The sequence below is a fragment of the Cydia pomonella genome, chromosome 10, assembly GCF_033807575.1.
Source record: "Cydia pomonella isolate Wapato2018A chromosome 10, ilCydPomo1, whole genome shotgun sequence".
Lineage (NCBI taxonomy): Eukaryota > Metazoa > Arthropoda > Insecta > Lepidoptera > Tortricidae > Cydia > Cydia pomonella.
Window position 1 is genome coordinate 18677639 of NC_084712.1, and position 72089 is coordinate 18749727.

General features: G+C 36.2%; 1 protein-coding gene across 1 annotated transcript; it reads right to left on the reverse strand.

Annotated features, from left to right (window-relative positions):
- Nucleotides 1-19883: 19883 nt before the first annotated feature.
- On the reverse strand, nt 19884-21681 carry LOC133521716 (uncharacterized). Its single transcript, XM_061856779.1, has 2 exons — nt 21317-21681; nt 19884-21134 (listed from the first exon to the last, which is right to left on the reverse strand). The coding sequence occupies exons 1-2, from the start codon at nt 21543-21545 to the stop codon at nt 20137-20139; spliced, it is 1227 nt and encodes a 408-aa protein (XP_061712763.1). The 5' UTR covers nt 21546-21681; the 3' UTR covers nt 19884-20136.
- Nucleotides 21682-72089: the final 50408 nt, after the last annotated feature.

A 72089-nucleotide genomic window follows, 5' to 3' on the forward strand; every position in this document is an offset into this window, starting at 1 on the left:
CAGAATGAAACGTATAGCGGAATTGATTTAAAAGGCATCGAATATCGGTGGGATTCATATCCTCGATTGAATTTATTTGATAAAATGCTTTTTATCGCTACATTTGAGAAGATTTTTGGAAACAATTGAGGAAGAAAGAAACGCAAAACACTCAGATATATCATTGTTACCTAATATTCTCTCATTTCCGGAAATATCAGTGAGAGCAGAGAAATAATTGAGATAATATCTTTAATATCACCTTGAAGATGGCTGTGTTTAGCGTGTATTGCATTTTCAGGGCCTAGAAGGCGTGTTCTGATTATAATAACAGGTTATGAATGGTAGTAGCGCGTGTACTATGTAAATATCAGTGCCGAATAACATTTCTGTGTTTGAAAATTAACATTCTTTAAATATATTATTTCTCGCTGGACTTTACTAACTTAAAACAAAATGAATTAGACTCCATATTCAATTTGATATCTTAGACTAATGTCCAAGATGATGGATGTTGTGTAACATCCAAGTAGGAAAAGTGTCGTTAATATTATTCCATCGTTTTGTAATAAGTTCTCGCGGAGAGAGAATATATGACGCTGCGAGTATGTTGTTGGTGCGAGAATATTAGCCGTCATTGCTCAATATAGGGACCGTGCGTGCGTTTTGGAGGGTCTGCCATCTAGTGGCCTGAATCGGAACCATAAACATGTACATTTACATGTCAGGTGTTTTCTTGTGCATAGTAGGTTCTGCCATCTTGCGGGCTATTTCGGAACAATAAACATCACATTTACGCCTCGCGCCAAAAATCTGACGGCTCCTGTGCCTACAGTTCATGCACGTTCCCTATTGCGTCTCGTAACACGGGCAGCCGTATGAAATGATACTCGCAGCTACATGGTGAAACCGCATAGGTATGAGATGTTACAACAAACACGCCACTTACCAATAAGGTGACTTGATGGCAACTGCGGATGCATTAATGCTACGTCCTTAACGTCATACTTCCCTTACCTATTTTGTTGATAAAATGAGTGACGGATTGAATGTCATAATCGCAGCAATAATGCCGCGGTGAGGCGAATCATCAAAATGAACTTTGAATCATGATTATTTAGTTATCATGCGCCTCACCCGCACCAATACATGTACGAACAAACAGGTACGAGCAAAATGCACGACAACTCAATAACATCAGTCATTGTACGTTCGAATTGGCCTGTTTCTTAAAATACTAGGAGAATATTGGGTCAACGCACGACCTTGTGATATAAGTGTAGAAAATAGGAAATTCGCAACGGGTGGTGAAAAATTATAACATGACCAAAGGGAGTGTTAAAAATCGACACGAGTTTCGAATTACCTATACGCACATGTATCGTCCAAACTTTTATATGACATATGGCCCTTTAAATTTTCGACATACGCACGGAAAGTAGTACCATATATACTGTAATAGTTATTTACGATACAAGTGCAGAAAATAGGAAATTTGCAACTAGTGGTGATAAATTAAAACAGGACCGAATGGAGTCCGCCTTCAAAATTATTTTGATTTCTCTTTATCACAACAGGCTTTATATGGGGATGATGTTATGCATTTTAAACAATCATTGATATTAAGAAGCTTTCATTTTTAATTTGTTCAGGTTGTTGATAGTCCCGGTATCTCGCTGCTATTTATAACTTTTCGTTAAATTCGCGGACGGCTGGACCGATTTGGCTAATTTTGGTATTGGAATATTTTAAGGTCCAGGGACGGTTTGAACGGTGAAAAAATATGGAAAGAATGCGAGGAAAATAGTAAAAACAATAATGATATTTTCCCATACAAACTGTTCCTATGACGACGTGTTCAATACGAATTTCTGCATGTTTGCTCTGATCAAGACGAATCCCTGATCAGATATTCATTTGTATATGTGACTGTTTGTGTTCTAAATAAATTAATTAAAAAAAAAAGATATCAATTTTCACCTTGAGCGGGTGAGAATTTTTTTTTTATGGTAGAGGAGGCAAACGAGCAGACGGAAAAAAAAACAAAAAAAATTCAACCCGCAGCATTTTTTAAAACTTTGATCTCAAATTCATAATAAAAGGCCTCTCGGATCCTCAGATACCGGTTTTTATCTTGATCAGAGCAAAATCCAAAATCCCAAATGCCAGCTGTATTTTCCAATTTTGAACTATCAAATGTACTTACATTAATTTACATCTGTGTGTCCTATAAGATGAACGACACAATGTATTTATTGGTTCGAAGGCTTAATTGCCTAAATACGTGCGATAAACGAACAAATAATAAACCTTTAAAATAAAATAATAAATTATCATACAAAAATATTGCATTTAAAACTGTGACAACGCTACAGCCAATCACAGCGCCTCATTTTACAATAGACCAATCGTAGTTCGTGTGGTTTAAACTGACTAATCATGGTCAAGTGAAGTTTCGTCGAAGAAAACAAGACCTGAACTTTGACGAGCTGCAATTGGTCCGTTATTAGTATTGCGTGTTTTAATAGTGGGGCCACTTTTACGCAGATATTTTGTTTGACGCAGTCTGGCTGTGACCACGAGCGTAACGTCACGTTCGAAACGTCAGGCCATATAATAAACGTAAGTTTACGCGATTAAGTCCCATATTCGTTTTAAAACTATGAACGAAAATCGTGTTGGTTTAAATCAATATAAAATCATCTTATCTTATCTTATTTATTTATTTAAACTTTATTGCACACATAAAGAAAAATTTACAAATGGCGAACTTAATGCCAAAAGGCATTCTCTACCAGTCAACCATTGGGTCAAACAGGGACATTTGTGTATGTTGGTGCAGGAAAAAATAATATAATAAGGAATCTTATGTTTATTGTCCATTTCTTATCTCTCCTTATGTTGGTATGCCTTCTAATTGTCAAAACTGTCACCTTTCCCGCTCTTTTTCTAATAAACTGTACATGTCCTGTGTTGTCTGTCAGCAATGCCGGATTTAGAGGTCTGGAGTCCTATCATATACCGAACATGCATATCGTGCGTGGTACGTCTTGAAACGTCGTCATTGGCAAAATCCCTCCTGCCAATAAGAGGCGAAAGCCAGGAAAAAAAATTTATTTGACGTTAGTCTTCTATGTTTTTTTCGTTGGCTGGGATTACACAAATTGTCTATGTCCTACAGTAAGCTCAATGAGGCAAAGAAAGTTTCTAAAAATGAAGTATTAAGGCTTTTTCCAGCAACTGTCTGCGTAAAATTAGTAATTTGGGTATGGGTAGCTTATTTTTAATCAAATCTGCTTTTTCTTTAATCCTCTACCCCTTCTTACACCTAAGGGTGTATAGACGATTTCGGGAATTAAAAACTATTCTAATATCCTTCCCCACAACTCAAACTCTTAGTTTCTGCTTAGCTTAACTGCAAACTCGCAGTTTAAGCATGAAGAATTAAGTAACAGACGGACAGGTAGACACACTTTCGCATTCACAATAATTATTTTACTTGAAGATATATGACTACCTGACTAGCCAAGCGGGTAGTGACCCTGTCTATGAAGCCGATGGTCCCCGATTCAAATCCTGGTAAGGGCATTATTCATGTGATGAGCACGGATATTTGTTGCTGAGTTATGGGTGTTTTCTATGTACTTCAGTATTTATAAATACTTATGTATTATATATATAAGTAGCCACAACACAAGCCTTATTGAACTTACTGTGGGACTTAGTCAATTCGTTTATGAATGTCCTATAATATTTACTTATTTATTTATGTAAATGAATAGTTTTCATAAGCTTTGGTTATTTTTAAGGTCCGACCGAGATCTCGGTCTCGGTCTCGGTCTCGGCATTCTCGGCCAAAAATCGGGCCGAGATCTCGGTCTCGGCTCTCGGCCAAAATGGGCCGAGATTCTTGCCGAGACCGAGAATAAGCAATGAGTTATCATTGGTGAATTTGAATTTTCCGCGCACGAGCCCAGGGGTCTAAGCCACTCGTTGGTTGCATCGCCCGGTTGGTGTGACGTTTTTTGTGATTTAAATTGGTTTCATAGCCACATTTTAAGCCAATTACTTATCAAATACTAAGTGTTGGGATCGGATAGGCGCGGTTGCAAGTAATGACTTGTTCATTTGGTTTTTTTCGTTTTGTGGTAGTTGTTATTGATGAATAAATGGGTGTATATTGTTATCGGGATGTAACTTAGATTAACTTGTTGTGGAAGATGACACTGGATATTTTGATACTAAATATATTTGTGTCAAAGGGAAAAAGCAAAGCAGTAGGTAAGTACAAAACGACACCTGTGGCGGATATTTTGGGTTACAAGTTACAATATATAACTCTTTATTTTGATTATTGTTATTTTACCTCTTTTTGTGCACATCCGTACTGAAAAACCGGCCAAGTGCGTGTCGGACCACGCATAATGGAAGGTTCCGTACCTTCATATAATACAAAAAAGCCGTACAAGCAAAAGAGCGTATGTTAGTGGCACTTTTGTCGTTTTAATAAGAAGATCAGTTTTTTTATAACTCTTCCATATTCAAAATAATTTTCCTGAAAAATTATTTGCTTATTTAGAATTTTTTTAATGGTTTTGCTCTCCCGGTTCAAAAGTTAGAGGGGATCACACAATTTTTTTTTAATCGATTATTGTCAAAAGTATTTATTTAATAAAAAAAAACGTTTTAGCAACCTTGCTGTATTTTTAAAGACCTATCTAATGATGAGCCACATGATTATTTTTTTACTTTTTGTTACATTTATACGGAGTATATATTTGAAAATATATTTTACATTATTTTTTTCGAAACTAAGAAGCGACTTACATAATACATCTACACCTACGTTCCAACTTTGGTTATAAAATATACCGTATAGTTTTTGAGTAAAATGGCTGTGACATACGCACAGACCGACAGACATAGGACATGACGTAACTACAAGGGTTCGATTTTTGCCATTATGGCTACAGAACCCTAAAAATACTGTTTAATAGCGCTAGGAATTGATTATGATAACTTTTTTTCTGATAAATCGTCGAATTTCGATTATAAAAACAATTTTAGTGCAAAATTCGTATTTTTTCTCTATTTTATAAATTCTCGGTCTCGGTCTCGGTCTCGGCCGAGAATCCCATTGAATCTCGGTCTCGGTCTCGGTCTCGGCCGAGACAAAAAAAGCGTTCTCGGTCGGACCTTAGTTATTTTTTCTTCTTCTTTAAAATTGATCGTCACCCTCACCTATTTAAAGCAACCTACCTACATGGAGAGGTCTCCATAATCATACTACCTGTAGAGCTGGGTCATTCCGGCTGGGCATCGTTTTGTAACTCCGAGTTCTGACCCTGAATTTTAAGCATCCTTTTTGCATAAAATTGTATTATAAAAGGGTTGGGAAAGGGTTGTTTGCTGTATTATGAGAATTATGAGTTAAAATAAGTAAGAATATGAAATTGTCGTCAGTCTTAAAACGATTATAAAATTTATAAATAAGTAAGTAAGTAAATATTTTTTATTGCACCAACAGTTATACATTACCTACTTAATTAATAATTTTATTAATCATTTTTCACACAGTAGACATGAAAATCACTTTCTAATGACACGATCGAAAATATAATAGATAAACTCGTCCATCTATTGGTTACTTTCTAGCTTCTTCAATAATGTATTATACTTTAGGGCATTTTTTTTTCTTTAAGATGTGCTCGCACCGCACACATTTTATAAATGTATGGAATATGTGTTTTATCAGGTTCTGACTCGATCTTTTTTTACATTTATGTACTTATTTTACATAACTGTTTTTTAAGTGATGAAAAAATCTTTCGTCTCAGGTTACAATCATTAAATATAAAATGAGGAATAGAGAAAGATACAAAAATAAAACATAAAGTAATCATGAAATATTCTATCGAGACAAATTACTTAATTGAAATCGTGTATTGTTTCCCATATACAAACTTTAAATAATATATTAACTTTAAATAATATTATCCAAACTCTATATGTATTTCCTAGTTTTCTTCCATTAATTTCAGTTGCCGAATTACCCGCTAGATGTCGCTGTACTGTGCGTGAAAAACCTAGTTCCCGGTGTTAAGATTTTTCCGGCAAACATGACCTATGTATTTGTCCGGTATTTAGTACCTACTGTCAAGCGTTGATAACTGTTGTACCATTAAAATATGATTGAGATTGTTTTTAAAATACGTGAGTTAAACTAGCTTAATGTTTAAACGATTTATTACTTTATTGTATGGTCAATAAGAATGATTTTATTTTTGAGCAATCTCATTTTTGTAAATGAAGTTTTAATTTACTTTCCTTTTAATTTAATTGTATTTTCTACTTGTGCCGAGGTGTTAAAATGAAATGTGTGCCAAGGCTTCATTAGACGTAGGTAACTACACGGTCCCTTCGGTAAATGGCCGTATGTAGTGGGCCCAGTATTAGACGCGGCTTGTAAGGGCAAGGGTTTGTACCCAGGCTTTGTGTGCAGGTTTGTTAATAAAATCTTTATGTCTCGTGCCGTACAATATATGCCACGACATTTCATCCTTACGAACTTCCATTTAAGGCTACGCTGCGTTTCCATCAGATATGTGCAAAGATGCGTAGCGAGGGATGCGTTTGTTATGAACTAAGGGTCTCCCCAAACTAGTCGACGCCGTTTCGGCAAATCGCGTACGGAAAAAGCTTTATGTCAACGCAATAAGAGCGAATAAGTCGTAAATCGGCTCGGCCCACGCGAAACGACGTCTTTCGACGGGAAAACGGCGTTTTGCCGTAAAGCTGTTCGCATTCGTACGACGCTGTTTGCAGCCTACCGCACACGTTCGCATTCATAAATCTCCTTATACCGCCGTACGGTGCCGGAAAGAGTTGAACGGCTCCGATCACGGCCGAGTACCTACGATAAGGACCGGTCAGAGCTGGCGGAAGCCGTTCAGCGTCTTCGACGGCCGAACATAGCTGACGACGGCCGAACAGAGCCGATGACGGCCGAAGTAGCTACTGATGCGTTTGTATTTGTTCATTTGAATTATTACCCACATTAAAATCTGCAATAGATCTGACAACACGGAAGTAATAATGACGGAGGAACATTTAATAATATTAGTCGGTAAATATAAGTGTTTATATGCCGTGTCTGACTCTAAGTATAGTGATCTATATTGCCACAAAGAATCAACCCACGGTCGCCTCCGCTTTTGCTGCTGTTCTAGCTCTTCCAACAAGTATGCTACGATAAAAATGCTGGTAAGCCTTTTTTTCCATGCCCGTCTACGTAAAATATCCATCATCACAGGTTATTATATAATATGTAACAATTACCAAGGAAAATAATCTTACAGGTCTGTTCAATTTCAAACTCAGGTTGTTACTAACAACCAGTCTCCAAAAATGAGATTTACGATTGCCGATCACACGCTGTCCTACATCTGTTCGTCGGACTCAACGGCTGTTCGTGTGCTGTCTGACGTCTCGACGGCAGGACGGAGCACGGGAGAGCCGACCGTCGCTTTACAACTGTTGCGATAGCAAGTCGCAGGCGATCGGGCGTCTCTACGGCCGCAAGGAGGATGAGACTGCTAAACGCAGGTGTCCAACCGCGGAGACGGTCGATCGGCTAAATGCGAATAGTGTGGTGTAAAACACTCGGCGAAAGCCGACTCCGCGTCGACTGGTTTGGGGAGACCCTAATACTACCAATAGAATATTATCCACTAGAGATGCGCTGAGCGAGGATGGGTAAATTGTCTAACCTAATCCTATCCCGCATTACTGCAGCTGTATTGCTAGTGTATGTAGTTTGAGACCGAACGGTACCTCGCGGCTATAGTTGCAATCCGAATGAAATCTTCAGACTTATCGGTGGCAGCGTTCAAGTTAACGTATTCGTTAGGTAAAAAATTTCGTGTGTTTGACGAGCGTACGTTGTCCTATTCAGTAGAAGTCTCGCGACGAAGATGGCATTACTTATCGGAGTCGACTTGATCTATGATTCGACTAAACTTCTTGTACGTACATGCGTAGTGATGTGGCGTGCTGCGAAACATATTGAGACAAAAACCTGTCATATCTTATAATAAAATTTTAACCTCCTGAAACTGAATACCGAATACAAATATTTGCAGTCCGCCCGGCTCGACCAAATATATAAACAGGCAATTAAAAATGTAGGCACAACACATAATTAAATTTTCTAGTAGATCATTCGTAACCATGGATACGGTAACCTAGGTCATTCTTAAAACCTTGGTTTTTCCATAATGGTTAATGTTGATTTTTACTAATATATAAAAGATACGAAGTGAAATACAAATCACCTTGACCTACCTACCTACTTAATGTCTCTAAAAGGCAAGCCGCAGTAAATATAAACGTCCACACTGGAATTCTAAAAATGATAGAGGCAGTTATTCAACATATTTACTTAATTCAACCAGTACCCATTAAATTTAATCAACAAAATGTGTTGTTGTTTTTTTTTTTAATGATAGGTAACTCCATAAATACAGTATGTTGACGAATACACCTATCTGAGTCAGATAGCATCCTTCGATAACAGGCAGTTCAAGGAAATCGATCGACGCAACGAAAACGCCTGGATGAGTTTCTGGTCCATGAAGACCTTAATGGAGGGCAACCTTCCACTAGCAATAAAACGCAAACATTTCGACATGTGTTTCCTGCCTATCTTAACCTACGGCGCCCAACCTTGGTCATTAACAGAAGCTCAAAAGTCCCGAATCAAGATTTGCCAGTGAGAAATGGAGCGCAGCATACTCGGAGTCCGTAGAATCGATCGGACGGAACACAGAGCTGCGCTCCAAAACTGGTATCGCAGATGTGGGTGTGAAGGCCGCCAAACTCAAATGCTATTGGGCGGGAAACATCTGTAGGACGCACCAGGACAGGCCAAAATAGCAACCAAATGGGCACCACAGATCACCCGAGGCAGAGGCAGGAAAGAGATGACGAGACGACCTGGACTCATTTTGTGGCGACCGGCGGGAGCATGCACAAAGCCGTGACGAGTGGCGGAAGACAGGGGAGGCCTTTGCTCAGCAGTGGGACACAATGTGGGCTATTTAAAAAAAAACTCCTTATAGAATAACCATAGGAGTAAATCGGTTCGTTAGGGAAACACTAATGTAACATTAGGATATGAAAAAATCAAAATCTCCGATCAGGAATATTCCCCGGCACTACCCGTCCCGTGCCGTGAGCAGGCAGGTAACGAGCGCAGGCGCCGGTTTTGATCTCGCCGCCTTCTTTGAAACCTGATTGACTATTGAGCGCAACACTCTGTGTGCATACGGAAAATGCTTGAGATTTACTACGTTTTTCCCTGAGTTATATTTTTCTTCTAGTTGTAGCTCAACTCAATGATTAGGCCTTGTTTAGTTTAATCAGTCCGACATTTAAAAAATGTGAACAAAGAGTGGGAAATGCCCACTTCTGTTTTTTCTTGCCTGAAGCTACATGCAAGCCAGGTTTCGTTCTCCCTTTTGAAAGTTCGGGAAAAGAAACCCTAAAATTAAAGTATCTTATTGCTAGCACCTAAAAAGGTACCGTTCTTTTTCAAAACAGGTACCTATTAGGTACAGTCAGCGTCAAATACTTTGTAGCAGTCAAAGTGGCCAAATAGTTCGGTACACCATACTAAATATATGGTGTACCGAACTATTTGGCTACTTTGGTTGCTACAAAGTATTTGACGCTGACTGTACCTAAAAAGGTAAAAAACCTGTAGGTACTAGATATACCGACTTAATAGTAAGTTTAAAACAAATGAAACCTGGAAAATTCACAAGTAAAGTAGCTTACCTACTTACTAGGAGCTTTACCTAAGGAGATTGATTTCGGAAATACCAACGAGCAAATCCATAGTATTCTGCAATGGAAAAAGGTTTAAATAACTTTGTGCTTTGTTTGGTATGTTAACAACGTAAAGATACTTCGCTCCTCGTGCCTGGACGTTCGATGATGGAACGGGGAGGTGAAATTAAGTCATGCGATTCCTGTGCACATTTTCCAAAAAATACATCACGTGAAAACGCAGTGTCGGAAGCTTCGTCCCGGACCCCGACCGTTCTAAAGTAAGTCATCCTTTATACTGGTTTGCCTGAGTCTGATCGTTTCCCTCAGCTCGGTAACCGGTAGAAATGGTTCTGCCGCTCTAACATACTCCTCTAATTAGATCCACCTGCCTGCGCTCGCAAATATTACGCTCTGACTACCGAGCAAGGCAATTGCTCGCTTAGGTCAATCAGCTCAAACACAGAGTACTGATGTATCGTACCTACCTTTGTGGAAACACTAAATTACTCGACGTAATTATGTGCCTTAAGAGGAAAATGGAATGCCGCTTCTCCATATTAATGTAGTAGACATTTTCCTTTCTGGATATTAACATTATGGAAAATAATTCCAAGGCTCAGCCTGGAGCCAACCAGGCAGAGCTCAACGAGGGTGCTGAGTGTTAGGGTCGGCAACGCGCATATAACTCCTCTGGAGTTGCAGGCGTATATAGGCTACGGAGACTAATTACCATCAGGCGGGCCCTATGCTTGTTTGCCACCGACGTAGAATTAAAAAAAAGTGAAAATTGTAAAGAATCTTTTCTTTTGTCAACAAATCATTTTATATTACAGTATATTTTGTGTTTCAACCGGGTATATACTCGTAACTTTACGTGTAACGTTGTAGGTAGTTGGTATTCTATATATCGATTGATACTACGATATTCCATTATTAGTTCTTTGTTCTCCGCTGAGCTACGATTGAGCATTTTTCCCTGTCACTTAGAATAGAACAAATTATTTTCCTTTATTCGAGAAATACAGAACACATTTGCGCTATTCCCTGTTTGATTAGTAAAGTCCTTGACGCTTAATATGAGTGGAGCGGTGAGAAAACGAATGTCAAAATTAAGCTAGCTATATGTATTATATGAGGAATAGTTTGAGAGTACGGCCGGGGACAAATACGCGAAAAGGGTATAAAGTTCTGAAGAGTAACGATGTGCGGATATGACATGGCTTAATTTTTTATACCTACATGTATGGAATGTTATAATTTAAAATTTTTAGGGTTCCGTACCTCAAAATGAAAATTCGGAACTCTTAGGATCACTTGTGTGTCTGTCTGTCCGTCTATCACAGTCAATTTTCTTCGACCTACTGGATGATTAGATTAGGTTGAATTTTGGAATAGTTCTTTACCTACTGTGAAACCTAGAAGAAGTCTATGGCTGAGCGTGAGTCGGACTTAAGAAAAAAAATGTACGAAGTACATTTTAGCGTCACAACTACAAAACTAAACATAAGTATCGCCTACTGTTCCTAATTTGTATTTCTTCTGTCAACTGTCTTTTTGGGGTCAAATATTGCAGACACTTTAATAATAGACTCGAATAAACGAATTTCAACGGCATTTTAGATTTTACATGGAATGTGTTTATGAATAGGTAACGCCAGTAGAATAAAACTACGGTAACAGTCAAAAATGGAAATTTAATTAGACCCCATTTCAGTAAATTAGTATACCGTGGTTAGTTTAGAACTCATTTCATAATTTGCAAGTTTTGACCTTTTATGATCCATCCCTTCTACACCTTTGTTCTTTAACAGTACATTTGCAGCCACGCTCGTCGCTCACTGTCGCCCTAATTACCTTATTTACCTCAACTTTCCTCCAAGGCCCTTTTCTGTCGCGTTGTTTTGCTTCATAAGTGTCATTATCACGGTATTACTGCGTTAGTCTGTGTGTGTGCTCCACAGATCTACTTTGCACAAGATTGGCTGTCAAATATGAAAAGTATGACCAAAATTGGAATTATCTGTAGTGTCATTTGAAGTATTGAATTCAGAAATATTTAATGTGTAATTGCGTAAATTATTTGCTTTTGTAACAGTGTATTATAAAAGATATAGTCACACACCATATATATTCTCCTAATTACAGCCTTACGTATTTTCCAGCCCGCTATCCTTATGTTTTGGTTCATTCAAGCGGCCAATATGAATGATAGGCCGAGTCTTTCGCACTTATGAAAATAAGTATTTTTATATATGCGATGGCTTCCCTTTTGCACACTCTAATTACCTTTAAGCGTCATTCTACATCTGTGGTGTGCTCTGTAGTCGGCGTTGTCCGTAAATTGTAATGGCTGGATTGTGACCTGTTTTACGTAAAGTTGTGTTTGTGTGTGTTGTTTTATTCTACGAGAGAAAAACTTTAAAGAATTTGAGAGCAAACGTTATAACATTTGCTTCAGTTAAGATTAATTAAAAGCTTTGATGTTACCCTAAGTGGTTTCAAGTTATTTCCTTCTTGTTGAAACACGAACATCCATTTTATTCTATACACATTTCTACCAATATTATGCTTTCTGAATATCACGCGCTATAACGCAATAACTACGAACTAGTAAATGAAGTTTGCAGAGCTCTATATATCCATCTACATAAGTTATTTATACTTACTATCTGTATTTAAGTATACAAATCTTTATGTTTATGTTCCAGAAATGCGGAAATAACACAATCGTATTCACATTCATTGCAAACCAATGAAGATTCACAACCCAATTTACGCACAAGCAAATGCGAAAAATATTCCCCATTTGGCACCAAAACTGCTCACATGAAGTAGCAGTGCATTGCGCTGAACATGTTTTTAAAATGAATCCGCAAACTAGGGGATGTTTGATTTTCTGCCAATTTCGGCCCGGGACGGCTGTGGATGGCTGGCGTTGCGTTTGCTCTGACAGATGTTCGCCGCTCAGCTTTATGTTGTTCAAATAGAGACGGAACAGCATTCGTAGCATGGCGTGCTTGTTAAATATACGATATGCCTAGCCCCAGCGTTCCTTATATATCGTAGTTAAACCTTTCTCGTGTCGTGTGTCTTCGCTTGATATTCAGAGAGTTGACCGCAAATAAAAACATATATATAAATAAAAATAAATATTTATTCACTTTTTTCACGTGACATAGTGATAACCAAAATTATAGTTTTTATTGCTAAAACCTACCTACCTACTTAAGACAAAAACTATTTAGACTTCGATTAAAGCAATGATGTAAATTTCATGTAATTTTACAGCTAGTGGTTACTGCATCCAGTTTTCTTAAAAGGTTTTCTTTGTTTTGTAATCCATTTGACAGTCATTATCACAAATTATATACCTATGCTTCAAAAAACATTTATAAAAAAAAAAGTTACATGCAGTAGGCTACATAATCGACAGACACCCTTTTCATACGCTGTACGTACCAAACGTATGTCTCTGATTACCAACTTTATTAATCACTAAACATGTCCGAAGCACATGTTCACCATAATATAATGTATACCGCAACCGCATGCCAAGCGCTCTGCTAACCCATGCAAAATTAGGTAAGGTAGAAGTACTAGTGCTCGACGCTGCACTAGTCATCGACATGGGCACTTTATTTCATGGAAATATAGGTTGAATTTGAACAACGAATATTTTTCTGTATTCGAACTTAATCCGTGTCACTTTGACATAAAGTGCTCATGTCGAGTACTAGTGCAGCGTCGAGCGCTAGTACTTCTACCTTACATTTGACATAAAATCGGTTACGTGCGTAGACCAATAATTTATCAAAACCATGTCAACCAGAGTCCCGAAAGGAAAATAAACATTCTGGAAAGAGCATGTAGATACGTAGGTTGTGATTGATGTGCGCTTAGCGCTGTACATACTTGATTGATGGAACGAATTCTCTTACTCGACACTTTGAGGTGACCTCGCTACAGTATCGATGGAATTAACATAATTTATCTACACACCACCCCTCTATGATGCGTTTGAAATCGCAAATAACGGTAAGCATTTCCTTAAAACACTTTATTATATGTGAAAATGTTACATGTTTAGTGCGTAGTAATAAAGTCGATGTCGATTTCGAACATTATTTTCGAACTCTGAAAAACAAAGGATGATATGACCTCACTTTTAGTACGAACAGGACCCTTTACTAAAGTTATGTGTAGTATATTATTTCTGTAATAGCAATTTAAGGATGACTCACTCTAGAAAGCACCGCACTTCGAGGCTTCCCATGGGTACTTCGGTTTCTTTGACGGGTGATCGGTGATCACGTATGCTGCTTGCAGAAAACTGAAGTGTTAGACGCCTGGGACCAGATCCGGGCCATTCTAGCTTGATTCATTTTACGGCTCATCATCATCACATGAGTAATTTTATTATTAATTAGGTATAATTTTATTACGCGGGTTCGTGCCGCCGGCCCACCCTTTTCCTAAGAACGGTAAAGTCAGCAGCTACTTCTGCTTCAAGGTAATAGTGAAAAAAATATCTGTACATAAACTTATTCCCTTAAAAAATGAAGTATAACGTAGTTTTCAAATACTTTTTTAGGGTTCCGTACCTAAAGGGTAAAAACGGGATCCTATTACTAAGACTCCACTGTCCGTCTGTCTGTCAGTCTGTCTGTCTGTTTGTCACCAGACTGTATCTCATGAACCGTGATAGCTAGACAGTTGAAATTTTCACAGATAATGTATTTCTGTAATAACCAATAATAAAAACAGAATAAAATAAATATGTATGTGTTGAAGTCACTTGGCTGATTTTTAGGGTTCCATACCTCGAAAGGAAAAAACGGAACCCTTATAGAATCACTTTGTTGTCCGTTCGTCCGTTTGTCTGTCTGCCAAGACCCTTTTTCTCAGGAACACGTGGAGGTATAATGCTGGAATTCATATCAGATACTCAGGTCTACTGCCCTTGGAGCTGTGAAAAAATCAAACTTTTAATCTAACGCAATCAAAAGATACAGCCGATTATGCCGAAAATTCCAGAAATTTTCGACACTCGCAAGGGAATCAAAACCTACAAGGTACTTCCCGTGAACTCAGAATCTTAAAATTTGGTACGAAGAAACGTATTGTAGCACAGATAATGGAAAAATTGCGAAAACCGTAAATTTTTAGTTACGTCATATAATAAATATACCTACTGATTTGTACGGAACCCTCGGTGCGCGAGTCCGATTCGCACTTGGCCGGTTTTTTAATATCTCGCCCGCTTAGCAGCTCTGCTCTCACTGTGGACTATATATTTATACAACTCTCGCGTCGAAAAACTGTGTTAGCCTGCCTAAATGTAAACAAATTAGTTTTACCAAGAACCTTTCCCACTTCCTACACCCTTAGCGGATCGACTCTCGAAAAAGTAAAGCGTATAAAATGTACGGTTTTATTATTCGGTACGGATTTTAAACAACCCTCAACTTACTTCTATTTATATAAGTCGCTGGTTAGGTCACAAATAGAATATGCCGTGTCGATATGGAATCCTTTCTACGATAAGTACAATTTTTTTTTAACAGTCTTTATATGTAAAAAAAAAAAATTGCGTGCCATGCATTTCAGATGTTGCCGACGTTGCCGTTTGCGTTTAAGTTACCACCAGCTTCTCGATAAGTACAAATTACTCAACTTACTAAACCGACGCCTCCTTCTGGACGCGATGGTACTATATAACCTCTGCCATAACAAATTCGACTGTCCCAGCCTGACCCGGGCTATTTGCTACCGTGTACCGACGCGGGCTCGGTAGCGCGCTGCTCGCAAGCACCAGTTATTTGCGGACTCGCGTTGCTGCACCCATGCTGGAGAACGTGATCCCCTATACATGCTGGTTAAATGTTACAATTTGTATTTTAGTGAAAAATTGACATTTTCAAGATGTCTGAAAATGTGTATAAAAAGAATGTGATTGCATGCTTGTGTTGCATTGTGGTGCATGCTCTACGCTACGCAGCGAAATAGTCATGCTTAGTTTTTACAGCTCGTTTAAATAATTAAGCCAAGTCAATCGTATAGGTTCACCCTAATTACGGATCCTCGGAGCAACTTGTTTGTGATCTAATACAACCTGTCACCGCCACACGCAAGGCAAAGACTTGAACTTCGCCGCTGGCGTGAATTAAATTAGGGACCAATCCTACACGTACGGTTATTATTGAACCAATGAATGAAAGTTGTTTATTCACCAGAAACATACATATGGTACCGTAAATTTGGGAACTTAATAACAGTTCACACCAAATACGGTACAAATTCAATGTCGAATAAAATATTTAAAAGTACATATTGTTGAAATTATGTTGAGTATCACTTTAAAGAAAAAGCATTTAATACTCGTATATGTACCTAAGCTCGAAAATATATGTATAAGGCGCTAAAAAATTCGTTACCGATATATTAAGAGATGGTACTTTACATTAAAACAATTAACTTTAAATACATATTAGGAAACTTTTCATATGTTTGTTTGGTTTTCATTTACCAAACAAATTAATAAATTATTAATCTATCTAAAATTAATCGCATGTGCATATTACTGACAAGAAGTTTCCAATTGTTTGTCTTAAATGCCATAGTCAACGTGTCATTTGATTTATCAACGTGAAGTAGCCAGTTAAGAGTTAGGTAAAAGAGGTTCTAGAATCTCTTCAACGAGGTCTCATTTAAATATCTCATTAGCAGATTTGTTTTCCAATTTTCTCCAAAAAATATTTGTTTATTTATTTATAATATTTTTTACTTAAATATGCCCCAGGAGAGTAGAATAAGCTGTTAAAATGTTGTTATCTAATTTGTTAGCACTTTATATGCAACTAGTAAGTATTAATATTCAAATATGCTCGTCAATAATCAACGTTAAATATTGGACTGTACTACACTTAAAAATCAAACGAACTTGCCAAGTGAAGTTCGATGATAATTATGTGAGCAGCTTCATTCGACGCGATTTATTAGTGTTTACATATTGTAGTAGCATTACCAAGCACTAACCTTGCACGGTTTGTTTAAAGATTTTTTTTTTTAACTGGCAACAGTCGTTGTCCCCACCACCAACCCAACATGGCACTGGTGCAGTCCGCCATTCTTCATTTTGTTTATAGCAATTTGTTTCATATTTATAGGGTAGGGTTTTTTTTTTTATATATATTTGGGAGGGTATGCATAAATCGCGTCGAATGAAGCTGCTCACATAATTATCATCGAACTTCACTTGGCAAGTTCGTTTGATTTTTAATTATGTTTCACAGCTTCATTCTTTGCGATTTATTAGTGTTTACATATTGTAGGATGTTCAGAGACAAATTAATAAATATGAAACAAAAGGGTTAAAAAATAATAATCAGTAAGGTATGTATTTATTATTCAATTTATTGAAACCATTAACATCGTAACAAGTACTTTATTTATTTATTTATTATAATCAATGACATATTTATTCTTATACTTAATTATTATTACAGGTTATTTGACGACAGAACAGACATCGCAAATTGATTGGGATCAACAATAATCTCTTTGTTGTAATATTTTGCGAATACCGAGGAGGAATCAGTCCAGCCTGCAGTTTTCCTAATTAAATCTAAGGAGACTCCAAGTCTATTAGCCGAAGTAGTAGCAGCGTGCCTTGTGCTATGGGCACTAAATATGGAGGTGTCTATTCCAGAGAAGCTAAGAGTGTTTTTTATCCAGTGACTGAGTGTTTGTGGTGATAACTTATTATGTGGCCGTCTATGACTAATAAATAAATAATCGTGTTCTTTACGAAGTGTTGTTGTTTTAATGATATACGCTTCAAGACACCTTGCTGGACAAATCTCTGGACGTGTGTCAAAATACGGTAAACGTAAAATAGGCTGGTAGGCGTTTGGCTTTGTTGTTTTTATAGAATCCGGGATGTGTATTGTTATATCGACAGGAGCGTTGACCTTGATATTACTTAGTTTTATTAAAGAGAGGGTTTGCACACGATGTGCTGTTACTAAGGCTAATAAAGTTAGAGATTTTTTACCCAGGATTTCTAAACTTAGAGTTTCATTAGGCCATTTGTGTGACAAGTAATTTAAGACAATATTAGGGTCCCATGTTACATTGTATCTGGGTTTTGAAGGTCTAAGCTTAAAAACACCTTTCATAAAACGTTTTATTATTTCATGATTAACAATTTCACCTAATATTAACGACAAAGCAGATTTGTAGCTGTTAATCGTACCATATTGTGCCCCGGCATCAAACACCTCTGTTAAGAAATCAACAATTTGAGGAACAGATGGATTTGTATAATCAACCGTTTTATTATTACAATAGGATATCCACTTTTTAATACATCCGTCATATTGTTTATATGTAGAATCTGATAGGGAGGCTAACATTATATTTATGCATCCAATCGATAGGGACTTTTTCAGTAATGCTTGCCTGAAAGCTTCGCGGCAACCAATTTGAGGGTCTTGTATAGGTTGTGGCTCGTCCTGAAAGGAGATATTAATAATTTAGCATTAGGCTCGAAAGTGATACATTCAGAAACAGTTAGTTTTTTAAATAACGGAAACCATGGTTGCATCGGCCAATACGGTACAACTACTATGCCCTCAGCTTTATCAGTTATTATTTTTTGCATTGTTTTAGCTAGTAACGCGAATGGTGGAAATGCGTAAAAATATTTATTTTTCCAAGAGATCGTAAATGCATCTATAGCCCAGGCATTGGGATCATTTTTCCACGTTACATAAATAGGGCATTTAGCGTTGTGACGACTAGCAAACAAATCAACCTCCGGGTACCCGTAATTTGATGTTATTTCGTTGAATGCATAATCATTCAATTCCCATTCAATATCTTTAAACTTTTTACGTGACAGTGAATCTGCTTCATAATTCTCGTTTGACTTAATGTAAGATGCAAAAATAAATATTTTACGACATTCGCACCATTCCCAAATTTCTCTGGCAATCTTATTTAAATGTCTAAACTGAATGCTGCCCATTCTATTAATGCAGGAAATTGCAGTAACGTTATCAATGCGTAAAAGAATTCTACAGTCATTTAGGTTCTTTGCAAAACTTTTAAGTGCAAAGAAAGCAGCCTTGATTTCTAGCTCATTAATGTGTAAATTTATTTCATCATCTTTCCAATGGCCGTAGGTTTTATTATGATCACAATAGGCACCCCAGCCAGTCTTAGACGCATCTGAAAATATTTCTAATTTATATTCTTCTACGCACAGAGGAGTATAACCCTGGTCTATGTTATTGAGCCACCAAAACATGTCATTTTTTAATGCTGTGGGTATTCGTACACTTTGCTCGTAACTAGGATTATTTAATAAACATGAATACTTGAAATATTCAAATTCCTTGGTGTAAAGCCACGAATATTGAATTGCTGGACATGCCGACACTAAAAGACCTAGAAAACTTGCAAATTCACGTAGTGTACACCTATGGATATTTAACAAAGCCTGTAACTTTTCTTTAATCTTTATTCTTTTAGTGTCAGGAAGTTTCATAATCATGTTTTGGGAGTCAAAGACAAAACCTAGGAATTTGCATTCCATTTTTGGGACCAAACAACTTTTATCGAAGTTTAGTAAGAAACCAAGCCTTTCTAAAGTGTTTTTGGTTATGTTAACATTAGTTTTACATTCAGAGTATGAAGAACCAATTAGAAAAATGTCATCCAAATATATGACTGATAGCAAACCTTGTGATCTTAAATATTCCATTACGGGTTTCATTAATTTAGTAAACACATACGGACTAGAGCTTAAACCGAACGCTAAGGAATTAAATTCATATAAATTATTGTCATACACAAACCGCAAATACTTTCGATGGGATTCATGAACGGGTAGTAAAAAGTATGCATCCTTTAAATCTACACATGCCATGTAACAGTAATTGGTAATGAATTTAGACGCAGTGCGGTAATCCTCCATTTTAAAATGTTTAGTATCTACGAATTTATTTAAACATTTTAAATTTAATATGAAGCGTTTGTCGCCATTCGGTTTAGGTACCAGAAAGACTGTGGATATGAATTCGTCATCAACGTGATCACACTTTGAAATCGCGTTGATCTCTAGTAATGATTTTATTGACTTAAGAAAGTCCTGATGCTCTTGGTCAGTTTTAGGGTAGACACGGGGGGTATCGGGGCGATGAGGCGTGGAAGTAAAGGGTATTAAATAACCTTTGAGCCAAGACAAAATGACTGGATCATCAGTTATTTTAGTCCATTCATTATAATAATACCGAAGTCTACCAGCGTACCGTACCTCGTAGTCTATCTCCGATAGTGGGTGGTGCGTCGCGGCGGCGGCGAGCGGGCTCGACTCGGCGCCGGCGCCCGGCGATTGTACGAGTAGCTGCTCGCGCTGGGCTGGTAGCGCTGAGGTGCGCGAGGTGCGCGAGCTGTGCGCGCCGTGCTGGCGCCTGGCTTGTGGTCCGTCCTGCGATACGGCTTGAAGTTTAAATGACTTTTGTTTGCAATAAAATTATTTTTGTTAAAAACTGACTTTTGTTGTTGTTTTAATGACTCCCCGGTTTTTTGGATGCTTTTGGCTACTTTTAATTTCTCGCTCACGTTTTCGCCAAACAAAAATTGATCTCTCTCTGCTTCAACCAACGTTTCTTTGAGAGCGGCATCTGTTGCGGTTAAGACAAAGTGACGTCTCGTCGCTGTTTCGCTGTGATGACTATCGCACAAAATTCGACATGCGTCACTCAGGGGCTTAAGAAGTTTTTGCTTATTATTCTCTCCTGAAATTATTAATTCTGTAAGAGAGGCCAGGGCAGCAAGGGCCACGCCCACTTGATTTTGCTTTTGCATAATACAGAAGTCACGTTTTACCGAGCCGTCTGACAAAGCAGCCTTTGCTTCGGGGTTTAGTTTGGGGGCTAAAAGCATGTCACAGTTTTTAGGGATCACATACTGTTTTAACAGTTTTTCTTTCGTCTCTTTGTCTAAACCCTTCAAAAGTATCTCTTGCCATCGGTTGGCAATGTCTTTGTGCATAGGTGGCCCAAATGGATGGTCACTTTTTGGGGCGTCACCCAGTAGTGACAAAATCTCGTCGTCGAGTTGTTGTTCTTCTGGATTAGGTACTTCGGTCTCGGTGTCAGTTTGAGCTGGCGTCGACTGCTCCGGGGGTGACGGCATATCCTGCGGCGAGCGCGGCGACGGCGGTGAGACGGCACGTGGCGGCGTGACACGAAGCGAGTTTGGCGAGTGGACCATGGCCACTGCAGTTACTTTGCGTGCCGCAACTTGATTTGCGTCGTCTGCAATAATGAAAAGGTTTTAATATTTTTAGTGACAGTACCTGCCCTGCTAGCAGTGACGTATCACATAAATGTGACGAAGACAACCCGGTTTGGTTGCTCGCATCACTAATCCATTTTAATTATGTAGCATGATGATAGTTGTTTTTTAGCAATACGCATCCGCAGAAGTCATAGCTTACCGTCTGATTCTGCAGAAGAATCTGATGATGAGTATATAATTCGACGCCTAGCGGGTTTTCTCGCCAATTTATTTTCCAATTTTTGTATTTTTCTTCGTATCTCGTCGTCTCGGAGCTCTTCTTTCCTCTTGCCCATGTTGAAAGATTTCGTTGCGGCGGACTTGGGACGCGTGCGAAGGCTTGAGCACGGAAATACAGAATGAAGAATGGCGGACTGCACCAGTGCCATGTTGGGTTGGTGGTGGGGACAACGACTGTTGCCAGTTAAAAAAAAAAAATCTTTAAACAAACCGTGCAAGGTTAGTGCTTGGTAATGCTACTACAATATGTAAACACTAATAAATCGCAAAGAATGAAGCTGTGAAACATAATACTACTACTACTACTGCTACTAGGTATCGCTGGAGCGACATGGTGGAGGCGGATCTGCGCGAGCTTCGAGTCGACAATTGGCGAGAGGTCGCACAGGACCGAGAAAAGTGGCGCTGTCTTGCGTCGGAGGCCAAGTCTCATTTTGGGTCGCTGAGCCAACGGAGTAAGTAAATAAGTAAGTAAGTATACTACACTACTGTTGAATATATGTAGTTTATTGTTTTTTAATGTCAATTTTAATTTATTATAATTGTAATTCAAATTTTATATAATACGTCAATGTTAAGAGGAAATATAAAAAGACATTCTGATAAAAAATTAAAACTAGAAATAAACCTAAAAATTAAATTAATTATAACAAACTAACTGTCTATCAAAAGCCCTATGTCCCGTTCCGACTCTCACTTGATCCAAACGTGCCAAAAATGCTAGCGGCAATGCCGCGTTGCACAGCTAGCGATATTTGCTGAACCAGGAAAGCGCCGGCACGGGGGTCGCTGCCCCTATCTCTCAAACGCCGTCCCAAAGAAACTACAGATTTTAGATATATAAATGAAAGTTGCAGTTGCATCCCTAACATATTTAGTTTGAAAAGACAATTTTATTATAGACATCATGTGAAAATTACCATTACAATGAGTGCGTCAAATACAAAAAAGAAGTCTAATAAAAATCTTAAAATGTCAATTGTCCGTCAATGTTTTTTCGTATATCTAAAAGTCTTGGTAAACGGAGATTAGGAGATATGAGTTTGCTATCTGTTCCAACGTTCGTTAAAACAAGTATGGTAATATCAGATCTGACGTAGCTTCAAATAATTTTCCGTAAAATTTGGATTCGGATTAAGAATGCTGGTGGAGGAACGAGCACTTCAGACAAAGAGTTGGTTGGTTTCAATATTTTTAAATACCTACTTTTACGATTGCTCCAAACCAACTTATTCTATTTGTATATTTGCAAATTTAATGAAAATGATATTACTTCAAATGAATTAAATACCACACCCAGACGAATAATTTACATTTGAGCGGCATGGCGCGACGAAGCTGCAAAAATTGTCGCATTTCATACGTAATATTTAAAACATTTAACTACAAAATCTGATTGATTAATTTTCTAATGCTAATGACGTTTCCATCTGTATTTATTTATCTGACTATTAGTAGATACCAATATTATTTTAATATTTAATAAAATTGAATAACGTTTTATTAGGCAGGCGTCCGGTTTTTTATCCCATAGCCCAGTATTTAGTCCATCGCTTTCACCCAATAGCCCAGTTCATTTTAGATTCCATCAAGCCTCAAATAGTTCTTACACCCTGGCGGGTGCTGCCTCTGCGTGCGTCCCATGACACGGGCAAGGGCAACATCCGCTAGGTGTACCCCTTACATTTCATTTAAGTGTCTACGTGTTGGCTTCGGCTCCGCGCACGCCTCCCAAAGGTCCGGAACACCATTGTTCCGTGATGGGAAAGACATATTTCATCAATAAATTGATGATGTGAAATAAAATAATTGTATATACAAGTTGTCAATCGCCTAAAACGTATACTTAGTGATATCTTTAACATCGTTTTTAAGACATTTGATGTCCTGATTCAATATTACATTGTCATTGTTTTCATACAAGTTTCGGATCAAGCGGCATCTATGTACAAGATTGTCATAGGGTGTGACTTATCCCGTATACTCACAAGACTAGAACCGGGGTGTGAATTAATTCGGAAATGACGTTTCCTGCTTTATGAGATGAACATAACATTTGCCCTCAGGCTGTCGGTTAATTAACTTGGAATTCAGCCCGTGAACTGAGTGACACACAAGTTTTGGGTTACGAGGAGGCACAACTTTGAAGCCTTTTCAAAGGATTTGTGCGGCAACTTCATCTTGGGAGACGTCTCCTTTGGATAACTTATTAAAAAAAATTTCGGAAACCCTTGCAGCGCCGTGTGGGCCAACTTTGTTATTACAGTGTTTTAAAAAAGAGATGAAAAGTATTATTTCGCAATAAGGCAATGAAAACATGACCCACTCAAGGTATTTTTAAGACGATTTTGTTTGTACTTATTACATACATACGTTATTTTTTATATGAGGACAGAGATAAGTGGCGCAAACTGGTGTTCGACGGACGTAAAATCCATGATGAGGCTTGGTTTAAGACACTTGCTAGTAAGCGAGCCAAGCGTCATCAGCCCGACACCTGTTCGCCACGGACACACTACACCTGCCTGGCTTGTGCTCGTGTTTGCCGCTCCCGTATTGGCCTACACAGCCATGAAAAGCGCTGCCGCCCTGACACTGTTTGAATAGTCTGTAATAGACTCAAAGGCCAATGTACTATAAACCAGCCGACCCTTATTTGATGCCAGGCCCCAACCAGCAGGCAGGCAGGTTACAATGCAACGCTTTAAATTGATAAGCAAGTCACTCTATTTTATTAAACCAAACAAATACATCAGCAACTTCGTTTGGTTCACTTCATTTCTCAAACGAGAAGTAAACTGCATCAAATTTGAAATCTCTTCATAACCAACCGCTTGACTCGCAACTGAGTCCTCACTCTTATTACTGGAGGAGCCGTACGGCAACCATTAAGGAACGCTAAATTAAGTGCCGCGTGAAGCTCCAGTAAAGAACCTCGCGTTTCTTTTTTTTACAATTTATTTCCTTTGAAAGCTTTTAGAGGGAAACTACTTACACCTTCAATTAAAACTTCCCTTTTGGATAGTCTATTTAATAAATTGTATTGTTGGAACGTATTTTGACTAAACAGCTATAGTATGCACCACGAGTATGATGAATTGTATTTAACACAGACGATTAATCATACAATTGTCTCGTTGTAAGGGAAACATGTTTCCTGTGTAAAGTGGGTGTTTAATCATTTCGGCGTTCTTGTTAAATTGGTATATCAAACCATTGTATGCGATTTAAAATACAACTACTTCTACTACCTTCGTTTATAGCCTTATGAGCCCGTTCCCACTTGTCGGATGTCGGATCCGGATTTTTTTAACCGGATGGATGCACACAATAATACACTTATTTAGATACGCGCGTTAGCATTTAAAGGATACCTTACTTCAGTGCTAGATTTCTTTAACATATAGGTACGTAGATTTACTATTTCACTTGAGTACCTGCTACTTTAAGCTGTAGGTACTAGGTACCAACATAACTTGACAACATCCTCGCAGCAATGTCTCTTTACATAAATCTCCTTTTTAAACTGTGGTGTTACATAACAAATCTAAATAACTTAACTGTGTCACGTATTTTCAACAAACGTTGGCGTGTGGACTATTCGTTCACTCTGAAGGTTTCATTTAAGTATTATTTTAAATAAGGGTTCTCGTCTTAAAACTTAACTTAAAGAAAAAATTTGAACAGTCTCGTGTTCTTCTTATTTACTTTTATAAATGCGTTTTACATGTCCTATTTTTATGATGCTTTGTAAGCGTAAAGGAATTTGCATCAGCTTTATTGAACTTATTTTTTTACCTACCGTTGAACTTTTTACGCTAAGAACTACTGCCGACAGCCGGTGTTAGAATTAGCTAAAACGGTGTACTTATAAAATAAACAGATAATATGTACTGAAAAAACAAGGCAAATTAATAACATCACAAATTGAATTATTGAGAGCCATATCGAGCGAGTAACTTATACCACCAGGTGTCAAAAATAGGAATCGCGCCTGCCGATAATTTTTACATTTCACATGCATAGAAAATGGAAACTACATACCATCCAATGTTAAAATTGGAAAGGGCATCCATTTATATTTTTGTTATGTTCTCAATTTAACGATCCGAATTTTTAACTGCTGTGCTGTGACGTTGGTATCGAGGTATTTCCGTACCTAAGGCACGGAATGTTATACAAATAAATATGAACTTTACTTTTACAGACAGAAGGTTGGTAGGTATTTTAAAACTTTTATCAAGGGAACCAAGAGATTCAGGAAGTCTGGTGCAGATTCTACGCCGAAGGCGGACTTTGGTAAACGAAACAACGTAAAAAACGATTTTTATTTTTATCCGTTGGCGGTTTTTACAAGCCGTGGTGGATTTAAAGAGTACAACCTGGTAAATGGAACAGGGAATACTCGTCGTCAGCTGCAGTATGCGGGCTATTCACGGCGCGGTAGGCTGCAATACAGTTTAACGAGATGGAAAGCTGTGAACAAAAATTTGAACGTTAAAACGGCTGGTTTCTTTAAAATGTACTTAGGCTTCGCTAGTCAGATGCAACACTGCAGAAGGGTCTAGTCCAAACACAGCTTAAACGGCTCCTTTGTGGATTTGGTCAGATGGTAATACTTGGTTTCAGTAAGCCGTCATAAGAAAATGACCAGCAAATTGATAATACAAAGAAGAAGCTACTCTATTTTGTGTTCTGTCGCTACTCGTTTTTAAGAGACTAAGTACATAGAAAAGTTGAAGGATACTTATATTATAAAAGGTCGATTCACTTCGTAAGTTCGTTCAATACGAGTAGCTGCAACTTATTCAGAAAGAAATCTCAAGGAGCATTGTTGCTAGTTCTCTCCAATAGTTAAATGGCGAACTGTTTTAAAACGAAGCTAATTTCCAAAGTTTTCTGAATTTTATTGAAGGCAACGAGTCGCTTTCCACAAAGTTAGCGTTTCGGAATCGAGTTAAGATCCATTAACTGTTCGCGGTTTAATTTTCCCGAGAGATGAGGTTTTAATTACACTCCTATTTATAAAGTTACTTTTATACAACTGTACGTGCTTATTGAAGATTAGACGTGCTTGGTTTAAATCGAAAACAATATTAACGTTTCAGATCATACCTATAATTATAATTCTTAGTTACGCTTGTACCTACCTATATAAAACAAGACATAATCATGAATTATGTAATCACTAATATAATTATTACAAACGGTAAAGCCGGCCTGGATAGTAGGAGAGAAAGAAAATCGATATACTTGTATATATAAATTTTATGTTAAATAGCTTAATATACAAAAGCACAACCGGCAGAATTTCACATTTAAGCATCTACTAAGCCAAAACAACGTGACTAATCCCAGGAAACAGCTCACCAATTATCAAATCCTCGTAAAATACGGGTCAAAATTGGATTTGAATGTCAGCGAATGACGCCGCAGCATTGACAAGGTGTCAAGCCGCTGAAAGGCGCAGCGAGTGGCTCATGTGAACGGCACAATTTGCTGGCTGCGCTGGCGGCCTGCCAGACACATTCTTTGAGCTTTACACCAGTATTCCATTATCTTAATAGGTGTTAGTGTGGAACAGATCTGTGACTGGGTTAATGGTTGCGTATTTTGTATCTTTCTTGATCTTGCCAATTTTGTAATATAATACCTTCCTCTTGGTATAGTGTGGAAATTCGACCTAAGGCTCAATTCGCTATAAAAATGTACGGTTTATATTTTATATCGCAACTTCAAAAATTTAATTTGTGAATTGGATCGTTTTAATTTCATAGGTTTCATAGAGTAATTTACGCGTAAATTTGTGAATAATCAAAAAAGTAAGTACTACTGCTACTAGCCAAAATACTTTTTGTAGTACTAAGCTTAAGACGGTTTCCTTAAAACTGACAAATTAGTATTAAAGAAACCAAAAAAGCGTCACTTAGCAAAATCGATAAGCCCGAGGATATTGTAGGATAACTAGAATATCTAACCGAATATCTAACTGTCTTACAGTTTGGCAGAAGAAAATAAAATTGTAAAATCAGGGTTTTTTTTACCAGAATAAATGATTTATTTATTATTATTATTATTATTATTTTTTTAATATAGTTAAAAAGTTAGCTAAAGGATTTACAGGATTCTTTTGGAGAATATAAGGCCTCTGAGCTTCTCTGTTTAAGGTTTCGAGTTACAAAAGTTATTGTTCTTTAACTGAACGTTGGGAGCGGCTCATAACCGCGCGATGATTAAAACATCAGGGTCCTCGGCGCCCGCAGGATTGTCTTTTGTGCGTCGAAATAAAATGTTCCATCAAGACAATCTTCCGCTGAAAACCTCCGTCTTCACTGGTAACGCCGGAAAATGTTATTACAAACCACGCTTTTCCTACTCACAGTTTGTGTCGTTCATAAAATTATTATTTTTTAAACCGAGTGAATAATTTCCCCTTTATGTTTCTCTGTTTACTGGAAATTTTCCTGTAAAAATACTTGAGTAGGAAATGATATTAAAGCTAAGAAGTTATGCTGCGTGGGGCGCGAAACACTTTTTAAATAAGAGTCTGCACTAAAAGGGAATAAGTTCATAAAATGTAAATGAACGAGATTTAGTAAATATGCTGGACAGACTCGGTACAGAAAACAGAGCCGGAATTTATCATAGTTAACGCATGTCAAAACTGTTTTTAGTATTATGCTACTCTCCTGTGGACATCATAAAATAAATCCTTATGAGCATGTTAAAATCTTCTATAACATATATAATAATCTTCTATAAATAGTCTTAGAAAAAATTATCTAAATCGTTACTTTTGTAAGGTCCACAGAAAAGACGCCGGTTTTCCCGAACGTTTCTGACCCATTACTACTGAAATGCAATTATTAAGTATGTCTATTATTTCTCTTGGAATCAACACTTTGAGATACAAAACGGTAACGCAATTTTGGCGTACAAAATCGTGAGCCTGGTGCCGTTTTTCAAATCCATATATTTTAATTTTTAACCTTGTAAGATTTGGTAAACGGTCTTTGTGTGTTTTCGTTAAGTTGTACTTGTACAAGTAGGTACGCTGGGAAATAATTAAAAAAGAGAAAGATGTATAAAATGTTATTTACCTACCGCTATGTAAGTGTTAACTAAGTTTTTTATTGCTTTTGACATTACAATTAGGTGTAAAAATAAGATTTGCATGTGTGTGGACCGTCAACTTTTGGAACTAGAGAGACACGCTGCAATTAATATTTTAATTTGCACTCTAACAGCCAAGTGGACAATACGATAAGCTAACTAGAACTAATTTGTAGTGGGGCATCACGAACGTAATAAAGTTTGGACCATAAATCCCGTGTTATCTCGTGCCAGCGATGTACGCGACGCATCGCTATAAAACGAACTCAATCTGCATACATTTGCAGTTGACTCTGTCATAACATACACAACTATACAAGGCGAATGCTATTTCACTGTAACGGGTTCAAATGATTTGAAACGGAAATATTTCATGCCCGTTACGTAGTGGTGGCGTTGACTTTGTTACGTGCAGTTCAACTCCAACATGGCGGTCAAATAATTAAGGTGCATCCACACCGCAGTTATAGTAGGTGTAACACTGTGCAATAGCAAGTAACTTGGTAAAGTACCTAATATTACCGTGTTGTACAGTGTGGATCCACAAATGTTAATTTCGGTGTTAATGCACCTTTACTTGAAAAAACATTAGTAATCAAATAAAATTACATACGACATCCGCAGAATTGAGTTGCTGACAGTTGCGAATATTCAAACATTGTCAAGCAGACTGGACTGCAGGAAATTCAAAATAATGGCGCAGCATCTGTATTAAAACTTGAACGTTAAGTTTTTATATTTAATTCTAATTAATAAACAACCTTAAAATTATAATATATACCTACATATAAATAATTCATTAAGTAGGTATATACCGGGTGTTTCCTGCGACACGAACAAATAATTAAACCATATATTGTACTCCTGAAACGATATAACTTTTGATATCAACTTTAAAATATTACGAAGTTCTTAGATTTTAACTTTTTCATACAAATTTAATATTATTTACAATGTACGCTGACATCAGTGTATTTGACGTTGCTTGTCACGCTTTAAATATAACAAAATTCGCAATACATAGCGTCTTAGAACTAACTTCAATGTGTAATAAAAATCAAAACCTAAGTTATTTTTCAAAGTTGTTGAACAAATGTTGGTCAGTTTGAGGAGTACGGCCTACAGTTTAATTTAATGCTCCTGTTACAGGAAACACCCGGTATAACTTGACTTCATCTGTCAAGAAAGATATAAATTAAAAATTTGTATATCATAAAATAATGATTTGCTTTTTGTGAAAAAAAAAAACATTATATCTTCTGTTAATAAAATAGAATACTATACAACAATAAACAAGGTTCAAATTATTGAAATAATCAAAATTAATTAAGCTTATAATATACGTAGGCAATGAACCTTGGAGTTGCTCGCTGTGGTTTTAATTCGGAAGTTAATTACAGTATACAGCCGGTATCGGTTCAGTATCATCTACCGCTTGAAGGAAATTGCTATTTAAGTTTGGCAATATCGTTGAAGATGTAACTAATAGCGTAAATTGTATGTTAAATTTGCAAGTATTAAATAGTTAATTCAAAGAACAAGGAGAATATTCAATTTTGATATATCTAGTCACCGAACTTGTAGCGAGTTTAAATAAAAATGTCTGTTATGGGTTGTTTGATGATTTATCTCATAAGAATGAAGTCTAAATAAGGGATTATTATTCAAGGCTCGGAACCGGTTTTTTATTCATACAAAAAATACCGGTTTTATTACGTTCTTTTTCGTTCTTTGGTATATTATTAAATTTTTAAAGGGACTATCTAATAATGCGAAGTTGTTACCTAATTATATGATCCAGTCCTACGTAATGAGTGTAAAATAATTAAAAATATTGGGCTATTTCGGGATTTAAAAATAAACCGGTTCCGAGCCCTGTTATTATTTCTGCATGTTTGCAGTAAACTTTCTTGAGGATATTACCTTCTTTTTAATACAAAAAAAATGGACTTATAGTTCGTTGCAATTGTTTCAAGTTATGTCACTCGTTCATTCATTTAAAAAATTATCAATATTTTGTGACAGATATTGTTTCTGTTCATGTTAGTACCACAGTATATTGCGCTCGTATTAAACGATACGAAACGGCCCCTTTTTTCGGCGACAATACCTACACAAATATTTCACGCCAAGTTAAGCACAACGAAAATACAGAAAACAAAAAAAAAAACGAAAGTAGTTGCCAGTATCATGACTAAAATATAGTAACGTGATACTGATAGAATGAAAGTACATCGATATCGAAGCTACAGTAAACTTAGAAGCTCGCAATACACTTATAAGGCTAAGTTCGCAACTCGTGATCTCACAGTCGACGCGCCCCACTAAATATTGCGATGTGTGGAGCAGCGAGGTATTATTCCAATTCACAGGCAGTTATTCTCTCAGATTTACTAGTATAAATTGCACCTTCCAGTTTCACTTAGTTGATACAAAGCGAGGCCTTAGTAACATTGTCTCGCTTCAGCGTTGGTCGTGGTTAGCATAGGCGCCTCTAAGCGAGCCTGATCCCCCTATCCATCCCCCCCCCCCCCCAAATAAGCACAAGTTTGTGTCTAGCTTTAAAGTTAATTAAGTGTATCTCCCCGTGACTTTTCCACTTAATACCTACTGTTTCGGACGATATGTGGCGCCCAGATGAACCAGTTATGCAATTTTTGCCTTATCTCGAATAAAAATACTTTAATTTAGTAGTACAGCATCGCTATAAAAGAAAATGCTCGTCCAAATGCCCGGCATAATTAATTGATACTTCGCCGTAATAAGCAGGAGGGTTGTTGGTGAAAGTGAAAAAGTGAGTAAATAAAGTGTTAAGGGTCGCGACAGAGATGAAAATCCCGGACAAGCCGCAGAAATCATTCAATTTAACGGCATACAGCGGTCTGCACTCCGGCGACCTGCGGCGGTATCATGGTTCCATTTATATCACTTGTCACTATGCCCGTCACTTTCGCGCTTACATACTTGTTAGAACGTGACAGGTATGGTGACAAATTATAAAGATCCGACCATCTTAGCCCTACTGAAATTTTTTTCCGTCAGCAACTAGAGTAATTCGAAAACAAACTAAACTAGATACCGCTCGTTTTCGGTGCAATAAAAACAAAGCACTCGTGTCAGTGTTGACTTTTAACTTTTGCTTCTGTGTAGGAAACAAATTACCCCGCTACTACATTTTGTGACGATTCGATTATTTCGAGGTGGGATAGAATTTTAAGAAATATTCTTGTTCCGTATACAGAAAAATGTTTTTTTTAGAACTTGTAGGTATGACTTACTGCTAAGTTTTTTGTTCTCGTTTTTCATTTATCATATCGTAATCATATATTATAATTTATTTCGTGTTAAAACTTAAATTACATACAAAAGTATATATAATATTACAAAAAAAAGATTAAAACATATTGAAATTGTTTACCACGAAATGGGCTCGCCTCAGCATAATGCGGACCTGAAGGTCAGCAAATGTTATTGCTGTAATGAATACTTAAAACCTATTTATTTGGTAACTCACGTCTGAGAAATATTATTTAAAGCATAGGGACCGTGCGCGTTGGAGGGTCTGCCATCTTGTGGCTTGAATCGGAACCATATACATGTACATTTACACGTCACGTGTTTTCTTGTGCATGGTAGGTTCTGCCATCTCGTGGGCTACATCGGAACAATAAACATCAGATTTTACGCCTCGCGCCAAAAATCTGACGGCTCCTGTGCTGCCTCCTACAGTTAATGCACGCTCCCTATACACATTTAATTGCTCGTAAATTTAAAGTATAATTTTATATGCAGTACCGAGCCGCTCTTAAGGGATAAAACACTTGCGTTATTTTTGTTTTGCCTTGCACTGGAACCTCCCGACTTGAGCAACAACAAAGAATATGTTACGATGAATTTATTAATTTTTTATTCTGCAATCTGCATACATATCTACTATTTCTGCCCCTCAATATTGTGATTATGCGGTAACATATAATCATATAAATAAGATGGTGGTTCGTGGATATTCTGTCCTGAGGTATAACTTAGGAAGTACATAATTATGTCGAAGGTACCTTATTACAGAACACCTATATTATATTTACTGATCAAAAATTTCATGAATTATCAGGCCAATAGGGCCTTAATAGATACATACATGCCTTACAGTCTAACATACATGCATAAATATAGTCAAACTCCCTTATTCATGTAACTTTACAAGCCTCAATTAGTTGATTTATATAATTCCCTTTCTTACAAATACGTAAGTCAAAATGTCATATAAAGATAAACGATTAATATGAATTGAGGCTTGCAGCGCGTTTCTGACTATTAACGAAAAATAAATTTGGCTGCACGACAGTTTTCTGCTGCAACACTTGTTCTCTTCTTACTGCATAATTACCAATTTTGCTTGGCGTGTTTTTACCGAAATTCACAATGGTAATGGCTTAACGATTCCGCTTCTTGCACAAACAGCGAGTAATTGTACATTTTCGTTTTCGCCTGTAGGTTCAGGCAAAATCCAAATGCACTGTAAAGAAACTAAAAAAAATTGTGTACTGTGGAATCACAACGGGCCCGAATTTTCTCTTCACATCCTGGAGCGACGGGTCTTCCAATAGTTTTCCATTCGGCGCGTTGTTGTTTTATACGACCGGTTTGGCTTAGTGGGTAGTGACCCTGCCTACGAAGCTGATGGTCCCGGGTTCAAATCCGGGTAAGAGCATTTAATCGTGTGATGAGCATGGATATTTGTTCCTGAGTCATGGGTATTTTGAATTTTCTATGTATTTAAGTATTTATATATTATATATATCGTTGTCTAAGTACCCTCAACACAAGCCTTATTGAGCTTACTGTGGGACTTATTCAATTGGTGTAATAATGTCCTATAATATTTATTTATTTATTTATTTATAAACATCTCTCTATAACCCCGTCACATTTAGAAAGAAAAACCTAAACGCCAATTCGTTCACTTGTACATAAAATTGGGAACAGTGGAGCAACAGGATGATAGAAAGGTACGATGAGATGTTATTGTCAGTAGGTTTCTATGCTCCCCATTTGACCAATACCAACATTGAACATGAACATAACAATTTTTTTTTACTTCATTTATTCATTTCAGCAATAAACATCCCCTTAAACTTTTTCTCGTATTAACCATTCAAGATAGGTACAGCTAATAGGCTTCCTGTTAATGAGTTTTAATCTCAGATACGTGAGATACGTTACAAAAGGCCATTGGTTCCATATAAGGATTTACGTGGCAATAAACCCGCCGGGTTGGACCGGGTCCAGCCGTGGAATCTATTTTCCCGCACACGCTCAAATCTAAAATTGCTCGCTTAGCTTCACGCGGGTTTAATATTCGATGCAATTTTCTTCTGCAAGAGAATATGAGCTGTAATTCTGGATTTTGTGTATCTCTGGAGCTAGTTATTAGCTTCAGAGATCCCTAAAATCCAGAATTACAACTGGCACGATTTTTACATGGTACTTAACTAGTGGAAATCTACTTAGCGAATATTTTCTACTTAAGAGGTAAATAATAAAAGCATTTAAATCTCCAATTTTATAAATGCGAAAAAAAAAACCCAGACTGCTAACTACCCACCCTGAAAAAAAAAAACAGTTAAACTTTAACGTGATTTCCTTGTTTCGAATTGAGCTAAAGTTAGCAGTCTCCCATTTTAGACTACTAAGGCTCGTTACGCTTTAGCTAATTGGTCCTGTGTCCCACTTTATATTTCTTTTATCGTAAGTTAATTACTGAGGCACTGTGAGCGTGGCATGCGATTAGTCAATTAATGAACACCATTTTACAATTTTCAACCTTCTTACTATTTTCTTGTATTTTACGAGTACACCATTCTCTGGTACACTTAATTTGAAAGAGCCGATTCTTTATATAATATATTTATTTATGTAATTACAATATACAATACAACATAATACATTTTTTTAGTAAAACCTAAACTAAAATAAAAATTCACCCCTCGGCAAGGTGCCGTAGATGCTGGCAGCATTACCCCGCTGGATTGCAATACTAATGCGCTGTGCGAGGAAGCTGCCAGCCCTACGGTCCCCAGTCGCATCCACAAGCCTTTGACAAAGCCCCAAAAAATTTCAGGGCACCGGGACCCCACGGGCCAAGTGTTTCCACACCAAAAGGGGTAAAACTATATTCTTGGCCGATGCGGCTGTACTTAGCTCTTTTTTTTCGCTCAAAATTCTTTATTAGACAATTATACTGCGTAACGTTGGCGGTTTAAGCCTTTAAGGCGTCACGTCGCAATAATTCGACTTTAGCATGTATGTACTTAACAACACTACTACAGACTACTGTTACTGTGTGAGGTGTGCAATAGAGAATATTGTATTGTAAGAATAAGCACTTATTATGGTGTTATTTATGAACGCTTGATTCTCTCTATTCGTCATTTTTACATTCGTGTTTCTTACAGAGACTAAGTACCTACTTACATGAAAGTTTTTATTATATAAATTAAGGGTACATAACAATCTCATAATGCGTAGAGAGAGATGACTTATGTATTTTAACGCAGATGAGTTAAAAAACATACATGATCTCTCTCTGACTTTAACAATCACAAATCCAAGTGACATGTGATAATTTTATAGATATGCATGAGTAAAATCGTTTATACATAGTAATAATTCTTACAGCCTCATTGACATAAATGGTGCCCCTAAATTGGCGGGCATTGTGCTGTAATAAAATGTTATATAACATCGTGTGCCGGACACAACATAATAAGTCACTATCAATACTATCATGCTGTTTTGTCATACGAGAGTATATAAGTTATAACATTTTAAAACACCCAATGTGCAGCATAAAAGGTAACGAATATAACGTTCGCTCATGTCCTCGCCACAGCGTGATAAAACTCTGTCCGTCACTTTTAGTCCCACAGTGTTAAAAAGTGCCGGTATTAAAAATCACGACGATAAAGCCATCCATAATATATAGTAACACCTGATCTATGTTTCTAACTGAACAAATGACGTAACTCTCGATTATAACTCATTCAGGCGCCAAACTATACCCATGGATAAAGTAGTTAAGATAAAATGTTATTATAACTATAAAGATTTTATTGTTAACCATACTAGTAAAGTTGGGGCGTTTACGGTACCTGTACAAAGATTTTGATACCAAAATGGACTGATAAATTTGAAGGATTTGTGTCTGCTGTAAATTTCAGCGTATCCATAAAATAATTTATGGGTTTACTAATGATTGGGAAAAAACTTCTCCCAGAGTATCACATCCCAAATTGTTATACCCAAATTATCATTTCCCAAAAAAATGTTTGGCAAAACAATTTATCCCAATTTTACAGTTAGTTAAATACTTTTTGGAAAGTTATTGTTTAGCAAATAATTACATGGTTAAATTTCATTTTACCAAGTATTATATTTAGTCAAATGTATTGTTAGGCATCACTTATTTCTAGTCAGAATCACGAAATCTTTTGACACTAACAATACGACAAATAAGTGTCTCAAAATTTTCATGAAAAAATTGTTTGTCAAGACAATTTGATCAAACATCTTTTTGAAATATAAGTTTTGCCATTTATAACGTTTCCTAAATAAATAAAAATAACTTAGTAAAATATGACAAAGTAAAATGATTTGACCAAACAAATTAATTGCGATATGTTTATTGGGAAATGAAATTTGGTGAAAAGTATTTGGGCCAAACGAAAGTACACCCATTTTATCTCCTTCAGTTTCCAAACTTCTTCTGAATTCGTATCTGATAACCTTATCATGTCTTATGGACATGTACGTTACAGTTACTGTGAGATCTATTTAATTTATATCGCTTTCAAGTTCGTTCTCTTGTAAATCGAATTGTACATGGCCAGCCTTACGCACCTTACCTGTCTTAACCATGTGTTATTAATTCTAGGGACAAAGGGTACTGCGGTCAAAATAATTACACAACTTCGACACGCCATAAATATCGGAAATGTAGTATGCGTTCAATTAAAATCTGTTGCGAGAGGCGGGGAGTACTTCGCAAGTGTCGTTTAATTTATGTCATGTTTGTTTTGCGCTAGCAAGCTACCTAAATCACGTTTTAGTGATGCAAATGTTCTTGTGTGTAGAGACACCTAGAGATAAGAATAGGTGGCACGTTTAGCTATTACGATTGGAGATAATGAGGTTCTTTGCAATGTTAAAAAGTAGATATTAGTAAGACCGATGTTTATTTAATGCCATTTTTTTCGTCAGAGTTTGATAAAATTTTCTATGTTTGAAGAGCTTCTCATTCTGGAGGAATATATGCAAAAAAAACCAATTTGGAACTAAAAATGTTTATAATTTTCCGTTGAGTTACGAAAAATCTATACGTTTCCGAATCTATTATATTGCACAGAATAGGGAACTTTATCTAATCACAAAATTATATCGATATTTGACTTAAAAAAAAACACTAAATAAAAAATAACGACCAGTAACGAAAAAGTAGGTAAACTTTTACTCGTTCAGTCGTATGTCAAAATCATTATCTGTATGTCACTCTGCGAGTTTAATAAATTTATTCTCTTACTCATTCAAATATTTAAGACAAGTATTTGTCTTATACATCACTGTGTATCACTATCACTATATTCGATAAAAATAATAGGCCTGCTTATCAGCACCGTAAACCGTGTAAGCGACAAGACAACGCTCCGTCAATTTTTCAGCTTCACCCTTAACTTACCAGCGGCGAGTTGATGCGCACCGCAGTAATTCTGATTTAGCGTCGCATTATCGTTAGCATATCCGCATATCTTGCAATCCGGAGGTCGCGGGTTCAAACCCCGGCTCGTACCAATGAGTTTTTCGAAACTTATGTACGAAATATCATTTGATATTTACCAGTCGCTTTTCGGTGAAGGAAAACATCGTGAGGAAACCGGACTAATCCCAACAAGGCCTAGTTTATCCTCTGGGTTGGAAGGTCTGATGGCAGTCGCTTTCGTAAAAACTAGTGCCTACGCCAAATCTTGGGATTAGTTGTCAAGCGGACCCCAGGCTCCCATGAGCCGTGGCAAATGCCGGGACAACGCGAGGAAGAAGATTATCGTTAGCATAATCAGACAAACAGCTGCGCTTCAGTTGCCTCAGTTTTTACGGAACGGAAACATCGAGATGAGAATTTAAAGTACCCTCGGTGTGATTCGTTTCTTTCTATTTGGCAAACGGGAGACGTGGCCAAGTAATTTAGGGCTACAAGGGACATTTTAAAATGCCAAAAAAATATACATGAAATAATGTATTTTAAACACTTCCTGATAATTTCTTATTTCAGAGCATATTGTTAAATAAATAATATATATATATTAATTAAGTTCAAAAAAAAAATACCTACTTAATCTCTTGTTCACGCTATTCCACTTAAAAAAAATGACTTTACGAGTATTATCCGCGTAATTTAAATTTTGCGACATAATTCTAGTAGCGTTATCTTCTAGTGAGCTAAATCTTATTTAAGAACCATCGAGAGGTATACCATAAAACCTTTACAAAGGCTTTGTTTTAGTTACCATGCAAAGCTTAAAACCTGGTTTCAATATTGTACCATATATGTAAATACCTTCTTATTAAAACTAGGCACAATCATCCTATCCGGGCGCTATAGTATTTAGGAAGCGTTGTTGGTCTGACAATAAAATTTGGCGTGTGAAATAATTTAAATCGGTTCGTACCAACAAATTTAATGGTTTTGTTACCCGAATTGCGAACAATGAACTATTATGAAACACAGAATCCTCGTTTCCTAGTCGAGGTACGAGTACCTACAGTGACATTACCGTACGCTAACATTACGTAGAAGTTTAAAGACAAACGACTCCCCGAAACTAAAGATCGTCTGTCATTGGGTCGGTGGTGGTAATGGCGAACAGCACTCCGCTCTATGCGGTAATGACCGCCATTACACTTTAAATGAAAACAAGTAGCTGTCGCTGACGGTTCTTATCAAAAGGGATAGGTGTGTACGCTGACGATGTTAAAATGTAATGTGTAGTTTATATGTTTTTTTTAGATTCTTATGCAATTGTCACGTGTAGCTGCTATGATTTTATCCTCTGCTATCAGAAGAGCAATCTAAAGAATTCAAAATGTAAAAATGTAAAATGTAAAGTTGCTGATTATGGTAGCATGTGGTTGACGTTGTAATTTGTAAAGTAACTTGAGTTCGAAATTTGACGACCGGTTTGGCCTACTGGGTAGTGACCCTGCCTACGAAGCTGATAATCCCGGGTTCTAATCCTGGTATTTGTGTGATGAGCATGGATATTTGTTCCTGAGTCATGGGTGTTTTCTATGTTGTATGTTGTCTAAGTACCTTCAACACAAGCCTTATTGAGCTTACTCTGGGACTTAGTCAATTTGTGTAATAATGTCCTATAATAATATTTATAATATAATAATATAATGTTTTTTTTTTAATTTTATTTAAATAATTATTTATGTGTCTATTATAAACTAAAGTATGACTAAAACAAAAATCAATATATTTACAACGTGAAACGCTGAATTTAATAACAGGTTATAAATTAAATCTGGATTAGTTATAGATATGTCAACAATAAACATCACTTTTGACACTGACAGATCGTATCCATAACAAATACGCCTGTAAGTCAACAGATTCAGTTTGTAACCTAAACCTTGGTTACAAGCAACTTAAATGCCTTTATGTCCGGATTTTGACATTTGCGATAGCAATACAGACGGTAGCAATATCGTGCAGCATACAGCACCAGTAATGCTGATGTAGTCTGAATCCGAACGGTACCTTTAAATGTACTTGTACCAGCAGTTTCCACCTACAAATTCCGGTACAATATGAACCTTCATAAATTATGGGCAATCTCGAGCCATCGATGTAAACATACTGATACAAAGGGCAGGAGTCGATACCATTACACATAAATTTCACTTATCTTCATCATTTGGTACAATTTGCTCCTGGGCACGTCGTGTTGTAGGGAAGGATTAGATTTATATGTTCTCGTATGAATACTCGATGGTATAATAGTTTGTTCATGGAAGGTGCATTTACGGTTAAAGGGCTGATATGAATTAAATCGATTTTACCTTACATAAATGGTGCTTTAAGAGAAATCTAATTAGGGAAAATACGTTAGGGATGTCAAACAGCACTTTAAAAAAAACGAGTTGATAAACGATGGTGGTATAAAATGTACTTTATAGCGCCGTTATATTATATTTGTCAGTAGGTAGATTCCAAGGACGTAAAAAGATTTGTCAGCGAGTTCTATTAAAAGAGACTAAAAGCAACCGTTAATGAAAATAAATTCTCAGAATTTTTAACCCTCTGTCATAATCATCATCATCTCTGTCTGTAGGTTGGGTCATAATGACCCGTTGGTAATGTTTTTAAAAGTAAATTTTTTTGGGCGTATGGAAATCAATTTAACCCATTCAAACGTCAGCAAAGAGGTAAATATGGCATTCGGCGTAATGATTTTATTTATGATGTTTGGATGTTCGGATATATTATGACCACTGCTTTTTGTGCCCCAAAGAATTTAGCCTAACATTGCATAATGAACCAAGAAGGTGGAAAACCTCGAATTTACTTAGAGAAAGATGAGTCAGAGTATTTTTGAGACTATAATTCATAGTAACAAAATTTCAAAAAGGATGCCAAACTACCCTGTCAAAATAGATAAAATATTGAAAAATAAAACTATTTTGTAACTATATTTTATTTTATTTATTTATTTTATTTAATCTTTATTGCACAAAAGAAAACAATCTTATAGTACAAAAGGCGGACTTAATGCCACGAGGCATTCTCTACCAGTCAACCTTAAGGCTAAGCAGAGAGATTGAGAGCGGTGCTACAATTACAATAGCAAAACAAATCAAGCAAAAATACATGAAATAACATATACATACAAACATAATACACACATACATATATAAATAAATATGTATATATATATACATATATATAAATAAAGACGAAACATCTGAAGCTAATAAATAAATACATTAAGAATCTTTCATTCTGCTAGCAAAGAAAGCACGTAATGATTTTTTGAAAGCGAACTTATTTGGCGCATTTTTGATGTAAAAAGGAAGTCCATTCCAAAGACGCGCCACCTGCACGGTGAACGAATTTGACATGAACCCAGTCCGGTGAAGAGGGATGGACAGAGACATATTGCCAGAAGAGCGAAGTTGACGGTCGCGGGTAACGCCATAATATTGAAAGAAGGATTTGAGGTATTCAGGAGAATGTGGGTCGTTAAGCACAGAAAAAAGAGTGGAAAGCAAGCGAATATTGCGTCGTTGACGAATGGGAAGCCAGCCAAGTTGTGCGCGAAAAGAAGAAACGTGATCATATTTGCGGAGGCAAAAAACGAAGCGAATGCAGTTATTAAGCAGGCGGTCCAATTTATCGAGCAACTCTTCGTTTAAGTCCGGATAACACACATCACCATAATCAATAATGGGCAGTATAAGGGTGTTAATTAGTGCAACTTTAGTTTTGATCGGTAAGAAGTGCTTCATTTTGTTGAGAGAATGAAGTGAGCCCATGACCTTACGGCTGATTTCAGTAACCTGTGCTCTCCAACTCAAGGTACTGTCTAAAAGCACACCCAGGTCTTTAACACTTTGACTAAATATTATTGGGGAGCCGTTAAAGTTTACTGGTGCAAGTGCGTCCAAGTCTAGTTTAGTAAGCTGTTTGGAACTACCTATAACAATAGCTTGGCACTTAGACGGATTTACAAAGAGGCCAAACCTCTCGGACCACTGCTGGATATGTAAAAGGTCTAGGTTTAGTTTACCAATGCAAGTTGGAACGTCAGTCACGGAGCACTGGTCGTAGAGTTGCAAGTCATCAGCATACAGATGGTAGGAACAGCGAAGGTCAGGTGTGATAAAATTAATAAAAGTAGAAAAAAGAAGTGGAGATAAGATACCTCCTTGAGGCACGCCAGTCGCCAGGTCACACCAGTCAGACAAAGACCGGTCAACTCGGACTGCCTGCTGGCGGCCTCGCAAGTAGGCAGCAAACCAGTTAAGGGCTATTTCAGAGACACTCATATGTTTGAGCAAGGCAAGGAGAATGTCATGGTCAACGCTATATGGTGGCATTTACAGATTGATAAGAGTTTAGCTTTATCTATCACAAAATACCTAAGAAACTAAACGTACAAATAAGAAGATAATGAATATTTTTTTAAACTTAATCATCTATACGTCTACTTAAGTAAAACAGGTCTATTCCAAAATTATTGTACCCCACGTGGTAAGTTGTACGTGGTTGTACTAATTTTCTTCCAGGCTGACGCTGGGTGAAAAATAAATTCAACTATAAAAATAAGTACATTAACAAAGAAAGAACCTTTGTATTTGCGCTCGCTTTTGTGAAGGAAAAATATAAATCTGTTAGACGGAACAATAACTAAGGCACAATTTTTTCACCGAAAGGGTTTTCTTAGGCAAGAACGGGGCCTTTGTTATGGCAAAATTACTTTTATGAAATTCTAAAAACTGATTACAAAAGCTAGTTCTTGCACAGTGTGAAATAACGGTGGGTATATTTTAACAAGATACTCGTAGTTATTTGTATAAACTACGAATAACAAAAAGCGTTAACCTGTGTTTTGTGTAATGTGTGTGCGTCACTATAGACCTACGTTCAATTACCTACGTTCTCTTCTGAAATTCCATTAGATTCTCTGCTTTTCTATTGGCTTTAACCAGTAATTATTGCCACCGTCGCTACTCCCGGAGTTATTATCTTGATTTACGAGCACAGGGAGAAAAAAAGTAAAGTATTAATAAAATAATTACCTTTCCAAATTACAAGAAGAAACTAAAATATCTGCTACATTTTCTACTTGCAGGTTTCGTAGCTAAGCTCCCAGCCCAACTTGTTTTTCTTCAATTTGTGATCAAAGGAAAGTATTTCATAAGTAAACAGATTGATGACAACGGTGATACATTTTTCGTGTAATCTCCTTAATAGGTATAAAAGGGAAATTGCTACAAGTAGGTATTCACATAGGTTGGCTTCGCTGCTTAATGAGATTTGGGAATGGAACGAATAAATGTAATTATGGATGAAAATATTACGCTATTTGCTGAGAGAATTTGTAGTCGGCTCTGTCTGTATTGCTGAGATAATTTCATTTTGGTAATACAAATCGTCTGCTGCTAAGTAGATATATTTAGTTATCTAATAAAGTAGTAAATGTGGGTTAAAATGATGATTCAAAAATTCTTTAGTGGTAATAAAATCATGCGTATAATCGCAATGTATATAAGAGGCAAGACAAAATGTTAGCCTTTTAATTATTATTTTTTAGAAAATTGTGTTTTTCCGAAAAAAGCTGGAATAGTCCGCTAGTGTGACGGTCGTTATTTTAGACAAAATTAATGTGACCCCTATGATATTTAGATAACAGATCATCATGATATTCCTGTAATTATATTAATTATATTAGACGACCGGTTTGGCCTAGTGGGTAGTGACCCTGCCTACGAAGCTGATGGTCCCGGGTTCAAATCCTGGTAAAGGCATTTATTCGTGTGATGAGCATGGATATTTGTTCCTGAGTCATGGGACTCATGGGTGTTTTCTATGTATTTAAGTATTTATAAATATTTATATATTATATATATCGTTGTCTAAGTACCCTCAACACAAGCCTTATTGAGCTTACTGTGGGACTTAGTCAATTTGTGTAATAATGTCCTGTAATATTTAATATTTAATTTAATTTAATAAATCTCAAAATTGGCCAGGCGTAATCATTAGTGGTATAGACTATAAGTATTGTCAGGTAAGGCGACAATATTTTGCATGGCTGAGCAACCCAATACGGGAGCGCCAAACACGACCAAAAGCCTGGACTTTGTAGTGTGCCCGTGGCAAACAGATGTCGCGCTTATATGATGCTTGGCTCGCTTACATGCGAGTGGCTTAAACCAAGCTTCATCATGGATTTTACGTTCGTCGAACACCAGTTTGGGCCACTTTCCACAAATTCGGCTCGTTGGTAATGCCTTCTATCAATTAAATCCCAATTTTTAACCGATTCAATTTTATAGAAGGAGGAGGTTCTGTATTCGGTTGTGGCAATTTTTTTTGTGATGTATTGTTCACCGATTACTCCGACACCTGTGGTCCGATTTGAGTATTTCTTTTTTGTTTGAAAGGAGTCACCTCCAAGTTTGTCCCATTTTAATTGGGTTCTGATCTGATGATGAGATCCATGAGGAATTGAGGGAACTCCTCATTTTTTTTGTCGAGCGTAAATTCCGATCGAGAACGATCGCCGTAGTACGGAACGTTTCATCTGATGCCGTATATATTTGATTAATGATGATGCGGCGATCCAAACTCCGGATAAAGTCCAGGAAGACACGTCGACCATTTTAATTAAAAATAATGATTGAAATAGAAAACTTCATTACTATACCGGGGATAATGGGCATGGGGCTATTGTAATGGTTAAAAGGGTTAACAAAGGTTCGGAAGTAAACTAGATTAATTATTCACAGATCAATGAAAGTTTCGTGGTTACCACACGATGAGAATAATGACCCATCTGAATAAAAGTAGCTATAGTATATATAGTAAAGTAGTAAAGTATATATAGCTATGTAGTTATAACTTATTCCCTGCCTATTCCCAGTCGAGTTCTGATATAATAAAATGCATTAACAATGGCGCTGAAATCATTGCAGTAGATTTGCAGACCAGAAAAGAGGCTTAAATAGCGGTCTTGTCCGGAAGTTTCAGTTTTACGAGAGCAGGTGCCACTCAAACTATTAGGGTAGTATTGCTAGCACGTAATACTCGTCAGCCATGGTAGTAATATGGATCAGTCTAGCGAGTGTAAAAGCGGAAGTCGTGGTTTATTTACTTCTTGGCAGAATTTTTTTAATACATATGGATGATTAGTGTAAAAAAGATTCTAAAGAACATGCAGTTACTATATTATAAAATTAGTGATCCAGTTGCACTAAAAGTTGCAGTTGGATAAAACTGTTCTATTTATGACCAGATTTTCCTAAATCGCGTTTTTAGACTTGCCTTCTCAAAATGACTAATGGGTATAAAAAAATGTAAAACTTACAGATTACTCAAATCAACTAGTTTTCAAGTGAAATTACCAATCCATTGGTAAAGTAAGTAATTAGCCTGCTCTTTACAGTGAAAGTTGGTTGGATTTCCAATCAGACTTTAACAAAACGAAAAACGACTGAAATGTATTCGATGCCAGGAAACTTGCAATTCGAAGAAAGAAAAAGACTTTTTCTCACTTTTTACCCACGAAGTAATTCATGTACAGTCAGCTGCAGAGATAACTAACCCCTCCGGCATAGAGATAGGAACTCGTTATATTAACTAATCGATGTGTAAATAAGCCAAGGGTTGTATTCAATTTTTTTATTTACAAAATTCTTACCTAATTATCTATATACATATTAGTTATACAAAAAATATACTCCTGGGCCCATAGTCGTTTCGTTTAGTTCGGGTCCTGAAAATAATACATTAGATTTATTTTCGCGATGTTGTAGTTAGTCCCATGGAGAAAGTTTATTATGACCATCTTAACACATTTTTGACATTCGTGATCACGACCCCCAATCATCATGTACATGGTCTACTCAAGCGGTTGCTCAAGAAGTCGCGCCGCTAAGTCCTATTAGAATGTAACTGAGTTTGGGGGATAAAACTAACTATTAGAAACAAAAAAAAAAATTTTAATATTTGAATTTTTGTGTATTTCAAGTAGAAGCTACTATATACAAAATAGTTTATATACTACATTTTTACTTATTATTTCTAGAATACATATTAGCTTCATTTCATATACAGCGAAGCCGATAGCTACCATACTAGGTTACATATTTTCGAACAGCATCAGTACCTACGTGAAGCCATCAAGTGACATTTGCAATACGGTATCTTTTTGTTATTTGCGCGCTTGAAAGAAACCCCTTTCATACCTTCGTCAAAGTCACGTGGCGACATCTAGTGGCCGAGTAGCAGAATGCTGAAAATGTCAGCTCCGCGCTTTTAATTGGTCAGCATCTATACTTCGTTGCAGATAACATTAGTCATGTTGGATATTTGGCGTGTGCCCGACAGTGAGCGCATACTCGCTGAGGAAAAAAAGTAAAAAGAAGAACATTAGACTTTAGATCAAAGAGTAAAGTAAGTTCTAGATCCCACAATCAAGGATTCTAATCATTTTCTGTGAAGTTACACCAAACAACTTCGATTTCAACATAATGTGAACGATCACAAAAGTAAATTGTAAACTACATGCATGCATGTAAAATAATGTTACTTGTTGAATGACATTCTAAATAATTGATGATCAAACGAACTTCTTGAAGTGAAGTTCGATCGATATTATATGAGTCACTTCATTTGAAGATATAATTTTATATTAACCATGTAGTTTCCCTATTGTACAGATAGCATCGCACATATTTAAGAGTAACTATTTTGATTAAAACTGTGAAAAACAACTTCCGCCCACTTCCGGTTACTGGTTACCTGCGTGCGGCGACCGCTGCGCTCTTCATTATTTTTAGAGAAGGCAAGAACCAAAACTTATATCAGGGTTCTAGGGTGGGTGGGACCTTATATTATATCTTCAAATGAAGTGACTCATATAATATCGATCGAACTTCACTTCAAGAAGTTCGTTTGATCATCAATTATATTTCGTCACTTCATTTTTCAGATATAATTTTATATTAACCATGTAGATGTTTAGAGATATAAGTTTTGGTTGAAATAAGACAAAAGCTTTGAGTGTCTAGTTTAAGTTAAGACGTTCCTTCTAACTCCACACACCACATAGAAAAAAAAAACTTCTCAATTTATATGCCATGCCAATGACCGCAGGATTTTTATTTTTATTACTGTACGTTACGTATACACCGTACTAACATTAGAAATATATTATTAAAAAACATCATAGTGAGACACTAAAAACATATATCTATCTTAGTCCGAAGTAAAATAAGTCATTCGGGTGAGATTTATTTGTTAATGTTAACCATGGTGATAAACTGAAATATTTTGTATATATTTTTTTTTTTTTATCTGATCTACTGTATTTGCAGTTAGTATCCTTGGTATGAGATATTTATATTATAGTTCACGTTTCAAAATCAAGGTTATATTTAAACAGTTATTATAATAAACACAAATGGGTGGAAAAACAATTAAAAACTTATAAATAATTATTATAGTTTAATATTTCAAATTATTAGATTATATAAGTTAATGGCTAGAATTTATTTATTTTCAGGTGCTAGTGATTTATTTTGATCTGAATTTATTTATTTTCAATTTCTAGGGATTTATTTTGATAAGTTGTATTAAGTTAGTGTCCCAAATGTACCATATTTTGAGTTATATGATTTAAAACCGTATTTCTGCAATCGTTTAACTTTAACCAATTCTGTAATAAAAGAAAACGATCTGATGATCCTTTTCCATGAAAACACATGATACTATTTTAATTGACTGCTAAAGAAATCCAGAAGTATGGTAAATTAAATTGAACCAAAATTAAATCAATGCTTTAGCGAACAACTGTCTAACGGGTTGTGTTTTAAGCCATCAAGTAATTGAAGTTATTATCGCTGTATCCCACCTGCGCAGAGTAGCCCACCTGCGTAGACTGCAGACCAAGTTCAGGACATAACATGTGTACTATACACAAGTATACTATGCCAATTGAGTTATAAAGCCTTGTTTAAAAGCATAAAGAAAGTTTAGGTATGTAGGTTCAAAATAAAAAGTACATATTAGGTATGTACACGTGATATATATATATTGTAATACGCCTATTAGGATATCAAAACAAAGCCTAATAATCACGTTTCAATTTGTTGTTCACACTGAAACATAATTCACTAAGATTCTATACACTTTGTGGTCTACTTTACATTCAGTTTAATTAGATTACAAAAAGTAGAATTAATTCATAAAACGTCCTTTTATGAATGTATGAAAGTTCACTAGCGGTCCTTGTCCGCGATACGGAATTAAAGAAGACAGGCGGTACTACTATTGATATCAACTTTAGACTTGTCTAAGAGTAATAACTAAAATAAGACCTAATTTATGTTAACGATACAACCCAGCGTTACCTCCAGACAGGGTGGGATACGCTGTGTTCACTGAGCAGCTGGCGACAATGAGAAAATTCAGTTATTAGGCTCATGCACACGCATGTTGGCTTACAGCAGCTCCTGCTGTACGAATAGTGACACAACGGCCTACAAAGACTTACGCGGCCTAGCGCGTTTTAAGATTTTTAACTTAAAAAGAATAGTTTTTTTTATTTTACTTTTCTCCAAAACGTGTCTAACGTCATTGAAATTCGTTAAAATCTCTGATCTATTCAAGAAGAAATATACTTTGGATATTATCATATGTAAAAATCCATCATGTTCTTGAAATATAAGAAATATATGAACGTGCATAATTCCATATGCTTTCGGTTAAGTTATGAAAAAATAAATTTATAAGGCTACTATAACTACTACTCAACTTTCGAAGTTATTTCTTATATAAGATTAGAATTTACCCAAATTCAAATGTTTATTATTGCGCTCATATTGCATACAATAAATAGGGCAAGGGCCGAGGCCCATTAATGACATCAGAATATATTTATAAATTATTTTTATATACCTTATGTATATTCGAGCTACTCGTATTACGGTGCTTAGTTAATAATAACCAGTTACACCTGAGTAGGTAAAGTCAGCGTACAACAAACATGACCAGTAAGTCTTTTCATTTGAATAAACATAAATAAGATGAACTTATTATTATTATTTTTTTTTTTTTTTTAATATTAATGACAGCATGACACGTTTGACCATATTTGCACAAATATCGGTGCTGTAGCTGCTATTCTCTCAGCGCAAACTAAACCAGCACAGCAATCAACCACGATAACAATAACAATCCACAGTATTTCAGGTATTAAGCATCAAATCTCAAATGCCCTCTATTTTTATTTTATCCAAATATTCGCTCTGTCGGTAACGAAAGACTGACACGTAATGTTGTATATTTTTATAATGTATAAAAAAATACACTTATAGAACTGACATAATAAAATAGAAAATGTATTTGCTGTATTGCTACTGTGGTTGTATTGTGAGTTTAGAAAACAAATATTATATTTAGTGATTCGGTCTTAATTTTATGAATAACTATATAAATTATAATACTAAATGTATATGTACATATATTTTAAACTTAGCAAAAACGTATTGCATAACCGTTTTGAGTTTTTTTTTTTTTTTTTAAGTCTAGTGAACGTATTGCATAGTACCATCGCATTAATGATGGCTGAAAAAGTACCGCGACCGACACATGAGAGTTGAACCATACATTAATTTATTAATTTTGTACGATTTCTATTACCTATTTAATAACTTAGTTATTTAAGTAGTAATCTGAGGGGTAATCCTTTAAAGGATAATCAGAGGGTAGTCGTCTTGTTGTTTTAATACAATTAAATGAATATATGAATAGGTATTTACCTAGTTACCGATTATTTACAATCATAAAAATAAACACTCAATATCTGTGAGAGATGCGAACAAAATTTATTAATAAGTGCAACTCGCCAAAATGAAGAGAAAACCGCTTTCTGATTAACTCAGATGGATGGTACTCTAGTGGTGCTTGACACTGTTCTTGCAAATTGTGATGAAAAAACTCGTCTTCCTCTAATTCAATTGATTTAATTTGATTTAATGATTCAATTGAATTAATTATCCAATATAACTTTAAGAAGAAATCTAATTTTCAAACAAATAATAAGTACTTACTGGCATCGCCTATGAGCGACCATGACAAATACTCATTTATTATCAAGTTTTGTTATATCTTATTCTGAGAAATAAAGATTCTTAAAGCTGATATTATAAATAGGTATATTTTTATATAAGTATTCATTTGGTTGACTCTTATTTATTTTTTTAATGCGATTTAGTATAGGAGTAAACCAAAGTTGTTCAAGTTTTATCGCCCATAACATTATTGACGTACGTAGCCATATTTTTATAGTTCGATTTATGAATGTTTCTGCACATCATAATCATTTAAAAATCGACACCAAAATGTATGCACTCTCAGGGCACCACTATACATATTAACAAGATATTTTATCAAGATTTAAGTTTAGAAATTGCTTTCAAATTCACTACACGTCTTTTATAACATATAAGAGTTTAAATATTGTACGTCAGAAAGAATATACTTTAAATAATACTGTGACGTGATGTAGGTACACGTAGCAATTCCCACTTTTAGAGACAAGTTATACCTACCCAATGTATTAATATTATATTTATGTGGGTAGTGTAGTATCAAAACAATGTACTATTGTTGATTTACATTCAACCTATGGGCGGGGATTCATACTTCTTTTTTCATTTAATACCGTACTATGGGTTAGGTGTGGCAGGAGAATTTGGATATATTTTAAGTGTTGGGCCATCTAAAACCAAATAAAAAGAAAGCCTCCCTCGGCTCGTTATTTCCATTTTTAAGGCAATAAATTTCCCACAAAATATATGGGTATTATGAAAAATGCACCAATATGAATGTCTAGGCCCTTTGTTTCGTTGTGCGTTGTGCATTATCCGATCTTTTGGTTCACGACCAATCGCCGCGCCGGGCGAAATCGGTGTTCGAAATACGAACAGACTTTCCTTCGTGTTGGTTCACGACCAACCCCCAGGATGATTTTTTATGCCTTTGTTTCGTTGTGCATTATCCGATCTTATACCTTCGTGTTGGTTCACGACCAACCCCCGGGCGAAATCGGTGTTCGAAATACGAACAGACTTTCCTTCGTGTTGGTTCACGACCAACCTCCAGGATGATTTTTTCCATCGTGTTAGTTCTCGACTAACCTCCAGGATGTATGTATGTCCTTCAAGTTGAAGGATTGCACAACGATTTTAAAAACAAATATATGTATATTGCACAACGAATTCAATGAAATCTCACAGCTAACACCATAGTAAGCATAGGCAACGAAGATCGTTGTAAAAAATGTGGTCTTGTGCCGAAGTGTTCGGCAACTAGACCGAGGTGTGGACGCTACCACGCACAAATAAAGAATGAAGAGCGCAGCGGTCGCCGCACGCAGGTAACCAGTAACCGGAAGTGGGCGGAAGTTGTTTTTCACAGTTTTAATCAAAATAGTTACTCTTAAATATGTGCGATGCTATCTGTACAATAGGGAAACTACATGGTTAATATAAAATTATATCTGAAAAATGAAGTGACGAAATATAATAACGCCACATGTCCACAGGCAGAAGGATAGTATTCTGCCTATTCCTATCTGAAATGGATTTGCCTTGATATTGCGATCTGAGGAATTTTTTGGTGATTGAATTGTAAACAACATTGTGCGTAGCCAACATCGTTTAAGCGTTCGAAACGCAACTGTCCCTGCCACACTTATATGGGAGGGATATACATAGAGATGACTACGCTACACTACGGAGCGTTAACGATTGGCATGTTGGCCTAGCACCCAGGAACCCCCCGTTCACAGTTCCCTAACAGTGACAGCTGTCTATAAACCACTAACGGTGACATTGGTGACACGATGGCAACTGCAGCTGCACTACTGTTGCGACATTCTGCTGCGGCGTTGAATGCGCCGCTTATCTTGTCTTGTATGGTCGCAGTCGCGGTGGTTGCCAAGTAGTCCTGTAAGTCGTTATCCACTTACAGGACTATTATCATAGGTATAAAAACTGCACAAATAAACAATAGTTCAAGAAACCGTTCAAATCGATTAAACGGAAGCTCAACAAAACCGCGCATTCACGAATGTAAGGGAAACTGAAGATCCATCAGGATTTGCCGAATGGACACGTATGTGAGCGCATTATTCAATGTTTAACATCCCGGGTCAGAGCGCGATTTGTTAGTGGACTACATAGATTACCGACGACTAGACTTGTATTGTATTGTATTGTATTGTATCGTATCGTATCGTGACGTATAATGGCTTGGTGTAATTTGGCTCAGTGAATTGATAGTTATTGATTGTCAGAAATCTATCGAATGTTAAAGGGTTATACATTATTTAGGGCCACTTACACCAATCACTAACCCGGAGTTAACCGGTTAAACCTGGATTTACTACTTGGTTACCAGTACAATTGGACACTGGGTTAACGGTTTTACCGGTTAACCCCGGGTTAGTGGGATGGTGCAAGTGGTCCTTAGGGACCATAGTAATTATTAACCGAGAGAACTCGAGGCGTGAACAAAGCGTCTTCATTTCAGCTTGGCAATAGGTATTTGTTAAACAACTCATGGTTCAATTCATTCCAAAATTGAATCACGAGCGTGGCAAAACACGTTTTTCACCACACCAATTTTTCAATATTGGCGGAGCTATGAGGGTTCGTGAGTTTCACAGCTCACATAGCCAAGTTTAAGGTACCTGCGCCTAAGATGGCTCCGTTTTTAAGCTTGCCTTCTTTCATAATTTCATACTTTTATAAGTGTAGGTGGATTATAATTTTGCGACCAATTCGCTAGTACCAGTAGTACCAAAGACAAAACTGTAAGTTCATATTAAAAACAAGAAATTTCTCATTGAATTTACTGTGGAACTTAGTCAATTTGTGTAATAATATCATATTATAGTTATTAATTAATTACTGTAGGACTTAATTAATTCGTGTAAAATTATTTATTTATTATTATAGTACAAAAAATATATAAATGATGGGCTTTCAGAGGCGCAAGTACCTTAATATTAAGCATTACACAGCATAATAATCTATCTACTGTTAAATAGTGATCTATACCGAACTAGGCGGTCGAACAGCGTGCAGCGGTCATTAAGGCCAGTCGCTCGCAACACGACTAGTCGCACTCGCTTATCGGGCTTAGCGGGGTATTGTCGTACACTGTTTAATATCATCGACTATCGGATCGGAGTAAAACAAGACTTAAAAGGCTTTGGTAAGCTATTAAAGCGTTAGTTGTTATCGGTTATTGCCTGAGAGGTATTGTAGTTAACTTGAAATGAAATACTGTAAACTGAGGTTTACTTTGAATTTCGGTGAAACATTGATCATCTATTTTTAAGAAGTAGGGAGTTGGTTCCGTTGATTGACGTCTTTGGCGGTCAGAGGGTTAATGACAATTTTTGCCTTTTTAATCGTGCGATGTTAAAATTTGATGGTTATTTCATCGCATGGATAACGCCGTCCATCGTAGGCCAACTTTTCAGCTCTATCGATGATCTATTATCAGTGGGCTTAGTGTTCAACATTCCTAACTTCATTCCGCATTCCAAATGAAAACAGACGAAATAATGGAGCTAATCCAAATGCGGTCGGATTCGGCACGAGAATTAATGTACTGACTCCTGTATGGATTCGATGGAGATATGGATGAACTATGTTAAACAACTGTATTCAATGGTATTTAGAAAGTGTGTTGTTACGTTGTTAGCTAACATAGAAGGACTACATTCCAGTATTTCCAGTCTGAATAAAACGTAGATAATTTTATGTCGATCTGGTTCATTTGCGATTATAATTAGATGATCAAGCTGTCTAATTGAATTGAATTTATATATGTACTTATTAGAACGAATACCGCTCCCACGTACATGATAATCGCTCTTGTCTTGTCGTGGTGTTAAGAAGTGATGGTTATTTTATCACTTGGATAACATCATCCATCCATGATTTTTCCTAATCATTTTAATCATTAATTTCTAGTATTTATATTCAATATTTCTAACTCTATTTCACATTCTAAATGAAAACAGGCGAAATAATGGACCAGTTCTAAAATCGGTCGGATTTGGCACGAGAATTAATGCACCGACTAATGTATGGACGCGATGGAGATATGGGTGATTATAAAATGATGAATGATGATTATAAATGATTATGGATTTCCGTAAATTGTAAAATTTAGACGTTCTCAGATAATGTTGTAACAAATATAGAATGTAATTAAAATTACAGGGGAACTTTTATTGGCTAACTTAAAAAATACACATATTGTGACAATTTTATGTTTTTTATTTATTTGTTTATGATATTGGATAGGAGGCAAATGACCAGACTGACCTGATGGTAAGCAATTACCGTCCCATAGACACCTGCAACATCTGAGGCTTTGTAAATGAGGCGTGGCCGACATTTAAGATGGGAGTTCGCTCTTTTCTTGTGTCTGAAGGTTATGATATTGCGAAGAAAATAGTTTAAATAAGAGCAGTGATAAAATAAAAAGGCTCATAAAAGTATTATTAATATCATTGTCATACCATATACAACAAAACTAAGCTAAGCAAATTTATATCAAGTCTACCAGTCTGTACTATGTATTTGCTCGTCTCAAATAAGTATTATATTTTTCATTTCAAACATTATTTAAAACAGACTAAAATAGATTATAAGCAAACACTTTTCAATAGGTGAACGCTAACATTCCGTTTATAATATAGGTATATTACGACACGAAACAAGCATGTACAGGAAAATATCGGGCTATGGGCTACAGTATGAAAACGAAAAGTAAATACGCGCGTTAATTAATATCCCATAAAAGCAAAAATGGGAAAATAGGCCAAGTCTTATGCTGTTAGACCTGATTTATATCATTTAAATAAAAAATTGAAAGTCCTTGTCCTCATTTGCTATATGCAATTGTATTCACTATATGCACGTCTGGCCGACCCGTATGGCGTCGTGCTATTCACGATGGTCAAGCCAAACACGACGATGCCTGGTTTACCTCTTTAAGAGAGAAACGTATGAGGCGCCACGAGCAGGCCTCCAACCCTCGCCCACCTGGGAAAGCATACACCTGCCGCGTGTGTGGACGTGGGATCCTCTCTCGCATAGGGCTATACAGCCACGAACGCAAGTGTCGTTACCAGGATGCTGCTTAAAACATCTCACACAGATGAAAAGGCCTATTATATAAGCACGTCTGTCACGCAACCTAGCAGCCGCAAATCTAGGGGAAACGTCAATTCACTACATCTTATAAAACTACTCCAAAACTAAAAACTACTGAACGGATTTTCATACGACTTTCATCTATCTAATAGCGGGATTATTTATTATTATGATTTCAATTGATATGTATTAATTTTGACGTTGGAAATTTCGTGTGTTGTGAAAAAGTAACTTTTAGGTCAGTTCACAGTTCCTGCAGCAATGCTATCTGTATATGCTGTATTTTTTTTACTTGGCTGGACATACTGCCGTGTGTGTGAGGACGAATATGAGGTTTTGCATAAATAAACGTTACAAAAACCGTTTCCCAATTTAGATTATCTACAGGAAAAGCAAAAATTGTAACATTTTCATCCCAGTTGCTGGGATATTTTTTTGCTTAGTTCTGTACAGGGCAGCTTTTTTAGATCAACAAACCGGGGAGCCATTTCGGCTAGTTTTAATTACGGCTCATGATATCGCTAATACAAAATACAATACAAATACAATACAAATACAAAATTCTTTATTTCCTTAAAAAACACATGGCCATGATTTAGGGGATGGAGCCGCCCGGTAAGCAAAGAATTGCCTGTGTTGGGAGGCACCGCTCTTCCCTACGTTAACAACAAAACAACAAGTAAATTATTTATACAACATGAAAACCTAAAAATCTAAAAATATAATTTCTAAATATTTAATATTCTTATAAATTAAGTAATCAATTTGAAGACTTATTTTATTGTATTATAAATATAACTAACTTAAATATGAAAGTAGCTGTACATACATGAAAAAGATTGTGTGTGTGTGTGTGTGTGTGTGTGTGTGTGTGTGTGTGTGTGTGTTTGTGTGTGTGTGTGTGTGCGTGTATGTGTACGTATGTATGATAGAATATTCTGTCCGATTGGCAATTTGTTTTTTTTTTAGTATTTTGAGATTAGTAGTTTTTGATATAATATGTAATTAATATGTAACTAATATGTAAGTACTTTACCTACCCTTTTTTTATAGACAGGCTTCACAAAGTAAGCCTTCGTTTTATGTCCCATTCAGTTAAAAATAACATCATAAGAAGTTAATTTAAAATAGGTACCCGTTTTATGCAAATTTCGTGTGGCCTCTTAGTTAAACGTCAGTTCCGTCCCACATTACACGATCATTAATAAAAATAGTAGATTACCCAACTAAATAACGCCAATAAAAATCCGGGGCACCTGCAGGGCAAGCATGAGTTACAACGCTTTCTATCGGCAGCCCGGGGCAATTTCCGAACTAATCCCGGGGCGCCGCGCGGGAGCGCCCACGTGATAATTATTATTCCCGGGACGGCTCCCGCCCACGACACTCGATTATCCCGGAATCTTACCGTATTAATAGTTTGTCTGCGGGTCGGGGTAAACAGTATGTTCTCTGATTGCAGTTTGGTTTTCGTGAAGAAATTTCGAGGTTATTGTTTTTCTGAGTTTACGTGTTTCATGTAGCTGATCATTCTGTTTCAAATATATATGATAAATATGTATGTACAGAGGCAGTGACTAAATGTGTAAAGGGACCTTTGGCGCTAAAAATCTAATAATCAAGACATTCACCTAGTAATAAAATAAATTCATTTCCACGCTCGTGAATCCTTTATCCATAGTACTCAACATTAACCTTAAGAACCTTGAGTGGTATTTTATATTCTCTACTGCAAAATGACTCCCCTTAAGTATTTTATATAGTGCAGTTAATTTACATCAATGTTCATTGTTTACGAAACTCGCAAATAGCCCATAATTCTTGCAAGTCGAGCTACTTACCCATTATACTTACTCACCTTCAGTAGGAACAATAATTGGCCATTAAAACATTTTAAACGACTGAAACAACCTGTACGTAAATTACTGTGGAGTTCCACAAAGAAATGTCGGTTAGAGAATTACTGCTGAGGTTAGTTAATGCTGCGTGTTTCATGTGTGTTGCACACTGCGACTTCTGGAAAATTATTCAATTTTAATTTACAACATAATTAAATAAGCGTTAATATAAGTGTTTGTAGCCTCGTGAAGACACACATATTACGATCGCTGCAGGAGGGGTTCGAAAGATACCATGCACATTGAATGAATGAATGAACGAAATACTTTATTGCGATAAACATGGTATACCTACATAAGATGGTAGGTACATTGTTGTTGAGTAGCAATACATGTTTAGCCACAAAATGGCATGCAAAATTAATTTTTACTCCTAAAATAAAGATTAATGTGAAATGACATGCTATAAGAATAGTACATGTCTAGCGACAAATGCATTATACATGTTCAATTACGAGTTATACTAATTGCCGCAGCAAAGATGATATACATTACATACAAGGCTGCCGGTCGGACAAGGTGTATGTTTCCTGGGGTTCCATTTTTATAGCCTGTCACTATGCCTTTCATTTTCACACTTACATACTTGTCAGAACGTGACAAGCATGGCAGTCAATAAAAATGCGACAGTGCTACATTCAACATACTTAAGGTGACATACAAAAGGACCTTAAAAAAATTGAACATTGAAACGTTCAGCTAGCGGGAAATATGTAACTTCTTTTGGTCGTTTCATGCCAGAAATACATGAATGTTCTGCAAGACAGTATAACGAAGCATATGATTTTGATCCTACTTAGCCAGTTTCCTAAAAATTTATTCGAGTGTGCTGCCGGCGCCGAAGCACTCCCTGCCTTATTGTAATTTTACGCTTTTTTGTTACAACATCCTTTAACAAAAGTTTCATATTATTGGGTATTAATTTGAGTGTCAATCGGTTTTCGTAAAACTATATTTTTGTACTTAAGCATATTCACAATTTCATGTTTACAAAGACGTTATGCTCTCTGGCAACCCTATGAGTGTAAACCCATTACAGCCAATCAACAAACCAGCTTTTGGGTCACACACGACACAAGGCTCTTATGCGTCAATATACTAGTCAATAAATCTTCGCAATATATCGCGTTTTGTCATTTTTACATGGCGAACATTTAATTGGTACTTCATTTGTACTTTATTGAACAATGTACCTCTATGTTTTAGGAGTACAAGACAAACAAAGTTGGGGTTGCTATAGGGCATCTTTCACTGAATTCCAACACAGTTACTTAATTTTTCAGCGAACCAGAGCCTGGAAGTGATATTATTTTTGGTTGTATTCTGGTATCAAGGCGCGAAATAAGCGTTGTAGTTTAATGAAGGTTATGTTAGTCATGTTCACTGTATTCTATTTACTAAGTAAATTTTACTTTTATATTTTTTGGTTATCACACGTTCATCCTGTAATCTGCCACAAATGAACACCACTTGTCCCAGTTACAAAAGCAAAAATTTACACAGCCACATATTATTTCTCAATTCAATAAGTACTTTCAGTGACACTTTGGTCGAATTTTTGATTTTTGACAAGCAATCTTCTACATTATACTACCGTGTGTTAACATTATAAACAACACAACTTCCAAGAGATAACTCGCAACATTACGAATAACAACCAAATCTTGTTACATCCAGCACGGACCGAGCACAAACGGACGTAAAATGCAAACACGACCAGGAAAATAAAAAGAGAGATATTCTCGAGTTATGTCTGAATCGTGCGCAGCGCTGAGCTGGTCCCGTGGGGGACTCTCGGCATGTAAATGAAGAAACGTATCGCCGTTACGGCAAGGACGGCTGAGTCTGTAATATTTTGCATCAAATGTCACAACAACGACAATTTTGAATATAAGTCTGTAATTTGGTTAGTGCCACCTTTTTCCTGCTCGCGTCGTTTGTTTATTTTTGCTGCTGTATCACTGACACAGAGGCATTTGAACCTCTTGTAAAAGATCATTGTATATAGGGGAAGCGAAGGTAATACTTAAGGAAAAATCAATGTAACACAAAAAATAATATCTTTATTCTTCTTTCTTTGTTATTATATAATTGAGCATTTATTAATCAAACTTAATATTAAGCAACAATAAATATTAATAATAAATATTATAGGACATTATTACACAAATTGACTAAGTCCCACAGTAAGCTCAATAAGGCTTGTGTTGATGGTACTTAGACAACGATATATATAATATATAAATATCTATAAATACTTAAATACATAGAAAACACCCATGACTCTGGAACAAATATCCATGCTCATCACACAAATACATACCCTTACCAGGATTTGAACCCGGGACCATCAGCTTCGTAGGCAGGGTCACTACCCACTAGGCCAAACCGGTCGTCAAAAGGAACACTTGAATCAAATCACAGAAACAGAAGATATTGGATGATTTCCAAAACCCTCGGTTTGGTCCATTCTGCCTACCCGTGAAGGTAAAACGAACCAGGCATGAAGGCAAAAGGAACACTTGAATCAAATCACAGAAACAGAAGATATTTGATGATTTCCAAAACCCTCGGTTTGGTCCATTCTGCCTACCCGTGAAGGTAAAACGAACCAGGCATGAAGGCAAAAGGAACACTTGAATCAAATCACAGAAACAGAAGATATTGGATGATTTCCAAAACCCTCGGTTTGGTCCATTCTGCATACCCGTGAAGGTAAAACGAACCAGGCATGAAGGCAAAATGGGCCTATGGCAACATAAGAACAAAAAAAAAATCTCTACTCTTTATTCAACGGCACACCTTTCGCAAACAAATCTAACATCTTCATCATCGTCTTCGACACCGGCACAACTAGAGTGTGCCCATAAAAAATATGCGGGGCACTGAACCCGGCCTTCTGTCGATTCAGAAAATAAATGAGTGCAATAGAAATATCGTACGTCTTCTTCATATGCGCTAGATAAGTCCTTGCTTTTCTTTTTAGTATTCTTCTTTGTAGATTTGCAGTTTCCTTTTCCTTTTTAGGGTTCCGTAGCCAAATGGCAAAAAACGGAACCCTTATAGATTCGTCATGTCCGTCTGTCTGTCCGATTCTGTCACAGCCACTTTTTTCCGAAACTATAAAAGCTATACTGTTCAAACTTGGTAAGTAGATGTATTCTATGAACCGCATTATGATGTTTATACAAAAATAGAAAAAAAAACAAAAAAATTTGGGGGTTCCCCATACTTAGAACTGAAACTCAAAAAATCTTTTTTCATCAAACCCATACGTGCGGGGTATCTATGGATAGGTCTTTAAAAATGATATTGAGGTTTCTAATATAATTTTTTTCTAAACTGAATAGTTTGCGCGAGAGACACTACCAAAGTGGTAAAAAGTGTGTCCCCCCCCCGTAACTTCTAAAATAACAGAATGAAAATTCTAAAAAAAATATATGATATACATTCCCATGCAAACTTCCACCGAAAATTGGTTTGAACAAGATCTAAAAGTAGTTTTTTTTAATACGTCATAAAAATAAAATAAAAATTTGTTTTTCATCAAACCCATACGTGTGGGGTATCTATGGATAGGTCTTCAAAAATGATATTTAGGTTTCTAATATGATTTTTTTCTAAACTGAATAGTTTGCGCGAGAGACACTTCCAAAGTAAAAAAAAGTGTGTCCCCCCCCCTGTAACTTCTAAAATAACAGAATGAAAAATCTAAAAAAAATATATGTTATACATTACCATGCAAACTTCCACCGAAAATTGGTTTGAACCAGATCTAGTAAGTAGTTTTTTTTTAATACGTCATAAATGGTACGGAACCCTTCATGGGCGAGTCCGACTCGCACTTGGCCGCTTTTTGTGTCTTTGTTCACCACCACGTGGTCCGTTTTGCCCGTTCCGTTTTGCGTTTTCGGTAGGCATGTAAACAATACATTATTTTGAGGTTAAGATTGAGGGGAACCTTGCCCATTTATCATTAAAACTAAGTAAAATAAACAATATCTCAAACAATAACACAAAATCCCTGATATCTTTTACGTAATAAAACACTGACCAGCTCTGAATGAGAGGCGACTGTCAAGATTTTTTGATTGGATTGAATGGGTTTACACTGATATTTAATATGATCAACAAACAAGCTTATGGGAAACACACAACACAAGGCTCTTATGCGTCAATATACTAGTTAATAAATCTCATGCATTGTGAATTTTACCTACCAGAAAATTATCGATTCAAACTTGAAGAAACAAAGCTATTTTTTTTTCATATTTAATAAAATCTTCCTACCTACGTTTATTAATATACAAATTGATACGAAAAATACTTGCAAAACCACCAAAGTTAAACAGGTAAGTGCCTACTTAACATATTTGCAAAGGTTGCGGTTACCTATTCAGAATCATTAGACTACAAATAGAAAAAAGAAATAGTGCCTTGCGTTCTTTTGATCTCGCCCCTGATTTACTACAAAGGATTAACTGCCTTGTGACTGATGGACCCGAAGTATTACTTAACTAAGCTTTAACATTTTATTATTCCTCCTTACATTACAGTTTTATTTATATGAAAATATATTGGTTAAGAATTGAATAGGTAGCCCAGGGATCGGAACCGGTTTTTTGCAAAAACATCGAAATAACCATATATTTCGGTTATTTTATACTCTAAATGTAGGACTCAGTTGTGTTTTCAGATAACGACTTTGTATTATTAGATTGCCTAATTAGAAATGAAGTAATTAACAAAGAACGAAAAAATACCGTTTTCGTTCCCATACAAAAAATACCGGTTTCCGATCCCTGAGGTAGCCATTTAAAACGAACCTCATATAGCGGCTCACTATATAATCCTATGTTACATATTTCATTAAAATATGTATTATATTTTCCGAGTAAAATGGCTTTGACATACGGACATATATGGACGGACGGACATGATGAAACTATAAGGGTTGCGTTTTTGCCATTTTGGCTACGGAACCCTAAAAAGGTACTATTCGGTCCCATTTTAGACATTTGATCCTCAAAACAAACCTACTACATATTAATAAAACTTGTAATTTATCCTATTGTAACATATCACCACTTTCAATACGGAAAGTTTACTCAATTGCTCGCTAGATGGCGCTAGCGTCGAATTAGATCGCGCAAGCGTTAGTCTTTCACAGTTTCATCACATGTATTAGACATTATTATGCAAACCGTTCGCTAGATGGCAATAGCCTCGAGATAGAACGCGCAAGAATCATAGAATAGTCATTCTAAGTTTAATTTTTATTTTATTTGATAGATTCGATAGGTGTCACCGTTATATTATGCGAATTTTTCCGCTACTCTATTTATTTTCTGATTAAGAGATGGTCGGAGACTAATTACGAGTACCACGTGTGGTAGCCGGTGGTTTGGTTGGTTTGTGCTGAGGATGATTGCTCCTGCATGCTCTTGTGGGTCTGCGCCTTTACGCAAACGGTTTTTTTTAGCACTGTTACCAAGTTTTAAAAATAAACTACTTGTCGTTAACACTGACTTTCGCTGATTACTAAGAATGCTCCATCGATCCTGCCGCTTACACTATTATATTGTCAGCTCAACCATGACGACAGGACGAGATATCTGCATTAGCATAGTACCTGAGCTTTATTGTTCAGTCCTAATATCACAATACGTAATTCAGATGTACGAGTATGGGGAATGTTGTTACAGCATATTTTACGACTGTAAAACGACTTTAGCCTGACAATTTTGGGCAAATGTATCTTTTATGTGTTACTCATATATTATCTTACCTATTTGTTTCGAATGTGATTGAGTGGGAGTTATGAAAATAATCAGTTTAGTAATAAAATGCGCCATTTTAGATGTAGCAATACTAGCAATAGGTAACATTTCATGGTAGGTTTTTTAAGGGTGACATTAAGTCGCGAGTCGTAACCACTTTTTCGAAAATTAAGACTGAAACGGAGGATAGACAATTTTTTTAAACTAATCATAAATAAATAAAATATTAAGGGAATTATAAATGAATATTTATGCACTGCCTACTCGAGCACGATAGGTACGTATTTAAATGCCTAAGACGTAAAATCTAGATGTTGTTGAATATTACCAGTGAGGTGACACTCCTCCTTTCGGGCATTCTCGGCTCCGTTCGGCTCAGCATTGCTCCAAGCAATTATTAGGGTTGGCACAACCTGCATGACGTCCCTATGCGTGCACGACCACAGATAAGATAATGACTTGAATTTCGACAACCCTAAATAGCCGAAAGGGATAGTACCATACTTAGCAAGGGACAGCATGATTTGTCCCTGAATCGCTGTCAAACTTCGGTTTTGTAGGAAGTGTCATTTCTGTACGGTAGTACTATTATTTATTCTGTGATAATACTATAATGAAATTGTCTTTGTGTTAATACCCACTCATTGTGAAACACACCGAAAAGATTAACAGATATATTTGTTGTCCAAATTTCGGGTAAAATCGGACCCAATAATGAAAATTGTTCAATCAGAGCCCCCCGGGAACATTGTTTTGCCTTAGTTCAGTTGGGAAATGAATGGGAACTTTAAGAAGTAAACATGTTTGTTTCAATTTCTATCTCGTCTTTGTATTAAATAATCCAGTGCTCATTTAGTGGTGGGTAACATAATAGGAGCATTTTTCGTCATTTTTTTTTGCATTTATGCATGCGTGTAAATTACACAAATAATCATATCACCTATATTATTGCGAAATGTATTTTTTTTTATGGTAAGTAGATTCAAAATTTTGGCAATCAGTACCCCTAGTGTAAATAAATTCGATTTCGAAACGTGACGTACGCGTTTGCGTTTAGTCTCATTTTGTATTGGATTTAGAAAGAGCGCGCCAAGCGGGACGTTTTGGAAACTCAAAATCCTATACAAAATGAGACTTAACGCAAACGCGTTCGTCACGTTATGATGTCGATCAAATTTACACTAGGGGTACAGATCTTAAAATGTGTACTGGCTGATGATGATACCTGTAATAATCATTTAAATACTCATTGGGCTTTTAATTTTCATCCTTCTTACTTTTGATGACGTCGTAATGTGCTTAAGATTAATTCATAAAAATATGAGGTACAGTTCATATAACGCTTAAAGTAATAGAAATACAAATAAGAACATTGTCACACAGAAAAACTGACAAGGAATTAGTTTTAAGTCATGCAGTGCCACAAGTCGTACAAAATGAATATGCCAAGTGGAATTTTAAACAGTTCGCAAGCAATATGTCGCGAAAATGTCCAGGCAAAAAAGAATACCTTCTTTTTTGTTTGGCATTTTATTAAAATCAAAAACATAGGTATGTTTTAAGTAGGTACTTAATTAAAATTAGAATAAAATAGAACCTAAAATTAAACTACCTGTTGTTAGTGCTTATGATATATAATATTTATGTGCTTTGGTCTGTGTATTTATAGTACTAATGTACTATGTATTCTTAATGAGTAAATACGTATAAGACACAATTGTGCTTTAAATACTCGTATTATTTCACCCTGTTAGTACATATTCATACGTATACATTTGGTACAAAGTCAGGCATTAACCATATTAGTCCCAAGAAATTTTGACACAAGTTATTACGGAATTCTTTCGTAGCTATATGAGTGATAGTATCACAGCGAGGGGATAGCTGACGCTGTCAACCGAAACATTTCCTCGGATCTTCCTGCTAAGGGTAAGTGCAGGTTGAAAGTATTTTTACAGAACACAGCCTAGCCAAATGACAATCCTTTATAGAAATAGGTCAACAAAAGTTACATGAATTTTCGATTCGATTTCCATTGCCGTTTGTCGACTTTGTAATAGGCTTATTTCTTGCTAATTACTTAAATATATTTTTAGTAATCGAGACATCTTAATCATATAAAATGTGTTAAATACTAATTTTACTAAGCGTCTTAACTCTTTTTCTATCTTGAAGTATACGTTTGTGACACTGACCCAATTAACTCTATCACTCAAATTATATGCATCGAATTAATGCTATGCTATGCTATGACTGACTGGATGTAGTCATAACATAGCATTATTTCGACGAATATTAATTCTTACAACTTGAAACATATTCTTGCACAGCCTAGTTGTTAAAATTAAACTATAAAAATACATTATATACATTACGTTATGTATAAATTAAATAGGTACAAATTAGCACTAGCAGCCGCCAACAACAATATGCTTCAGTGTGAATTTGTCCTTGCGGTGCGTAACCTATCTTTATTTACACTAGTTGTTTACAAAAAGAACAATATCTCGGGCTTCATTTCGTGCTCCGAAAAGGACATTATTGAGGTCATCGCTAAATGAAAGATAAACTAATAATGTACCAAAGTTAGGTGGACCATCTTGTGGTTTTATAGACAGGTAATACGAGTATTTGTTATGAGGCGTTCATTTGTATTCGGCTTTGGGTGTGAAACAAACATCCTTTCTGTTACTTCGTAGAATGATACATAAATTTAACTTGTGTTGCGTAGTGGCACAAGTGTCCAACATGTATCTATAACTGAGAATTTTTTTATTCAAGAAAATAAGAGTGAAGAGATGGCGAAGAGCCGATTTCTTGTAGTAGCACAGTGTTGCCATGTCAAGATATCGGGTTCCTGTTGATCGCTGGTGCCAAAGTATTATTTTTTGTTTTTATTAATACCTATATGTATGATAAATTATAATGTTATTTATGAATCTATCTGTGTGACAAATTATTTTTTTTAAAAAAGAAGAAAAACGGTGTCAGCCCGTTTTAGAAACAGACATTTAAATATTCAAGTTTATAAAATTTTACATTTTGTGTTATTAAATGACTTTGTACAGTTTTACAACTTGCAAAATTACCCGTACATGTAATTAAGTTAACATTACACGGAGGCAAGAGTCAAGCAAAAAAGCAGTTAGTCAGTACTGAGCTCAACTAAATGCTGCAGTTGAATTGTCAGAAGCAGAGTCATCTCGAGCGCACACGACCTGTGGTTCGTATTTAGATAAAGAGCAAAATTTGAACTTTTAATTGAAGTGCCCCACTATGTATTCTCATCGGTTACGCGAGGGTCAGTCGAGTTTTTAAAGTCAGTGTAAACAGTAAAAAAATAGAATAACCCGAGAATTGAGCTGACTAATGTTGTAAACTTTTTAATCAACATGTCGCTAGTGATGTATTGTGTCACGATTGTAATGGTGAAATTAGCTGTGAATGATCATCGGTCAGCTGGTGTAATTGATATTACAGTCGACTTCACAGACATCCTTACATGCCGACGTTCCAAAATACTTATATAGGTAGGTAGATACACGATCTAATCAGTTGTGGGTTTCGAATCCCACGTCACCCAAAGTCGATCACATTTTTTATTTGTGGCAGGCGTGTTAACCCGAGAGTGTTTACGAGAGTCAACTCGCCGGTGCTCGAGAAGCAGTTGGAATACCCCAGTCTTTAACGAACAACTAGCTGTTCCGTTCAGATCCTACTTCTTATATTAATGACGCCGACTTTCTAGTACTAAAAAGTGCTTAAAAATTGTTTCTAATTTATCATTCAAAACTTTCGCGATAATAATTAATATACGTATGATGGGTGGTTTGTATTTCAAATGTCTACCCCTAAAATTTTCAAAGAGTTTTGTCGGCTCGTTAGACAAATCTATGCTTTGAAATGAAATTAACAGAAAAATCTTTACTTCAGAGGAGTAATAGGCATCCTATAGATATACGTTAAAACTAACATATACATAAACGACCGGTTTAGCCTAGTGGGTAGTGACCCTGCCTACGAAGCCGATGATCCCGGGTTCAAATCCTGGTAAGGGCATTTATTTGTGTGATGAGCATGGATGTTTGTTCCTGAGTCATGGCTGTTTTCTATGCATTTAAGTATTTATAAATATTTATATATTATATATATCGTTGTCTAAGTACCTTCAACACAAGCCTTATTGAGCTTACTGTGGGACTTAGTCAATTTGTGTATTAATATCCTATAATATTTATTTATTTATTTACATTATAGTTTCATAAAACTAAAAAAATACAGTATCGCTGCGATGTATGACCCAGCCACCCATTTTGCCATTTTGCCAACAAAACCAGTGTATTCTGCATCGAAACGTCGAAAATAAAGGTATACAAAATATAGGTGCGATATAAATTACGATTAAATATAATATAATACGTCCATTCTTTTATTTACTCTCACTATTAAAAGACTTATAAGAGTAATTCAAGCTGTTTGCCGCCGCGGAGTAAGCAAGCTGAAATAAATTAAATTGTGCCCTCGCTTATTTTGTTTGCGAGTGGGCTTTCTCTGAGACCTCATTTGATTTAAGATTATATTGCGGTTAAGAAAATACGCTCACAGCTAGGTATTGTGCAACTTAAAATCTGTATTTTTTCTTAGTAGTTAACTTTTTTTAGACATTTATTGAGATCTGATAGTCACAAAACTCACAAAAAATAGAACATGCTCATGATACATTTATGATTAAGTGTTCAAAGCAGATGAGAACAAGTTCTAATTATTTACGTAAGTATATTATTTTTTGGCATAAAGTAGGTACAAGAACCTTGTTACCGTGTTTTGTGGCTGTTCCAATTCCACACTTTAGCAATTCACTTTAATGTTTACTTTCCTATCACACTATTAACATTGTTACTTAACTATAAAAAACACCTTCAATTTACTTCGGTGGTAAAATTGAGTTTGGTTACGAGTCAACTCCATTATTGTCTGAAAAAAACTTCATTAGCTAGTTTATATTTTAAAAAGTGCAGATGTCACTATAATTCAGCAACTAATTCGAAGTATGTACAAATAATGCGGCAATTTTATTCGTAATTCTTAACAGTAAGTATATCAATAAACAATAGTGTGTAAAATGACTTCATAAAACGCAATTGATTTTATATGGAAAGCGATGATTGACATATCCGACCCAATGTCTTATTCACATGAGAATTTCATTCATACGTCCCTTATTATTTCCGAATGAATGGAAATATTTTCAATAAGTATCGGTCCGCAACCCAGAAGCCGAATCTGAGATAAAAATTTGATAAGGTTTTCATCTTAGTTTTATACGACCTTGAGTCTTGTTATCATGAGCCCCATTCAGATTTAATAACTTGTTACAGTTTTGTTCTTATTTAGATACGATCTTAGTTACCCACGCTGATTGGTGCATGCGAAATAAAGTGAAACTAAAGAATAAAGTGAATACTTAAATTCGTAAAGTGAAGTATTAAGTGAAGTTAAAGTAAAGTCGTGCGTGAGATTCGCGCTAATCACCAAGATGATCGACAAGGTCGTATGAAAAAGCCAATTCAAAACCATAACAAATTGTTAAATTTGAATCGATCTCCAGGCAGCTCACTCGTTCCAATACGTGCAAGTGTTGTGAGACGACTCTTTATTGTATTTCGCGAGGACCAATCAGCGTTAGCGACTCACGCTGAGTTAAGGACGTATCAAAATAAGATGAAAACCAATTCAAATTGAAGAAACAGGATCGGCCCCTCGATCCCGACAATTTGCGCCTGACGTCCTGCCGATGTCATATAGGTAACATATGGTATACATTGAGCTGAGCGATCGGCGGAAAAAAACACACGGTCGCCAGTTTTCATCAAACAATTATTGGCAATAGAAGCTGTTATTGCCACAATAGGAACTGAATGGCATAGTTTACTGCTGTCTTTAAATTTTAACGGCTTTATGTCGTTATTTTTCTGAATACCTTAATTTCATTTTAACAGTTAGAGTTTCTATTGCATTAAGGGTTCCGAAATTCTATCGCCCAAATAAACCATCGTATCCATTATGGTTTTATCATATCTGCTATCTGGATTATGATGTTATTTTTTGTCATTATTAGAATTTATTTTTGACAATCACAATATAGATTCATATAAATTGACATGAATGTAATTTGTAATGCAATCGTATGTTGTGTAATAAATAAATCTAAATCTAAATCTATATGGCTGTTGGTGCATCCATCTGTCATGTGCATTTTTGATCAGGAAATATTTCCTACATAATTTAAGGTAATAAATCAGCCATTTAGATTTTATGACAAATAAACTAAGATCCTCTTACAAAAGGACCTTAAAATGAAGGTAAAATTAAACACAAATTAAATACTGTATCAGTCGCGCAAAGGACAGTTGTTTTTAATAGATAGGTCAACAGGAATAAGGATAGGTAGACAGAAAAACCTTATTAGGTTACCTAATTTAAATCTAGTTAAGTATACTTTGTTATTTTATTACTTAGCAACTTGAAAATTTCAAAGGCGATTTCGGTACATTAATTTACACGATTTTATAAAATGCTAATAAAGCTATATTTTTTTTCCTCCAAGCGCTTTCCCGTCCAAGGCTGCAGAAAAATAGGTAAAAGTGTAATCGCGTCCTAAGTAAGCACTTCCAGACTTTGAGAGCATTACCAAGGTGCCTAGCTAGGTCTACATCTTTCCATTTAAGAAATAAACCATTATCCCTCTCGCCGGGCTTGAGTCAATAGAGGAGGCGATCATTCGTTCGAGAGTGGCGGCCGCATCTGGCGTCTGCCGGATTATGTTGGTAAAATTCAATAATCTTCGCCTCGCCATCTGAGAGGGATGGTCATTGCCAGTTTTTTTCGGGCGAGTTGCGAGACTCTGGTAATCAAGTTTACGTATTGCCGTTCAGTTAAATTGAGTTCGTCTTTCGAAAGGGTCGTCGGTCGAATGACATTGCATCCTAAGTAAATAGTATTAAGTAAATCAACTCAAACACATACGTTTTAGACGCGGTTCGAATACGTGATTTTGAAACCGCAAAGTTTACGGGTCCTCGTGCAAAGAGAAGTTGTCCTGTGGCCAATGCCGCCTATAAGATGTATTACTTAAACATACAGTCACACACAGTACAGTCGGCATCAAATGTAACGGATGCAACAACGCGCCAACAGTATCTGCCACCCTCGAATACTTTACCATATAGTGGTATTCGAATGAGCCAGCGAAGCGAAACGAAGCAAAATTCATACATTTAATTTGAAACACACGGCTGGCTAGGGGCACGTCCCGACATTTCGATGTTTTTAAGCTGAACTATGAGAGGATAGTTTGATGGGAAATAGCTGAACTAAATGTGTTCTAATTTAAATGATTTTTAGTTAACGTGTAGTTGAGAGCATTATAATTTAGTCATTAAATTATGAGCAGGCTCAATCACGGGGTTATGGAGCTAGAAGGCCCAAAAAGTTATAAAGTTTTTAATCATAATTGCATTCTCGTATTCTGCGGTGACTAACAAGCTCTTGCAATCAGAATTGAGTGGTTAGAAATTGTATTTGTACTTCCCCAAACAAAATCAATCGCTAGATGAGCCGTAACTAAAATTCTTTCTCTGTCTGCAAAATGGCCTTTAAATAGCAGAAAATAGGAAACTACGGAATTGGAATCGGCGCTGTGCCTTTCCGTCAAAAGCGATCCAATCGTCCTCTTTTATTGGAACAGTCCTCTAGCGTCTTTGTTGTGCGAATTTCCCTGAATCCAATCTATGTAAAGTATTTACGAGTGACAGGAATTTATTTGACGTGACAATATTTCACCCCAATATCCCGGTAAGAGCCGCATTTTAAAAGCGTTGTAAAGCGCTAGTGATTGAACATTTAAGGAGGTTTATTCCACGTCCCACACACGACACGAACAAACTGAGTACTAACAGTCGTTACCAGTATTTTTATTGGACTCAATAACAGTATTTTACTAAAAGTTAAACACTAAAGACAATAGTATATTTTGTATGCATAGGTTGGATTGCAACAGAAAATCTATACACGTTTTTATCTTCGTTCCTGAAACATAAAGTGGGATATTTTTACGTTAAAAAAAATCCTTTTATCTTCTCATTTTTAAGTCAATAAAAACTTCAGAGCATAATGGTCATCCATTTTGCTCTGATTTAATAAGGTTATAATTTTTATTACTGTACTCAACAGTTAAAATACATTGGTGGCTGGTGGGACAATTATTCATAGTTTTTAACTGTCAAATTTTTATTGCCCAAAAAAACAAGTTTGAGGCCAATTAGAATCCACACTGACATCAAAATGATATCTGAATGATGTTATTTAGCTATCATGCGAATCGCTCGCGCCATTTCGAACGTACGAACAAGTACGATGGATTTGGATGTAATTTTGATTTCAGTGTTCAAATTAGCTTGTTTAACATAAAAAGAAACAGCCAGACAGGTAGGTAGGCATGTTCACAATTTTGTTATGTACCTTGACTAGTCCACAACCATTTTTTTTTAATAAGTATGTCATAACCAAAAAATAGGCTCCATACCCCTTCATTCTCGGAACAGCTTTTCTTTTGCTATGTGATGTGTTTGATTAGTAGAGAGCATCTCATACACTGAAGAAGATGATTATTATCACTTTATATTTAAATAGTAAAATAGTAACGAGTTATTTCCTCCAGCACATCTCTATGTGTGAGACGCTTTACACCCACGCGGTTGATTTGAAATGTTTCTTTTTAGACTCCGCCTGAATAGCTTGTGAGAAAATGAGAGCGCGGCTCACGACTGAAAGACTCGCTTGTTAGCGAGCTATTACAACATCAATGTCATGTAAAAGAAAAAAAAAATTACCTAGGCTTGTCATTCCTCGCTTAGTAGCAGTTTGATTAACGATCTGAATTAATTCCTTCCGAAATCCCTGTAATGAGGCGAAGGAACGGTTGGAGCAGAAATAAAGTACTCTCTATAATACTTGTAATTAATGCTAGTCATTCCGTGAACAAGATAGCCAGCCACGAAACAAGGGACTTGTAATATAAATACAGCAATGGCAACATCCCGTCTTCCTGTTGTGATTTAGCTTAGTTTCAATCGCTTATGAAATTATTGTTGGTGCATTTATTGCATTTAATTGTAAACTTAAAAAGCCTAAACATAGTTAGGCTTTGCCTAAAATTAATGTAGTACTAGATAGCCTGACAAACTAATTTGAAAAACACGGTGAAATTATAACCTCCTGTAACATTATTCAGACAAAATTTTAGTCATTAAAATGATATCACGTTGAACTGGAAAATAATACAGGGTATTTTGATTGATACATTATTGACAGGTAATAAAGTGCGGTTGAACATTAAGTCAAAGCACCAAAAGGCTATCTGCAATATCTGAAATCCAATATATATTGTGGTTAAAGATTTTTTTATTGATCTCAAAAGAAATATACATTTCACTTAATGAGATACATACATGCACTAATGAATTCTATGCTAATTTGTTAGTTTGCGCCCGTGAGCGACAATTTGGTTGTATTTACAAAATTAATTTTATTACTCTAAGTATATTTAAGTCTTGCAAAAGTTAAAGCATGATGAATAAACTGAAAAATATTTGCGCAGCTTTTGTATATTTGCAAAACCTGTAAATTGGAACCGAGCGGTATTTAGATTGCCGTGCGTGCTATGAGTTGTGTAAATGAGACAGTACCGCTTAATTGTGCGAGGTAATCCAGGATTTGATCGCCTGACGTTTCGCAAATAATTATGCCGGTGTAATCCTCTCTCTGTCTCTCCTCCCCCCTCCTCACTCGCGCCTGATTGATGACGCCGGAGATTGCA

Excerpts from the sequence above, each read along its gene's own strand:
- LOC133521716 (XM_061856779.1), bottom strand. The coding sequence starts at position 21,545 with ATGGCACTGGTGCAGTCCGCCATTCTTCATTCTGTATTTCCGTGCTCA. Across the intron at positions 21,135-21,316 it reads TTCTTCTGCAGAATCAGACG|ACGACGCAAATCAAGTTGCG; the intron begins GTAAGCTATGAC and ends TCATTATTGCAG.